The following is a 66,768-nucleotide window of genomic DNA, read 5'->3' as shown; positions in this document are numbered from 1 at the left end:
AGACACGACTGCTAAACGGGGCTCGACACCAACTTTGCTGAATGTACTTTTACCTAGGGTTACTGAAACTTTTGTCTTTCAGGCTTAGCGAATCCTAATTTTAGCACTAGGAAGACTTTCCCAGGGATCTGGTTAAATATATCCACACAGAAGCTCTTTGAAGAACAGCAGAAGCTTCTTTCCAATAAACCCTAAAGCATGAGAGAAACTTCAAGAAGTGGCAGCTTCTTCTTGGTTCCAGACTCCGTGACCCTGTGAACACTAGATCATCTTTGGATGCTAAATATAACTCCGTGTTTCCGCTCCTGCTGGGACCAATATTAAAACTGTTATAACAGTTACTGAGAATTAGATTAGCCTTCTAATTAGGGACAGCAAAGAAAGATCACATTTTTAATGTGTTTTGTGAGAAGCACCAGAGAATGGCTTTTGAAGGGCCATTGCAAAAGTGTGGGTCAATGTGTGTGACTCCCTTCAAAAGCTGGGCACTCTGGTTTCAGAGGCCAGTGCCTCTCCTGAGGTGGAGAAAGAGGCAGCAATTAACTTACTGATGGAGAGAAATGGAGTGTCTGAGTGCTTGGAGTCTGATCTTTTCTTGGTGTCAATTAGTGGCAACTGCTAAACTGAGTGTTTCTTGGAAGCTAAGACTTTGTACATGACCTTTTGCCTTGGTGATTAACTGCCAAGTCAAATACTCTGCAATGGGCTTAGCTGTTCAAAGCACAGAAAAAGGAGAGTGGGGAGAATGACACTGCAAAATTGCTCTGCCCCATTTATTTATTTGGCCTCAAATATTCTTATCCATAATCCTCAGCATAGTTTTAAAACAACTGCAAAATAGCGTATGCAAAAAGTGTGGCAGGGTTTTCAGTGGGGAACAGCCCATCCCTCCCTCCTCTCACATTTGTTGAAATTTAACTTTCTTCCAATGTGTAATGAAGGAGTGTCACAGTGTGGTTTGATAGTTGAGTTCTGCTAGATTAGAGGCAAAACAAATTCCAGAATTAAGACTCCTTCCTTTCCTCTAAACAGATCTGAATGGAGAAGAGTTGTAGCTTGAGGCCTGATGAATCTTCACTGTTACACAGATTGCTGAGAGGGGCTGTATCTGAGGAAACCAAACTGGTCATTCTGGCGGAGGTTTTCAAAGGTGGGCAAAATGTTTGGGCTTTAAACTCTGCTGGGTTTTGTAGCCCAGCTTTTTTAGGAGCTGTAGAAAAATCCCAGCTCTGTGGGTTTACAGGCAATTGTGCAAACACAGCCATTAAGAAGAGCTTGCACAGGTGCAGCCAGTATGTGCAGCACCTTACAGTGAGCACGAGGGCAGATTTCCAGCCAGTGGGATACCAGCTGTGCAGCAGAGCAGGTCACAAAGTCCAGGAGCTGCTTGGGCCATGTCTTTCTTTAGAGTGCCTTGGGGACAGGCTGCAGCCTGGGTGGGCAGTTGACAGCAGCCACCCACTTCTATCTTCAAACTGTTTCCTAGGTGACATCATCTGTTCATAACATCTGATTTAAAGTTTTAAAATACTTTCTGGGATTTAGGATAAACAATTTTCATCCTTTTATCCCATTACAGGGTTTTTTTTAACAGTAAAAAATGATCTCCCATTACTGTGAGTCTGACCCCATATTCCTTGGATTCGCGTTGAAGGTTGGGTAACACTGGTTACACCCACGTTAGTGAGCTGCTGCCTTCTGAAGGTAATTAAATATGTACTACCCAAGCACCTTCATAATTTTCACTCTTCTCTGAATCCCTTCCAATTTCCCATTAGGCTTTGTTACAGTCATAAAGATTAACAACAAAGATTTAATCCTGTTTCTCAATTTCCAAGTCATCTTAATGTAGCTCAAGACATAACATAGTTATCACAAAGAAAACAGCAGGTTCAGCAAGAGATTAAAAGAGCAGCATGATTCTGAATAAGCTGTAACTTCTTTAGAAAAATAAAACTGAAGGGCCACTAGGAAAGGATTAAAGGAGCCATCCAGAGAAAACACCAGTGCTAATGTGTTTCATAGCACCAAAATGACATGAAGAATTTTCAACAAGCTAAATCTATGGGATAGTTAACAAGATATGCAAAACAAATACGTGATAAATGTATGGACTTTCCACTAATTATAAATCAGCAGAGATTTTCCAAAAGAAGGTGAGAATCCGGGGCTCCTCTGTTCTTTTGCTTCTGAAAATCTTTTCTATGTGAAAAAGACAACAAGGAGCAATCAATGCAGTTCTTAAATGGTGTGTGTTTATGCACATGTTTATGTATTAGATACATGTGTTTATGCACATATTTATGTATTGGATACATGAGATCTTTTGGGTCAGTTTGGGAAAGGAAAGGTCAGAGTTGTCCCACTGATGTGCAGCTGGAAACTCTTCACTACATTGTTTGAGAACACCTTGCTCATTGACTGCTCAGAGTTTGCAGGTGGTAGAAGAGTTCAACACCTTTCATTTGGAATTTACTGTATATACAGGATATTCAAATTATTCTTCCTGACTCTTCCTTGCATTGTTTTCCTTGTGCACCACTGGGACATTGTTGCTTATGTAAAATGTAATCTTTCTGCATTACCAGTGTTTGATTCTAGATATGCACCACCTTTCACAGTGCTGTAGGTCTAAAATGTAACACTGGGAATGGGACAGTGAACTGGCTTCAGGTTTACCCTGCTGGAATTGTAAGCAGAACTTGACTGATCTCCTCCACAAAGTTAAGCTTGCATATCAACTTGGCTGAAAGAAAAAGATCACTTTTTAGGGCACAGCTGGAGCAGTGTCACTGGCTATTAAGAAAGCCCTGGCTCTGTGTTTCTGGAGCTCCTGTCATAACACTTTTTTGGGCATGTTTAATGCCATGCATGGGGACACCCAAAAGCAGATACAGTGAGAATAACACTGAAAAGGCGTGAGTATTTTTGTCAGTGGTTGAGTGCTTACAGGCTTTGTGGAGAGAACTGAAGGAAACCTCCAGGCTGCTTCATTTATGCCTAAGAAAAGGTAACCTAAGGATACAAATTTATTGTAAAATTCAGGCCTTGGGACAAAGAGGGTTTGGTCTGAGCATTGTGGCTTTTGTGAAACCTCAGGGCATGGTCTCATACTTTCTCAGACTGGTTCAGATTTTTGTTGATCTTGAATGTGGATTTTGTGTGTGGTTTTCTTTCTGTTTTTAGCATATGTTCAGTTCATTGCCAATATGTTGGCAATTGTGGTTTTGATTCTCTGTTACATGTTGGGTCTGGAGGGGCAAATCAAAGTCATGTTTATCCAAAAATGTTACTGGATTCAGGTTTGCCTGTCAACCCAAAGATTATGTATGTATGTTTTGCAAGGAGTTGATTTCCGTTTTGTTCTTGCCTGAGTATGTTTAACATCCATTAGCTTTAAAGAGGGTCATGCAAGGGTGCTGAGGGGCAAAACAAGCACTGCACAAACAAAACAGATAATGGGAGTGGGTTTCTGAAGATGATATTGTGCCATTCTGAAGATGTCCTTGACTGTTGCTTAGATAGCAACAGCTGCCAGGAATGCTTTTATCATTCCTGTTTGCCCAAGAGTCTGCAACCTTTCCTTTCAGAGGCTGGCCTTACAGGGTTTTCTGTGCCTCCACCACCTCCTGAGGAGATATGGGGAGTACATGGTATCTGGAGTAACACACTGCAGTCATTGGGAACTTTGGCTGCTGTGGAAAGTGGTTGCTGCCTTATTTAAGGAGAATGATTCAAGTGTTCAAAGTGCTGAAGGATTTGGATCCAGCATGATTTTGAAGACATCTGTCTGGATGACTTCTAGCTGCAGAAGCTGATGTTACAGTAAAAGTACAGGCTTAGAGGCTCATGTGCATCCTTTCCCTACTTTAAACCTTGAGGGAGTTGGATACAAGGATTTAGGGAACTTTGAGCCAATGGGAATGTGTTTAACTTGAATGCTGTGCAGCTTTTGAGCTTTTGATATTGAGCATAATATTTTTCTGTTCTCATGGATTTTCCTGCAGAAATAATTGTTTTCAGTAGGAAGGAGCAAGGAACCTCTACTGGGGAAACTGCAAATAATTTAATTTGGGCCTTTTTAGCTGAGTTTTGTAGGCTTTTAGTTTAGTGGGGGTGGAATATCTTCTGGTTTGTGGGGATGGCTGTCAGGCAAAAATGTCTGAAGCTGGAGTCTACCTGTTGGTTACCTGCAAACAAAGATACTGAGCAGAAATTCATCCCTCAATGGGTTCAGAGTATTGCATCTCTTTTCATGTTCAGGGTGGGTGTCTCACATTGACACTAACAAACTCTTCTGAGTTCTCATTAGATTTTTTATTTTAGAGAGAGTTTAGGTGATCTTTCCCTTAAAGATTTACAATTTAAAATGCTTTCCAGGCTTATTGTTGTGATTTATTTATTGTGACAAGTGACATTACTTACATGAAGGTATTTAAAAGACCTCTTGCTGGGATAAAAAGAAATCCAGCTGGCTTCAACCTAGACCTTTAAAGGTATTTGAACACTTCAGTCCCTGGCGCTGCCTTTCTCCATGTCTCCAGTGAGCCTTGTAGCTAAGCCAAGCCCTCAGTTCCAGAATTCCCTCAAGCACTTTATAGAGAAGGGCTGGGTAACCCAGAGCAGCCCCACATACGTCAGCTGCGTGCAGAGAAAATCTGACTGAACAAGACAGGGACATCAGGAACTGAGATGAGAACTAAGATGGTCTTGGAGCAAGCAGACACTTCCATTTGGATTCCTGAACACGTGGGGATTTTCTAGAATCAGGGCTTTGTCTGAATCATAGAATCATACTGTGTGAACACACCATGAGTGTATGAAAGGAGCCATGAGGGAAGTGGTAGATATGCCTGCAGAATGCTGGTATTTCCTCAGCATGATTTGGAAAGGTCCTGAACCTGCATATCTTGATAGCAAGAGCAAGTTCAAGTCTCAGTGTGAGAACACCAGAACACCTGTGTGACAGGTACCTTTCTCTCCCACCACGTACATCGGGACAGCTTTTGGCTTAGGTGTGCTGAGAGCATCATAAGGATCAGAAAGCACGGGCAATGAAAACACAGAAAGTCACACTTTCAAAATCCTGCTTCTGTTCCTGAGGCCTCAGCTGGAGCTGAAGCTGCAGGCAGCTTATTAGCTGTGCAGGAGTATCAGCAGCTGCCAGCTGGCAGTAGTTCAGGTACCTACAGACTCAGAAATATGCTGCAGTAGCACTTGGTGAGAGCAGTGGTCCCTGACTGGTGAACAAAGGGAGCCAGAAAAGGCCAGTCCATCACTCTTACCTGGTGCTCCTGCGCAGCTGTACAGGTTGAGAAGGGCCAGCCACACATAAAGAAATACTACAAACTAAAGAGTCCATAAAGACTCCAATCCATAAGTGGATTGAAAGGAATAATGATTGTAATTATTCATCTGAAATTGTATTTTTTCCTATAAACTTTACCACATTGACAGGAAACTATGGTATGTATCCACATGAAACACAAGATTTCATATGTAAGTACAACTGCTTCCCTTCTTTGCCTGTGATAACTGTTTGTATCCAGCCATTCAAGGTCCTTAAAATTGCAAATGCCTGTAGGAAGTCACGGATTTAAGAGCGCTACCTCAAGGCAAACTTAATTTTCTTTCCAGCAAAAATCCTTGTAACTGCTAACAGACTCTAAAATCTTGCAAACACGTGAGTACACAGAAATATCTATTACAGGGAAAGACACTTGTGCCAGTAAAGTTGTCAAAGGACCTGGAAATGGAGATGACTTTACAGCTGGCTTTGAAAAGCAATTTTACTATTATCTCCTGTGATTTTCACCCAGGATTAGGCGCCTCTCTGGGCTTGAAAATCAAGACGGGCATCTAGCTATATCCAAAGTCTCTAAATGCTCTTTCTGATGTTCAGCAGCTGCAGCTCAGAGGAAGCAGGAGTAAGTTTGACTCTTTGAGAATCCAAAAGTAACCACTCAGAATTAGTGAGCACTTCTGAACTATTGTTGCCCCAGCCTTAAGTTTTGGGGGATCCAGAGCCCTCACAGCTCCCATGCAGTGCTACTGAAAATGAGTTAGAGATTCCTGTGAAAAACTGACTTTATAAGCCCTTGTTTAAGTTACCTCAAGTGCAAAACTGAGATGATGAGAGTTCAGTGTACTGCTCTTGTATGGATTAGATATCCAGGATTGAATAGCTCCAAGAAGGAAGGGGAACTATAAAGAGTTATTTATGGCCACGTTCAGATTGCTTACACGTCCATTGTCTGCATCATCTGTTTACAACTGGGAACACAGTTTTAAATTAACATAATTCCAGGCCCATTTATCTGCAGAAAGAGCCCCTCAGATCTTGCATCAGTGAACAGGAAAATGTATTTGATACAAGCACCCTATTTTTCCCTGTAGCCAAAGACATTATTTCATGTCTTATTAACATAATCTATCTACAGTGATGTTTATAGGCCTTGACAGATAGCACCTCGGGTGAGAAAAAGGATGACAGAGAAAATTCACTTTTATAAAGTCAGTCCTTCTGAATCTGTTTTTAGGCAGCTTGACACCAAAGGCTATAAACATAGTCTGGAATCTGAAACCTTTTCTGCAATGACCTTGTTTTCAAAAATACTATTCTTATCTCCTCATGCTTATTCTTCTCCAGGCCATGACTCCTCGCTGTAAATTCCTCACCATGTGCTCCTTCTGTTTCTTCAGCAGTACTTTCATAGTTATTTTTTTGTTTACTACCCATTTTTGTTTAAGTCATGCAATCTGAAGGCCTACTTTTATGCTAGCACCAGAATTATGTCAGTGAACCACTTGATATGATTTAAACTTGTCATCTCTGACTGTTTCTTTTCCATTTCTTTGGAAGAAGGCTATTCCAGGAGGAGGACTGCTTCTGCATTGAGCACTGCACTAAATTGTAATTTAATGGCAGTAGTTTTGTACATTTCAATTTAAAATTGCCCATTCTTTGTATTAATAAAAGAAGGTCACTACTTTCTAAATAACAGAGCAGTCATATGCAAGCTTAAGGCAAAAGATTGAAAATACAACTCAGCCAAAAATACAGTCCTTTGGAAGAGAGATGTCAAATAGATTTGAAGAGTATTTTTACACATATTTCACTATTTATAAACACTGTCAAGCATTTCTTTTCATAAGAAATGTTATGCTGCCATGCTACACCAACCAAGTGCAGGCTCCTGTGGTGATGGCTTTTTTATTTGTGCCTGCACTCTGCCCATATGACAGATACTTTTTCGCAGAACTGATTTAAAGAAGCCCTTACATTTACTTTCATTGCCCTGTGTTTCAAAGCCAGGAGATCTTGGATGGACAAAGATGACCTGAGGTGTGAATGCATTGATCTCAGTGCATTTTCTCTGTCTGGGTTTCCAAAGGTCCTTCCTGAGATCTGCTGGTGTTGCAGGATTCTGAAAGCAATCCAGTCTCCTTTTCAGCATGACCTGTCCCTGTGTTTTAAAATCCAAATTCCTGACATGTAACAGCCTTCTTAAAAAGCCTGAATCCAAATTCTCTGACATGTACACTCAGTTCCTGTGTAACAGCACAGGTGAGGAATGTGCTGGCTATAGAATATCTGCATTCAAAACACCAGCATATATTACACCCTCTACTATACAGTTCCCAGCACCAAGGCAGCTATCATCTAACTGGATTTAAAATTATTAACATCAAATTAAAAAAAAAAAAAATCACTGGGAGATTTTCCATTGACTTAAGAAGACTTTGGATCCAGAGGAAGAATCTATAACCAAGTTTTGCCCTCATGTCTCAAGTACAAAAAGGCCTGCAGTATTCCTGTGCTCAGTGAAAATCCTGGCTTTATAAGGCACACATGCATACACAGAGTAGTAAAATAATAACCTTTGTCTTTTTCTAAATGGTAATCTTCACCAAGAAATAAAAAACAGATCTTTTATTGCAACTAATGGGGTTAATGTTATGGGATTTTTCTTTCATCAGTGAAAAAGCAAGTTAATAGGATTTCATTATGTTTCTTCAAGGAATTAAAGCATCATTTTTCTGGTAGTCAAGTTTAAGAAAGTGACAACATTTAAACAAATATTAGTGTTTCTCCTGAACAAATTCTTGGTTTATTGAATTACCAGACCTGAGCAGTTTAGTAATAATTTAGGTTAAACACTTAGAGAAATGTCAACAACATTCTTTTCTGCTGGAAAACAAGACTAAAATAATAAATCATTATTGAAAATACCTCAAGCAAATCCAACAGATTTAATAGGAGGAAGGATGTTTCTTGCATTGTATGTGCCAGTTTAAAGATTTTGGTACAGTTTGTTGTAATTAAATGAGGATGAAAAAAATAAAGGAATTCTCCAACTCACAGATTTAGGCTTCACCAAAGCAAGATTTGAATCATGGTTTCTGATTACAAGGCCATTTTAAGGCAGTAGAGCTCTGCTGTACTTTTTTTTTTTAATTACTGAATTCTGAAGTCAGAGACAAATTGTATTCTCATTTACATTTGTGTAAATACAGGAAATGGCTTATTTTTCTTCCTTTTTTAATATAGCTGTTGTAATTAATTCAGTATTCATTTATAGAAGCTAGATATATTGGCTATTTCAGTGATGCTAATCTTGTAAGATGAATTACTTTTCTTAAAAATAGTCATGTCTTTGTTAGATGACTGTTGGATTGTTACTTATTATATAATTTGACTTTTTACTCACTTGCTACTACTCATGGAATGCCCTCATCTTTGCAGGAATAACACAACTTATTGATTCATAGGCTTTATTTTAGCATACTAGACTCCATGCTAAGAAATAGAAAAAAAAAATGGTACTGGTGTCTTTCCCCAGGGAGATTTTAAAACAAGTGATAGAATGGTATAATCTTATAGAATTTCATTGCCTTTAGTGATTAGGGAGGAATGAAATTATCATAGGTCTGTGCAACCTGTGGTGAAATAAATTAGACATTGAGTGGAAAACCTTACTGGGTTCATTTGGGATATTTGGGATATATTCCATTTATATGTGTATGCCCTCATTAAAGATTCCAAAAATAGAACTATGTGGCATGAAAAGAGAATGTGCAGAGAGGAGCAGCACATCAAGATTTTGAGAAAATGTCGGTGATCCTCATGACACCATTCATTTCAGACCTTCTAACCAAGAGTAAATAAATGGCTCACAGCAGTGACAGACTGATGATTTAGCCTTTTAATTTCTACAAAGGTGTTAGTTACCAGAACTTTCTCAAATGTTCTGTAAGAGCATACTTCAACCAGTAGATTCATGTTAAAATATCTATCTCTACTATGTCTAGAAGCATTTCTATTTTTCCTTCCTGTGTGTGATTTACTGTGCTATTTCTGCCCATGACTGAATAAATAGTACCATTTGATGTTCTAAATTTATTTTTCTACCAAATATTATTTTAAAATAAGTTATGCTATGCTCTGAAAATATCCAACATCACTTATATCTGCTGATTTATATTTCAGGAGCATTCCTAAGACACATTTTGTAAAACATCTGTTGCAAGAACTTAACCTTTTATTTTTGAATAATATTCTTAGAAATAAAATTCAAACTATATAATATTCATATAGATTATGTTCATATACATAAAATGTTAAAGGTTGTAAAACCTATCAAAATGTATTTTTAATTATAAAAAAAAATCATTATTTACCAGGCACTTCTTAAGAGTGTCAGAGGGTTCTTGCTTATTTTACATTTCCCTGCAAAATCTAAAATGTCCCTGCTGCATTTAAATGTCAGATGGAAGCTGGAGGTCAATGGAATTCCTTAGGATTTACACCAGTAAGTAATCAGTTTGTCCAGCCTTAGGTGGACCCACAGATTCCTGTGCATAGTGCAAGTAGTTTCTGGTGTTATTTCTCATTTATTCCATGACTTTGCTCACCTGCCTTTCTGCTGTTGGCCTTTAAAGGGCTTTCATTCCTCTGTCCGTGCGTGTCTCAGTGGGATCTCTCCTACCCCCTAGACAGAGGGTGAGAGGGATGAAATATGATGTGCATCCCAGTTCCCACTTTTCCAGTTTATTCTGTTCTAATCTGGAGCATCTGGGTGACATTTTCATTAGGTTTGGATATTCTCCACACAAGTTTCTCAAACACCTTAGGGAAAAATCCCCAAAACCATTAAGCTGATATGTCCCTACATAAAACCTAAATGTCTATTTATGAGCTATCAATCTGTGGAGACTACATATAATTCTAGATTCAGATTTTCCCCTCGGATTCAATTTGTTTTGGGTATCATGTCAATCACGTGTTGCTTGTCTTTCAGCATGCTGCCTTTTCTTTCAGCAGCTTCAGGAAGGAGCCTGGTAGCTCTCATATGTTCTGTGTATTTCTGTGATGACATTTTTATCTGTCACAGGTGCACAGTGAGAGAATGGACTCCCATGTCACCTGATGAGTCTGATAATTTTCTGAGTCCTTTCCTTGGCAAGTTTTGTATCCTTGAGCTGCTTGCTGCAGGATATTTTTAAGGGACAGAACCCTTCCTTACACTGCAAATAACTCTGCAATTTTACTAATGCTGTATAATTCAGTGAAGCAGTCTGCAAAGTAAGGGTGTGAACAATACATAAACGTGCCTCCGGAGGGGTACAACTTTCTCTGAAACAGAGAAATAAGACATGAAGCAGATGATTTTGCAGAATTTTGTCCTAATCAACTGTAGCTCCTTGTTTTTAGAGGTGGCTGAGCCATTGCCACTTTTACTGACTTCAGTGGGAGCCAACATGCTCATCACTTACTTGAGCAATGTACATGTTCAAAAGAGCCATGTCACAAAACTAAATGAATGGTTTGATGCATTTGGAGCTTTGCTTCTTTTAGAGTGATGAGAAATGAGTAGTGAAACAAGCCAATATGGACGCACAATCTGGCTGATATTTTAAAAATGCCTTGACAGAACAGCATTTTTTACTGTATATGGATGGGTGCATTTTTGGAGAGTAATGATGGGGTGACAACGTTGTTATATAATAAATCTGTTTCATCTGGTATTTTGTTTGTTTGTTTGAGGTTTGTGTGGTTTTTTTTTTTTTTTTTTTTTTTTTTTTGTTTGTTTTGTTTTGTTTTGGCTTTAATACATCCAAGACAGAGGGAAGGGCAATGAATTTAAGGAAAAAATGGTGTTCAGGACACACAGTATGAGAGGAGATTTTTGGGGCTGAACTTATCTTTTAGTTCTGTGCACACAGCAGCAACCACAGACCACTGGGACCAGGAGAAGACTATAGAACATTTATATTTTGGGAGTCCTGCTCACACCCAGACAGTGTAAGAACTGTCACACTTGAAATACTCTCGAGGTAAGTAAGTGAGCCAGAGATCTGTGAGCACAGCACACTTTCAGTGTCTCCAGCCCAGCATTTTTCCTGAAAAACCATCCTGCTGAGAAATGCAGGAGAATTCTTTGCAGGCAGTGTTTCTAGAGTGATACACTTCCAACAGATGTTGGGATACTGGGAATGAGAAATGTATAAAAGACAGGTGAAAATTATATAACCTGTTCCTTTTGAAGAAACCCTTCATGTTCCTCAGTGCACAATAAGCTTCTTTATTGAAAGGCTGTGACAGTGACAAAGAGTTTTTTGTTCTTATCTTTATAGAGATTTCTTGAGTATTAAAAATAAAAGGCTGGTTTTAGGGAGGGGGAAGATAAAATTGCATCTAGGGAAACAGATTGCCAGTTGGCTCTGTAACAAAAATAATTTCTAAGTTTTTATCCCAGGAATAAGCAGAACTGGAGAGGTTAAAGTGCTGTAAAAGTGAAAAACTGAACAGCTGGAATGAAGGAGGAGACTGTAGTAACAGTTATACAGGTGACAAACCAAACCCAGGTATTGTATGTTTAGTGATATTACAGAAACTACATAGGAGGAAATTTTGAAGTCAGAAACCATTACTCTAGGAATTTTAATTGAGCAGATGAACACAGTGCTTGATGAGGGGTTCCTGAGCTGCCAACATGCAAGGCATGCTTACCTGCCTTCTATTCTTCTGTTTTAAATGTGGTGTAGTTTATTTAAAGATTCAACTCTCCTTGTGCCAGTGCTGAACGGGGTGTTGGCTTCAGTGGCTCACTGCTTTCTGTGCCTGTGATAATGTCTGGACATCTTGTTGCCAGGTGCATTGAAAACAATATTCAAATAACTGTATTTCTTCCAGATCTCTGTGCCTGCTGTTTCCAGCTCACTGATTTTCAGTGCTACCCCATCAGTGCCTCACTTAGACTCTTGTACTCAGGAGTGAGAAGCACACAGCTCTTTTCACTGACCAGACACAGTCTTGTGCAGCTCTTAGCTCACGTGGGAATGGCCCTGAGAGGACACTGCGCTGATCTCCAATTCTCTCATGAAATTTTTATTGATGCTAATGGATAACATGCATGTGGTAGCCCTGCTAAAATCAGGGCTAGGTTAAGCAGCTATTTGTCTTGTACTGTCAGTTTATGCCAGTGTGTCTGAACCCTTAGTGTTTCGAATGGAATGGATTGAGGCTGCAGCTTTCTGGGGATCACTAGGCTGCAGACAAAGAGTACAGTGTACGAAACCACTTCTTGATTGCTCCTGAGAGGTGTTCATTCCCAAGCAGATACAAGGGGGAATTAACAGCAGACACTGCCCCAAGCTTCTGCAGAAATCTTGCTCTTCTCCACGGTCAGAGTAACACCCTCACAACTGAGTTGGTGCTTGAGTTGAACACTGATGGGTGCCTTGGCTGTCTGACACAAAACCACTTTGATGTTTCAGGGTCAAAAAAAGGTTCTTCCTTTCTGCTGCTACTCCTCTGTAGTGCACTAAGCCAGCTGATGTCAGTTCCCTGAGAAGGAAAGAAACTCTTTCCAGACCCACACTAAAACTGACTCTTGTGCAAGGGACAAGCTAAGGTGTTTGTAAGAACAGGTGTTCAGAGGATGAAGATGACTACTCATGGCATCCTTTTCAAAATTTGACCATCCAGTTTTGCATTTTGATCACTATATTTTGACTACTTTTCTGTTATGCTTGTAAGATAACCTTTAAAACCACAGATTCCAAACAACCTTGCAAAATGACCGTAAGAATGACAAACTTCCTATGGAGTAAGTAACAAAAATAAAACCTCACCAGCCCCAGGGCAGGCTCACTTGAGACAGTGACCTTTTCAAAAAGTGTTTTCCTTTCACGTGAAATGTGCCTTTTTTTCATTTCCAAGGGAGAGAGACGCGACAAGAGGAAAAAAATTATGTATTTTATTGTCCTATAATTTATTTTTCTACTATTTTTGCCTTTATAAAACAAAATTAAATTTAATGGGGTTTAGTGCTTAATTTTATATTTAAGATTGAGAATCTAATTTTACTTCAAATTTTTTTTTTAATGTAGTTCCTCTCATTAGGTTTTAAAAGGACATTCTAAGCTCTCTGGAAAAGGGTCTAATTTCTGAAACTAGCAGTCAGTCACATGCCTTCAGATATTCTCCTTCTGCATTATTCAAAACACCTACAGCCAAGTGTGTAACTTAGGCAACCTGGCTTGATATTGACTAATGTAGTCACTGCCATGACATTCGGAAAGATGTCTGTACCCAGTAAATGCTATTTTTGTGTGTTGTCTTGTTGCTTGAGGGATCACAAAAAACTAGCCTGAGTACTACATTTTTTTTCCCCAGAAAGTATATGATTTGGATAAGTGTTTACGAGTTTCTTGGTTGCTTCTTTTCTTTTCTCTGCCTTTGTTAATTACCTCAATACATGTTTAAAGCCTACCATTAATTGCTATTGTAGTGCATTTAATCTGAAGCAAAAGTTTCTGCTATTTAAGTCTCTTGTCAGGAAACCAAGTATTAGCGTTGTTTGGTTTCTTATTTCCGAGGCTGTTTAACGACAGCATAAATATTCAGCCTGCCTCTGAATAGGTAATTAAAGCCGACTCTTGGCCAGATGTTCCCCTTTGTTGCCTGGCGTGGAGCTGAGGGAAGCTGCAATTCCAGTGCCCGCAGTCCCACTGCACGCTGTCCTTGGCTTTGGAAATTGGGTGAGGGATCCCCAGCTTACTGAGTGTCCCCAAGAACAGAAGGTTGCTCAGGAATGAGCTGCTGTCCCCACCCCAGCGTGCTCCTGCCCTCTCTCCTCCACAACAGTTTAGAAAATCCCTTTGTGCAGCTGATTTTGGGAGGCGGGAGAAATGAGTTCTGCATTTTCCCTGGATGAGACAATGGATTTCAGGATGAGGCAGTCTTTTAAGTGTGTGCAGGGTAGGTGAAGGCTTTTGAGATGAGTCAGGTGTGCAGATGTGAAGATATTTACTGCTTTAATTTCTGTGCCACACCTTCAGTCCTCAGAGGCAATAAAGCTCACGGGGAACAGAGCAAATGCCATGAGAGCAGGAAACCAGGGAAAAAATAGAGGCAGGTGCTGAGTAAGCACCTGCAGTGTCCGGGGCTTTGCTTCAAAATTCCCTGGTCCTCAGGGGTTTCACAGGGATCCCACCTTCTGCGAGCAACAGCTTTGGTGAGGGGTCTTGGGAGAACTTTGGGTGGATTTTACACTGTCCTGAATAGCAGTGACCTCCTGAGCACCGGAGTCAGCAGGGAACTGAGGCTCTGCTTGCAGTGAATGCCCTTATTTATTTAACATGAAATACCAGCACTGCTTTTAAAGGTGAATAGCTGCTGAGGCTGGAAAGTAAAGGAGAATTACACCAAGAAGCACAGGTGTAAGAGGAAAAACCTTTTCTGGCTTCAAGATTTTTCATGGGAGGATACCAGCCTTATTTTTACTCTCTTGTGTTAGTAATGGCTTCTTACTTAGTTTGGAAAACTCGTAAACTTCACCATGGATCAAGTGACAGTAGGGGTGTCTCTCTCCCAGGTCCTGGAGACAAGTAGCTAAAAATCACACGAAACAGGAAGTTCTTGGCCTGACAGCACTGCAGAACCACGTGGGAGAGTTCACTCCGAAGACAAATGCAAAGAAACCCATGCCGTACAAGCCACCCTGTAATGCATGATGTCAGGGGACCCGTCCATGATTTCTGCCTGTCCGGGTAAGCTGGACCTACGCTCCCCCGATAAGCGGGGAACAGCTGGGGTAACCTTCGCAGCCTTCTCACGCTCCGTCTCTGCAGGACTCCAGCACCCTTTCCTGGCGCACGGGGCTGAGCCGGGGTGTCACCTCCGGCCACAGACAGGGGTCTCTCTCTATGGCTGTCACCGCGGAGGGGTTTCCGCTTCAGTGGCCGTGAAATCCGCATCTGGGGCCGGGCCGCCCCTCGCAGGCGGCCCCCCCGCCGGTGCCTGCCTTGTGCGGCTGCGGAGCGGGCGGGGAGGGGCGGCGCGGCCCCGCAGCCGGCGCGGGAAGCCCGTCAGCGCCGGGCCGGGCGCGCAGCCTCTTCCCCTCGGCTCCGCACCGGCCGCAGGAAGGCGCAGCGGGGCGGGGACTGGAGCGAGCAGCGGAGCCTCCCCCGGGGTGGGCAGCGCAGCTCCGCCGCCGGCCCGTGCCCCGGCGAGCGCGGCGGGACCGGGCCATGTCGGAGGCGGAGAGCGGTGCCGCAGGTGAGCGGGCCCCGCCGCAATGCAGGAGCGCTGCCGGCGGCGGGCGCGGCGGCCACGGCTCGAGGGGGGAAAACGGTCTGGAGCCGGAGGGAGCCCCGTCCGGAGCTGGGGGAGGCGGGAGGCGGCAGACAATGTCCCGGCTGCGGCCGCGCAGGCGGGGCAGGGCAGGGCCGGGCCGGGCCGCCGGCCCCGCGGTGCCCGGCTCGGGGGATGCCCCGCGGGCAGGGCCGGCCGCGGCAGCGGGAGGCGGCGGCTCGGTGCGGAGCCCCTGCCCGCCGGGCAGCGCCGCCGCTCCTCCACGTGCGGTGCTCCGGGAGCCGGTGCCGCCCCGCGGGGGGACCCAGGTGACCGAACAATGCGGCGGCACGGCCGGGCGGGGACGAGGCGGGGCGGGCGCCCTGCCCGGCATCCCCGCCGGACGGGCCTTTGTGGCTCCGTCCTCCCCGCGGGTCGGGGTCTCTCCCGTTCCCAGCAGCGGCCGGAGGAAGGAGGGCTCGGACTGGAGCTCGGGGGCTGCTGCTAACGTAGAGGCAGCACCCCTGAATAGCGAGAAGCCTGATGCACTGGAAAAGAAAGACCTGGCAGCCGGGTGGGAGAGACGGCGCTGTCTGGCTGAGCGCCTGAGCATCCTGGCGCAGCCCCGGGGACCTGGCAGCTCCCGGCGAGGTGTAGGGGTGCGGGAAACCCCCACCGGTGCCGTGTTACCACGCTGAGGGGGCCACATGTCTCCGATTCTGCAGACTTGACTCGAGCTGAGCTGCATCTTGTCTTGCCTGAAACGAGGATGCTGTGGGTTTGATGCGTTTGGGGTTACACTGCCCGATAGAAACGACACCGCCTTTGCAGGACGGGGTGGTCTCTCCTTGTGTGGGAACGGAGCTGGGGGCGGGAAGAGGGTTCCTAGGATACAAATGATATGGGTGAATAACCCTAAGGGAAATGCAGACTCAGCCTGATTTCATCCGATCTCTCCATGCCTTCTTCCTCACTCTGTGCTGCAAAGGCTTGAGGACACTGCAATGCTGAGCCAACGGTGCTGGCAGAAATGTATGGGGAAACTTAAAGTTTGATTATAGTAGGATTTGGGAACATTTTGAATGACATAGCTTAATTTCAGTGTAAGTGGAATAAAAGAGTCATAAAGTGTCCATTAAAAAAACCCAAAGTAAACCAGAAAACACTACTTAGAAACTAGTTGAATCTTCAAGATGCTCTACTGGATTCTTCCCCCTCCCCACATCTAAATGTTCTCTCAGTGCTTCCTAAATGAAGTCTCTAATGTCTGTTTGCTTTGAAGTAACCTGTAACAATTTTCTAGCATGCAGCTGACAAAGGGAAGAATAGACTAGCAGATTCATTTGTCTTTCAGATGACAGGGTATCACGTTTTGTTTTCTGCCAGGTTGCAAGGTTGGTGCAGTGCAATGCTGAAATGAAGTAACTTGTGACATAGGGAGGATCTGTGCAGGAGGGATTTGGTTAGAAGACAGAAGACCAGGTAGTAAAGCAATGATTTGCGATGCCAGAAATCTTTATGTTCTTTCCATGCACTGGAATGCGGAGGCTGTCAGGGGGAAAAAAGGCTGGAGGGATGAAGTGTGATTTAGTGCTTGTTATATTGACAGTATTGAAGCTGCAGCCACTTCTTGCAGCACAGTACAATGCGTAAAAGAAATGTCTGTATGTAAAATAGCTGAATGCTATATGCAGTGCCTGCCCATCATCTTTATAGCTCCACTTAGCACAGCACTGCGGTATCTGCAGCTCAGTTAGTGAAGTTGTTCATACCCAGGAGCTACTGCATGTAAAGCTTCTAATTATACTGATTTTTGGCATTTTTCAAGCCTTTGGCTTGTAATTGAGTAATGCTGGTTGAGCTGACAAGTTTTCCTTCGTGACAGGCACCCTGTAAGCGTTCAGTCTGAATGTTTATTTCACTCCCATGGGGACAGCAGTTGGTGTTCAACAGATCTGCCCTGCTCTGTACCTGCAAAGTCTCCCCAAAGCTTCAGTCAGCTCTGGGGGTAGAGAGGCCCCAAGAGGTCTGTTCTGTCCAGAGGCATTTTCAGCTCTTGCATTTCTGGGTGAAGGGGCTTTATCCTGGTCCACAGGGAGTGACCAGGATTTCTGTCAAATGCAGCTGTCACCAGGAGCTGGAAGAGGATGCTGCAGCCTTGGATGTCAGCTCAAGTTAGAGCAGCCTCGGGGAGGCCAGTTTTGTGCAGCAAGACCAGAATCCTGCCTCAGCTATAAAAGACCTGATCCCTTCATGAACATGTCAGGGTTTAGGATATGTTTTGCTTTCTGTGTCACTGGTGGTTGGGGTTATATGGGACTTGACTGGTGTCTCATCTTGTGCTTTTTTTTTTTTTTTCTGCCAAATGCTTCTTTTGTTGGTTGAGTTGATGTGACCTGCCATGGCCAACTTCTCCCACTTTCAGGGCAATGCTGTTGAAATTTTTAAGGCCCTTTCTGGACATCATATCTGCTGTTGCAGTTAAGTCTGGATCTCTTTTTTTTTTTTTTTTTTTCTTTTAAAGTTACAGATCTGGTCAAATATTTTAAAATTTCCAGTTACTTATTCTTCTAAGCTGTTCCAGGGGATTAATTCCTTTTTGCTCACCTCTACTATGATTTCTCTTGTTCTCTCTATAAATACACAAAGCAACCATCCCTTTCTTTAAAAAAATCTGAAGAATATACTTTTTACTTTAAAACAATAATATTAAAAGGTCCCATTGTGTCAGTTTTCTGTACCTGAATTGGTTCTGCCTTTTGACGATGTGTCAGATGGGATTTCACAAGTATTTGACTTCAAAGAGCATACCAGTTATGGTTTTAGAAACTTCTCCCTGTGGCTGTTTTAGTCTGTAGGTATTGTGAAGAAGCAGTTTGGCTTTTTTTGAATATTTAAAAAAGCTGTGCTGGCTCCCAGAAAATGTGAAGGGAATAAAAACAATGCACACAAACAATGCTACTTTCAATTAGGAGAATGAGAACAGTCATGACCTTAATTTGGTTTGAAGCAGCATGACCTTTTCAGGGAGTTTGCATCTGTTCCTTTTTTTAAATCTTCCTTAAGTGAACTAGCTGTTGATATTTTCTTTATGCAGCTTTAGTGAAATCTTTGTCCATCCATAGATGACTTCTTATATAATTACTCAGCTTTTTTTGTATGGCACTTGTCACGTTTCTATTAAACAGCCTGGCTGGTTGAAAAGCAGGATGGGTGAAGCTCCAGGTTGCATCAGGTTGGTGTTTCTGCAGTGGAGAGAGGTGCCAGGAGGCCTTGGAGTCTGTTTCAGGGATGAGCTCTGAAGTCCATGGGCCGTGGCTGTAAATGGTACACTTGCTTCACAGATGTTCCACTGCAGAGTGTGCAGCTGTTTGGTGCTGTAAGGTCACAGATGCTGCTGTTGCACCGAGGGAATGCTGCTGCCAAGGCTGAGCCTCGGCGATCTGAAATGCCTGTGACAGATCCGCAGGCTTCATCTTCCTCGCTGTGACGAGTGTCCTGGCTCCTGGGTCATTGCATCCAATCTGCCTTTTCTCAGTGACCAGGCATATTTTTGATATTGGAAGAACATTCCATAGCTCTCATTATTCAAAACGTGTCAGCTCTGGCCTGTGTGCTGTGCTGTTAAGAATCATAGTGATATGCATTTAAAATATACAAATGCAAGTTTAATTTTTTTCTAGAACTGCTATTAAAACAGTGACTTTGCAGTGTTTTAAAATTAGTATGGCAATGCTGATCTGTGTCAGTAATCAGTATTAAAACAGGAAATTCCTTCAAAGGCTGTCCCAGAGGGATTTGAGAAACATTTTCATGTAAATGAAGAGGAAAATGCAGTCATTTCTAAGAAGTAAGCAAATAAATAAACAAAACTCCTCAGAATATGTGGCCAGAAAGCCTAGAATGCCTTTGTTCTTCACCCAGGGCTGCACGAGGGTGTGTCAGGGACAGCAGAGTGGCTTCGTGAGCGGTGTTGGTGCTCCCCTGCCCTGGCTTTCTGCTCTCCACTCCCCTGGAGTGAGAGAACTCACTCACTGGGTTCTCCCTGGTCCAGATCAGGAGCTCTGTTGTTACAGATTTGCAGGCTCTGAGCACATGGATCAGTTCCAGGGGTACCTAAATTTGCAAGAATGGGACACCTGGAGGGGATTTTGCTTTTAGCTTTTAACTCAACCTTCTCAAGCTGTGCTCTGCAGATGCAGTTTCTGAGGAATATTGAGAGAGATTTCGAGTAATCATTACCAGTTGGAGTCCAGGAAAGTGTGGATGTGAATGTAGTTCAATGACAGCAATTCCATGTCATGTGAGGGAGTTAATCCACATTCTCTCTCTGAAGAAAATCAGTTCCTATTGCAGGAGCCTGCCCAACCTGCACTAGTTTCCTTGGGGAAGGAAGCAGAGTCTCCCTTTGCTACTTCCTTCTCCCAGAGGAAATGATCTGGGGACACAACTTCAACGTGTCCATTTCTGGATACATCCCTGGTTCTCAGTGCTATTCAGGACTGATCTCTAGGGCTGAAGCAGTTTCTCTCAAAGGGCTTTTACAGTCCTGTGTACTCTATGTCCACCTGTCCCTGCGAGGTTCTGTACATTTGTATCCATGCTTGCTTTTTTTTTTCCTGTTCCCTGTGAGATTGGAAGAGTGAATATTTGGGTGTCCCTTTCCTCATTACAGGGATTGGGATATTTTTCTCTCTCAGGAGATAATAACACCATTAAAATAACAGTTCTTCAGTGCATCCTTTCCCCCTCCTTTTGTCATTGTTTGGGAAATGTGACCATTTGGTGGATTTCATCATCATTTGAGGACTTTTGATGCCTTCTCCATGATTAAAGATCAGATTACCTGTGGTTAGACTGGGCTGACTGGCAACTAGTCCCATTCCCTGATGCCAAACAGATCCAACAAATTTAACATCTATTTCTCAAGTTTCCATGGATACCTGAGTAGAGCACTCGCAGTAATCAGAACGGCAGGGCATGCCACTTACAAAAGCTTTCAGTATTGGCACTGTGGAAGTGCTGCATTCAAAAATCAACCTTTTGTAGGAGCTCTCTTGCTTACTCAGCTACGCTCCTGTTACGATTTTAGCCACAGGAACTCCTTTGAAGGTTTGAAAGTTGTGCCAGGGGCTTGTCACCGTGACAGTGTAAATTTGCAGTTGATTTTCTGGCTGGTCACTGTGGTCTCTGTGCATGCACTGTCATGGCACTTGAATGCAACCCTGATGGGTGTTAGTATAAAAACCTCTGGAAGTGGATTTTGGTTGGTGACTGCATGATTTTGTGATCTACTCTACAAATACTAATCAGGTAATTTCTTCTTTTCTCATAAGGTATTTTTTCTTTAAGCTTTTCTTTAAGCCTGGTAACTATGTGTTTTCAAGACCATCAAATAAAAAGAAAGAAAATCTGGTTTTTGATGTAGCAATGAAATACTGCTCAGAAGCTAAACCAATAGCCATAGACTATAGTTTCATAGATGATTTTGTTAATGACTTTTCAAATGTGATACCTGTATTTGACGTTTTGTCACAGTTATTATTTTTCCATCTTTGAACACAATTGGGTTTAATAGCCTTGAAGAATATGAAGGAATTTATATACAGCACCACTTTGCTGACTACAGTAAGTAATGGCTATTCTAGTTTAGCTTTTCTTTCTTTCTACCCTGCCCCCTGCTTTTTTTTTTTTTTTTACTGTGAATTGATGAGACTGGTTGGTTTTCTCTTGTCAAGACTCTATAAATGTGTGAATCATGTTAAGCCTTCCAGAAGATTGTCAAAATGAAGACAAACATATTCAAATTTTTTTCCCAATTCATGTTTTAAGAAAAAGGTGTCACTACATTCATCCAGCTTGATGCATTGCGAGATACTGTTTGAATCTAGGAATGCTTGAAAACTAAATAACCTTTTTGCCTTCTGAGTGAACAAATGCCCCCCAAAATGTTCTTACTCCTGTGTGCTGGATGCACAGTCTGAAAAGCTGAACACTGATTCTTTGAATATCTTGATTGAGAAAGGTAGGATTGCATTCTTTTCAGGATACAATTGCATCTTGACATGGTTCTTAAATAGAAACTTGTAGTAAAACAGGTTTATAACTGTAATATTTTGATGTTGTTTTTTAAAAAGAAAAAGCAGTGAACCAGTCCAGTTGAGGTGGGAAATGGTGTTTCTCTCAGAGTGATTAACATCACAAATGATCTGTTTTATGAGTATGGTCCTGGGAATTAGAGCATAATCTTAGTAGTGCCATTCCTGACAGCCTTGCAGTGAACCAAGTAGAGGAGGTAGATGAGGACAGACATGATGATGAAGGAGAAGCAGCAGGAAGCCTTTTCCAGGAAGGTATCCTTTCACCTAAGTTCTGTACATCTTGTGGTTTGTTTTCTCTTCATTACATGTTCCTGGAAGCAACAAGGGAGGAGGTGAGAGATACAGGAAGACAGTGCTTGCTCAGAGGCAAATAGTGCAAGGAAGTGTGAAGGAAGCAAGTTCAAAGAAGAGCCTGCTGAAGGAAGAGAAGTGTAGTAAGTGTGCACTGAAGGTGTCTCTTACAGAACTGTGTCGGGGGAATATTTAGGGAGATCATGGAGAATTGTCTTTTACCACTCTGAGCTGCCAAATCTGTTAACCCACCTTTATCACAACATGTAGCCTGCCTTTTGTTGCAGGTAAGCCAGGATCTCCTGGCAGTAGTGCATGGCTGTGGAAGAGCTGGAATTGGGAAGAGAGGCATCACTGCAGGGCACTGCTGCTGAGTTCCCCTAACCCCAGGCTCTGGGGCATGAGCAGGTTTTGAGCACACTGGAATCCCATCAGGGGGTGGGGAAGGAAATGGGAGGGAAAAAGGAGCTGGATGATCACAGAAGCTGGAAAACTCTCAGGTCATTCAGGGTGGAGCTGGATTTGAGACCTTATGGTGTAGATGGTGAAAGTTGAAGGCAGCTTAAGGGCAGCCTTAGCTGTTGGTGAGGATCTGCGGGGGCATTACAGACCCAGTGAGTGTGATTGCTCAGCTTTAGTCCATCTTACCAAGCATTAAGGAGGTCAGATCAGTTGTAGGTAAAGTAGTTTAGCCAATGTCCTGTCAAACAGGGGAGGAGTGAACATAACACATGTGGCATTTTCAGAAGGTTATTACGAGTTCTTGCATGTTTCTTTCATCTCAAATTAAGTTCACAGAAAATTGATGGTGTCTTTTGGTCTCGCTTTGCTGCTGAGGCTCAGGAAAATGAATACTGTCCACAGAGTGAGTGACAGGATGAAACTGTGGTTGTTTTTTGATACTCATAACTGTAATGGTAAAATCTTAAAATTACCTTAGAAAGCATTCATAGTGTAGTAAAAATGCAGTTCTTTAGTCAAAGCATAATCATGATGGGAGACAATATAAAAGCAATACATGGAAAAGGTCAAAGTTGTAATGACAAACATGTCTTGTTTGTAGAATTCAATCCAAAGTACTGGGAGATTTTTTTTACTTAGGAAATCCTTATACTCTAATTGGTATCAGTGCAATGAATTCCAGTTCTTTGAGGGACTAGATGTTATAAAATGGAATCAGGAAACTTGGATTTGTATCAGAGATTAGCTATGGCTGTATTCATGGAAGAGAAGTGTATTGCAGTCTTCAGCAAACCAGCTGGATGCCTAGTGGCATTTTAAAACAAAGAACTGTAATTCCATTGATGGTCATAACAGTAGTGCCATTGGTTTCAGTAGGAACAGAAGGTTCTTACTTCTGATATAAAATATGGGGGTTTTTTATTATGCATAAGAATATTTTAGGGTTTTTTTTATTTCCTTCTTTCCATCTCTTTTTTTATTGTTCTGTAATTGTTTTAAAAGGCCATCTTTGTATTTACAGTAAAATGCTGTAGGTTGTCACATTACATTTGGAAGCTCGGACATTTTGTGCTTAATGCAAAGGAAAATCTCAGCAATAGGAAAAGCTGAATAAGGTTTTCTTCATCAGTGCAGTAGTTGCCAGCTAATAGCAATACAGTAAACCCTTCTTTTCTTGTGCAAACACCATTAGGAAGGTCTACTTGGGTCAAAATTATTTTGATGCTCAAAAGGTTATAATCTTTTGAATGAAAAATAATGGGTTTATTCCATTTTTTTGTTGCCTGATGGCTACTCTATATCCATGTTTGGTTCAGTACATCCTTATTTTTCCATTTTTTTTCCTAAATTTTAAATCCAGATATAATGCCTGAATGGGAAATAAAGAATTTGGCTAAGATTTTGGTATTACCAGCAACCTGACTGAGAGCAGAGCAGTGTGTATACAAATAGCAGCAGTCACCTTTACTACATGCTGGATGGCTGGAAATTCCAGACAAATGGCCATGAGATATGTGCAAGTGTTTGATTTGTGCCATGTTCAGTGTGTTCATGGTGAGTTCAATTAACATGGATTTATTGGAGCCACAAAGATCAGCTGCAATAGTGACATTTTTAGTAGGTCTAATGCATCCCAACTTGCCCTGTGCACCTGCAGCCTGCAAATAGCTGAGCACTGGGGATTTGGCATTTGGAGCAGTGGATGTGCATTACACAAATCAAAAAGAGTTACTGCAGCTTTCCTTTTGAGCCAGGGTGGTGTCCTGCAGCCACTCTCAGCTGGGAGTTTGGGGGAGCCTGGAAAAGGCTGTGCTGGGACCTACTGGTGTCTTTGTTGTGAAAGCACTCATTAAAATACTGGAACTATGATCTGAAATGGGGAATGATCCTGTAGGAAGAGTTCCTGTTGGGTTTGTGGTCACTCTGTCAGGATAGAAATATAAATTAGCTTGTGTTGATTGGGATATAATGTACACAGTGGTATTCAGACATGTTCTGACAGAGGTGATATCATAGTGATGCTCCTTTGCTTGTTCTTTGGTTTGTGAAACAGCTGTAGGAGAGAGATCCAGTCACCTGGGAGTGAGGTCTGAGAAGGTTTGGAAAGTGCAACTTCTCTGGTGAAGCCTTTGCTTTTGTAGCCATCACTCTGAAGTAGTGCAGAATGTGCCTGAAATGGTTTCTGATGGCAGACTGGGGCTTGAGTCCTTATTTCTTCTTTTTTAAAAAGTTGTTTCTTTTCCATACACAGAACTGGTGTCACAAGGCACATTGAGAAATGTCCCCCCTTCCCTGGTGTGTCAGCATTTCTGGGCATTATGCTGCAAAGCCCGACACCCTGATTCCCAGGTTCCTGATTTATTTGTCCTGTTAAATTCTGCTTGGTGACAAAGCCCACTTTAGCTTATCCATTGTTTATTGGCACCTGGGTTGCAGGGAACCTTCTGTTAGACAGAATCCACTGCTCTGGCATCTGCTTCACTGGGGAAATAAACAAGTTCCATAACATGTGAAGCAGAAAATTTTACTGATGCCTTATGTAGCTGAATTATATACAGATGAAATACTGAATAGAAAATAGAAGATTTTGTGTGACTGCTGAATTCTTTTTTGGTTGAGTACCACCATAGTGGCCTGTGACTGGGAGGTCTAGCAGTCACCCTCTTTAACCTGGTGGCTTGAAACTGATTATTTGAGACTTTATTGGTCCATGTCTGGCTTTTTTAGTAGCTCCCTAAAGTTCATTTATCCAGTCCTGAATGGGAATGTGTCGCAGGGGCTCTCAAATACTCAGAACAGACTGATGGCCTTCCAGCTGCCATTAACTGATCTCTCTAAATAAATAATGAGTTTGGTCCTGCTCTCCAGATCTATCAGAAAATCAGATTCAGCTGAACATGCAATCAGTGAAATACCCACACTGCATCAGCAAAGTTTTTATAAATGTTCTGGACTTTGCTTTTAGTCTGCATTCTTTGACACTTAAAGGTTAATCCTTCATTGCATTTTGTCAAAATCTACAATGTTGGTGATCGTTTACTGAATAACAGAAAGAGCTGAACAGATTAGGCATTGCAGGAAACCACAGAAAATAAACTCTTGCATCTGTTTAGATGAAAAGAAGGATTAATTTAAATTAAGTCTGCTAAACCAGCAATTGGAGCTAATGTGATAATGGACATGATTTCATTATTAATACAATATCTTATGATCTCTATTTTACCAATTCTGTAATGGTTTGGGAATCTGCCTGAAAATGGGAGCCTTCTCTGTTTTCCCTTCAACTTCTGATCACTTTAAAAATGTACAAAGTGTTCTTTGCCAATTGCTTAGGCTAGGACTAAAGTTAGAAATCTTAACGAGTTCACATTTAGTCTATATACATCTACTGAAATTACCCAAACCATATTCCAAGGTTAATATTCATATCAGAAGTAAATGTAAGAATTTTTATTCAATAAGTTTGCATCATATTTAGAAAAAGGTTATTTTAAATACTGGTTTGTTTGAGGACTTATTTAATTTGGATTCTAAATCAGATTCCTCAATTTAATTTGGTGTGTAAATTGGCAAGAATTTAAATGTTTATTTAGTGCATACTATTTAGCTGTATTTTTGTCATAGCATGTAGTTTGACAAAGATCTTTGTAAACATGGAGATAAAGCTGGAACTTGAGCTATGTAGAACATTACTTGATTATGGTTTTTGGTTGCAGAAGTCATAATAAGTCATTCTAAGTCATTCTGCTTTTAAGAACTGTTCCAAATACCTTGATCCTATCTAGGACAGTCTGGGCATCATTTTTCAGTTTTGTGATTGCAAATCGGGTTCCTTGCAACCCTTTTCCCATTCTCTGGCTTGGAACAGATGCTTTTGTTTCTATCAGATCAACCAATCGCAGTGCTTTAGAGATAAGGGATTTTTAAATATCCTGGAATATCCATGCATTTACTGCTCTTCAGAACACAGCAGTAAAAATTCTTAAACATGCACATTTTTTTCACCATGGAAACACTAACTCAACAAAATACAAAAGCTCCCACATAGACAAATATATTTTAACACCTTGCAGTTGAGATGGGGTAGATAGTATAATGTTACTAATATCCTAATTTCATTTGCTTTTGACAGTCATTTCACTACCTGTTGAGAAGTTTTGGCATTAGATCCAGGATTCATTGTAGAATTATTTTATTTAGCTGGGTATTTGCAGGAGGAGCCATGAAGGCAGTGCAGGATGGTCATGGGTTTGGAAGGGTCTTTTTTATTAAATAGCTTGAATCAATTCTTGGACACCACCCAAGTTAGTGGTTTCATTGGACGGATGTCCATATTGCTCTGGGTATTTATTCACTGCTCTCTGAGATTTAAAAATGTGTATCCTGTCACACAGAATTTTCTGAGTTGCACACAGAGGTAAAAATAACTTTTCAAAGCTGATAGCTGAAGACAGGTTGGGAAATGCATCTTAGAAACACAGAATAATTCGGGAGGTTGGAAAGGACCTTCAAGATGATCTTGTTCCAACCCCCTGCAATGGGCAGGGATACTTTCCACTGTCCCAGGTTGCTCCAAGCCCTTGTCCAGCCTGGGTTTGAGCACTTGCAGGAGTGGGGCAGCCACAGCCTCTCTGGACAATCTGTGCCCGTGCATCTCCACTGTCACAGTAAAGAATTTCATCCTGATGTCTAATGGAAATCTGCCCTTTTTCATTTTTAAAGCCCTTACCCTTTGTCCTGTCATTACATGTCCTTGTAAAATGTTCCTCTCTGACTCTTTTGTAGGCCCCCTTTAGGTACTGGAAGGTGCTCTAAGGTCTCTTGGAGCCTTCTCTCCCAGCCTGGCTCCATCGCTGAGGTGCTCCAGCCCTCTGAATCATCTCTGTGACCTCCTCTGGACCTGCCCCAGCACATCTCTGAAACATGAGTGTCGAAACAGGTAACCAGAAGAATTAGTGGCACAGTGAAACAGTGAAAACACATGGTTTGATGTCTACATTAGGTGCTCCAAATCAGCATCCTAAGTGTGGGTGAAGTGCAGGTTTCCTAAAATGTTGAGTCAGTGTTGCAGTGTCCTGGTCTTAGGAAACATGTTTCAGGTTCGGCCAGGAATTACAGCAGGATGCCAGGAATATATGTTGTTAGTTATTTTATCTTTTTTTCCTGTGTTTTCTTGTGTTTTGTACTTTGAAATACAGGTTTTCAATTCTAAAATAAATAGCACATTGCTGGTGAAAAAATTAAGAGTTAAAAATGGCACAAAGGAGGCTGATAACAGCATCTGTTCCGAAGATGTCTTAATGAACCGAACAGATTCTGTGCTTGTCGACTTTGGCCTGTGACTTTTTGTACTTCACTGCAAGAGGAGTAACTTAATATATTCCTGGAGAACTTGTGTAGAAAATGCAAATACTGTGCTTCTGCAAATGCTTCTGAAAATCAGGTTGAACATGCATGTTATAACTTCAAGAAATAAATGAAGTTTCAAGAGCAAAATTAAGGTTTGGAGGAAGATTTTTTTTTCCCTGCAGGCGAATTATCTCATACTTGCCCACTGCAGGGTTTTTGAATCTTCCCTGGGAAACAACACATATTTGATTACCATCCTTCCCTACATAATTCTGAGGTCTTGGAGAGCAGCTCCAGTGTCATCTTGGAGTGATGCTCTGAATTGTCATTCATATCTAGGAATTGCATCCAAGCAGATGATAAAAATACGTTGAAATGTATTATTTATTGTTTAACTGTTATTATTAACGTTCAGAGGCCTGTTACATCATTCTGCTTTACGTCTAATTATAGCTTGTATTCTGTGGAAGAGAATTCAGTAAGCACTTAGGGCTTAAATTTTGGAGCAGAGGGTTATGAGCATGGACAGGATGTGTGGTACCTTTTCTACATTCTATGTTGATAAACTATTGCATTCTTCATAAGAGTACAGATTATATAAAAATCCATCTAAGCCATCAGTGCTTAATTATTTTAAGCCATTTCCTTTTCTATCATCAGCAATGTAAATGAAACAATGAAAAATAAAATTAGTGCATTACAGTATTTGGTCTGTGCCTTTAAATGAAGTTTTAGTATTGTATGCCGGGTAGAAATATTTCTTTGATGACTTGTTAATAATGCTTTCCTTTTTCCCAGCTGGATTCTGTCCTGCAGTAGTATTAACAGCTGCAGGATGTTCCAGTGCAGAATGTAGTGAAGGATAAATACAGAGACAGTATTGGGAAAGTTTCAGAATAAAGGTTCAGGATGGACAAATTGCAGCTTACTCCTCCTACTTTCTCCAGTTGCTGTCAGCTCCTCTTTTTCTTGTAAATGGGTCTGTTGTTTTGGATCTCACAGCTTGTATTTAGTTTCTGCATTTGTACATTTAAGTCTTAGGCAGTGTAGGTGATCAAGCTGCTTGTACCAACTATGCATTTTGAATATGTTTAGGAAGACTTTTAAGATTGTACATGACAACGTAATAAAAGAATGGTAATAGTTATGAAGGTCAGACATTGTAAAACTAAAACAGCAGTTGTGTCTTAGCATGTTTTAAAGGTTAAACATGATTTAGATGGCAGCTGTGGAATTTACTTTGTGTTTTAGCAGATTCTTTACAACTGGAAGACAGTTTAGCAGTATGCAAAGTAACTGTTGCATATACTCATTCTGCTTGCTGACACTGATGGGTGTTTGTTTCCTTTTAGATGCAGTTTCCACATCTGCTTACTCATCACCAGCCAAAAGCTTGGGAGACCCTGGAATAACTCCACTGTCTCCATCACACATTGTGGTAAGAAATGCACTCTTAACATATCCTGCATGCTTACATTACTTTCTGCCTGTTTAGTGGGACATAATTTCTTCAGAGTTGTCATTTCCTCCATACTGATCCCCTTTATGCTATCCATAGTATTAAGTGAGATTGTGGTCACACTGAAGTTGTTGACAGAGCTCTGATTTCTTTCATTGGACTCCTGGTTTTGCTGTTTTTCATTTGCTGAACTCATAGACTTGCTCCTGCATGTTTTTCTATCAAACACAGGGACTTCTTGATCCTCAGGGTTCCCAAGGTCTGTCCCTGTGTTTATCACTGATTTGTTTAGGCAGCCCCTGAAAAGTCTTCTTTCTTTCAGGAAAAAAAAAAAGAAGGATATATATGGTACTCAACAGTAAAACCCAAATTCTCAGAGAAAAGAATCTGCTGCAAGAGAGAGAGAGGGGTAGAAGCTCAAAATAGAAGTAACTGGTTTTATTTCTTAAGGAAAATAGCCACTTCCGTAAGCTTGTAGAACCAAGAACATGTCCCTAGCTAGTGTACATCCCTAATCTCTTTAATCTCTTGCACATCATGCTAGTTTTGTTGATAAACTCCTATTAAAACTAAGTCCTACTCATTTTTAAGGTCACTTGTATGATTTGTAACACAGTACATGCAGTGTATTTCTTGTTATTGCAAGGGATTGTGTTCAGAACACATTTTTATCCTTGTCAGCCTTAGCTTTCTGATTCAAGTTCAGAATTGTGCAAAAACCCATCTTCAGGATTTCCAGTGCTCTCTCCTGTAGTTTTTGGCTCTTATTCCCTTCTTTCTCTATATACTCTTGAAATTCCTCTTTTACTTCTGTCATACTGATGAATTACATCATATTTCAGTTAGATTTGCTCCTTAAACTCTTTGAGAAAGACATTGTCTTAGTTGAAAAACTTTTATTAGGAGAATCCAAACAAGTCTTTTGTCATTGGAGACTTGTTGCTCTTGTTTCTCTGTTTCAAGTAGCAGGAGTGATCTTGGAAGATGTAGGGATACAACAGGAAGAGGGAGGTGTGGAATTAACAGAGATCTGTGGTGGAACACTGCCCATGCAGTGAGGTCATGTGGCAGCTGGTCTGTGAAAGGTAACATCAGTTCCTTCCAAGTCTTTCTGGGAGTACAGGCTGAGCAGCCCTGGTGGATTTAGGGTAACAAGGCTGGTGAAGGGTCTGGAGCATATTGCCCTTGACTGTGCTTTTCAGGGATTGCAGGATTATAGGTGAAAGGCAGGGAGAAGGATTCAAATTTGTCATGAGCAGCTGAACAGCTTCCCACATTCCAGCACAGACAGGAGGAGTACAGAATGTAGTGATGGCTAAATAGGTGTTCTATAAATTGTTCTTTATAACATGGCATATAAAGCTTATTGCTGCTTTTTGGGTAGGTCTGTCTCTGTTATTTCTGAATGGTAATAGTATTTCATGTTCATACTTATGACATAGTTAACTCCTAAAACCACCAAGTAGGTCCCAAATATATCACATGAATGGACAAACTGTTCAGCTGAGCAGTTTAAGGGAAAAAAACAACAAAACCAGCCCCAAACTCTTAAGTTTTAATAATACAGGATAAGAAGTATTCAAAAAATGAGTATGAAGGAAGCTTTGAATAGAAAATGATGTATAAAAGGCTCTAGCATATATGTCGAGTCATGTATTGAATTTCATTGAAATGTGTATCTTTCTGGTATCAATTTCAGTCATAAAGGCAAATTTAGGGAAGTCCTCATTTTCACTGAAGAGATATGCAGGTCTCTAAGAGCAAAACTTGTGACAGGTTACAATGATTCTGCCCAGTGACTCGGTGTCTATTTTGCTTCTGCTGTTGAACAGAAGGACTCTGATGCAGATGATGCTGTGGAACAGTTATTTCTTGTTGTTGTGGCTATTGATTTTGGCACAACATCCAGTGGCTACGCCTACAGCTTCACCAAGGAGCCAGAATGTATTCATGTAATGAGGTAAGGGCTGCAATGCAGCATTTAGTTTGACTCTGATACCATGGGTTGCCTGCAGTAGCCATAGATATTTGTTACAGGAGCCTGAAGTGTCTGGATTTGTCTGGCATTACCACTGTGTGCAGATTTCTCATGGTTATGTCTTTTTGTTGCATCTTATTGTATTCTGATTTGCATTAATAGTCAATGGGAGCACATCCCCTTCCCTGTTTTGCTGAGTTTACAAGATGACAGAGTAGAAGGAGGAATCTGAGTATTCAGAATTGTTCAGGGAGCAGTGTTAATAAGTAAGTCAGGATGCCCTTATCTCAGAGACTGATTTCCTAAGGGTCATGGCATCCAGGAGGTGCCCATCCCCTGGAATCACACTCTGTATAGGTGGGTGTACTACACCTGCTTACTTGCACTGGGAGTTCATTTGGCTGATGTGAGCTTTGTGGTATTAAATCTGAATCAAATCTATGATAATGATCCTTTGATATTGGGAAATAAGCAATCAAAAGGCATGAATGTGAAAATCAAGGTTTGATGTGAAATTTGTCTGTGTTATATGTATGTAAAGGACAGACTTTGATGCTGTGATGTAGGGAGTTTTTTTATTTTTTTATTTCTTGATTAAGACAGCACAATATAACTCTATGCAATCACAAATGCAAAAACTATTACGGCAACTACCTGAAAGGTTTTCCCTACAAACCATTGCTATAATATTTTATAGTCTTTTTAAAAGTTATTTATAACTTAAAACACATTTAATTCTTATTATAGTATATTTTAAGTGACTGTATTGTAATGAGAGCAAGATATAGATAATTTTAAACATTAAAAGTATATATGAGAAGCTCAGCCTTAGATGTTCTTCTAAACAATGCTGCTGTTGCAGAAGTAGGTACTCTGCTGTAATGCTGAGAACAAAAGGTCAAAAAGCCTAATTTGCTGCAGTCCAGTGTGATATACTGCATTTTTTTCTAAGCAAAGGTGGTAGCTGAGCTGAATGCAGCTTCCTAAATCTCAGCAGACATTATTGATTGTGCAGTCAGCCTGCATAGTTGGTTTGTGTATGGCTGCAAACTAATGCAGCTGAGGGATTTAAAATACTGTCTACAGGAAAGTAAATTTAGCAATGGTATTCTGTCATCCAGTTGCAAAGATATCTGATATTTGCAGGATGGACAAGTAATGCTTTCCAGGTCTTTTCTGCATTTCAGCCATCTCTTGTTCTCTGAGCAGCACAGGAGGGTGCACAAGGCTGAAGTCGACACACCCTGCATTGCTGCCTCAGACAGCTCTCAGGGTGGGCAAGTTGGAACCCATGTTTATCAATTCCTACTCTCTTTGGCACCAAGTAATAATTGAAGCTCTTAAAGAAGTTTGATGGAATGAAGGAGCACATTTCTGAAGCTGTATCTGATCAGACTAAATTGTGTTTAGAGCAAGTCTGTGTTGTTCCTGTAAACGCTGGAGATTTTACTGTGTGGAATCACTGCTGTTTCTGGGCAAGTCCTTGAAGCGCCTGGGGCTCAAGGTTTACCTTAGGACCTGGTTTTGCTGTTGGTTTCACAATATGGACTAGATTCTCCTTCCCTGGGGAAATCCCTTCTCTTTACCAGGCTTCCTGCTGTCAGTCACTGGGACATTGAAATCCAGGTGCTGATTCCAAATCTCAATTGGCATTTTGCTGCTTGTGGTTCAAAACATGACATTTTCCTCCTTATGCAATGATGGCAGCATGACTGTGATTTCAGAGCTATCTAGCTACGATATGAGATACTGATGTTGATGAAATTAAATAAATTACTTCATGTATTTCCAGCCAGAGGGGGGGAACTTTTTTTTGGGGGGTGTATTCATAATTCCAACAGGTATTTCAAACAATGGCAAATTTTAATACCAATAATTATTTTAATTTTTTTTAAATAGATATTTCTATCTGGGAAGGATTTTGGCAAGATGTAACTGAAACAGACTTACAAAGTAATATATACAATATTTTTATATGTATTTATATATTAATACTCATTAAATAATGAAATTCAGTCAAAAGAATGGTATATTTACTAAGGTAAGTCTGCAGTAGTTCAGAAGGTATTAAGGGCTGTATATAATGAGGCTTACATGTAGTATAACTTACAAATATTTCAGCAGAGTAAATGTAGCTTCCCGCCAGCACTCGAGAATGTTTGCATTAAAATAAAGGATACCAGTGATGCATGGTCCTCTCTACTTCCTAACATTTTTTCCACCTTCCCTCCTTAGTGTTGATTCTTTCCAGATACTTAGATTTCTGTCTGCCTTTTAACAAAGCTGCTTTTCTCTAAAAGGGTAAGATGGGTTTATTCAGAAAGTCCTCCTTTGGAAAAGAATGAACGCACAGGGCTTTAGCACCAGTTTGAGTGTAGTGCCAGCAGTGCCATGATTCTTGTTGTGTAATTAAGAGGCAAACAAAGTCACATTTTTGACTGTGTGTTTATTTGCTGTCATGCCCAATGCTTAAAAAAAAAAAAGAGTTTGTATGCATTGACTGAATAAAGCTCTTTAAGCACAGATTTATCTTTAAATGTACGAGTGGCCTTGCTCATCTCAGCATGTTTGGAGTTGGGTGTGGGTTTGTAAATGTTCACTGAATGACTTCACTTTGATTGCAAAACATTGGTTACTGTTTTCTCAGTTTTAGGTGGTACTGACAACTCTAGGTAGTTACCCCAGCTTCTGTTTCAGGTAGCTGTGGTTCAGGTTCCTTTTGCAGAGTGAATGTGTTACAGTGAGTGCTGTTTGCAGCATAACTTGAGACTGGAGGAAAGGCATCTGAGCTGCCTGGCCATGAGCTCAGCACTGCAGTGAGCAGGGCAGTGCCAGAGCCACATGGAAAACTTGCTGCTGTAGAATGAGTTAGTAACATCTCATTTGGAGGAAATACATGAGCTGTCACACAGTTCTGAAAAACTCCTCTTGAGTTATATGCACTTACATGAAGTTACAGATGTTTTGGCTACTGGCTAGATAGCTGAATGGGAGTATTTCACAAATGGAGAAGAATAAATGAAGAATAATAATAAATTGGGAGGCACACACCTGCCTTTTTTCTGCATACACACTGCTGGTGGCATTCATCTGCATTTTGATGACCCCAGTGTTTCATTTCCTTGACTGTGGTGCTGCAGCTCTGGCTCAAATTCTCATCACTCTGCACAAGTCCCTCTTTGGTCTTTCTCAGCAGGCTGAAGTGCAAGTAAAGACATTTCTCTAACCCTTGTATAACCTCGTGCTTCTTTCCTCGCTAACTCTCTTGTCTTTATTTTCATTTCTAGTGTACAGTTAGATGCTCTGTGGCTATAAACAGGTCTAAGTTGTTTATATTTGTGTTCAGATACTCCACTTTATATCAGCCTAGGAACTCATATGTCTGCATTTGAAAGAAATCTACCTTGGTTCTCTTTTAATTGTTTTTTTTAAGCGTGATTCTGCACTGCAGAAATATCCCCCACATATATTTAGAGAAATTCTGGCTTGTATAGATTTATGCTTTTGATAGTAATTTCCTTTTTATTTTTATTTTTCCCAATTTTTACCATTATTTTGCCTTTATTGGTACCATGAAAGGAAACTGCAAACAAAAGTGTTGCAGTCCTAGTCCTACTGACTGAAATCCTCCTGCAACTGGAGTGAGGCCAGGGCTCCACCTGGCAGGAGTGCTGCAGCCAGGAGTTACCATTCCCATACTTTTGCATCTGCTTCTCTCTAGAGGAACATCACAGGGGAGTATTTCTAAATCTCTGATTGCAAATGGTAGAGTCATGTTTCCCCTTGTCTTTCCTTGCTGTCCCTTCTGTGACTGAACAGTAACACAAACTGAGGGCTTTAGAATGTGCTGAGCAATTACCGTGTCCAGTTTCCATCAGAAACTCATCAGGAAGCAAACATCCAATTCTCCAGGTGGCTTTGAAAATTTCATCCTGCGGCATTGAACGTAAATTTGTCTTCATTTAAACTGCACCTTAAGCGTGCTTGTTCCGGAAAGAGAAAAAGTGCCTGGCCATAATGAAAAACAAAGAAGCATTGTTATTAGCCACAGCCTATTTATGGCATTTCCCACCAGTGACTCAGAATGAATCATTAATGATTCCAGGCAAAAACGATATCAGTCTGTCTCCTCCTGCTTGCAGCGGGTGAGTGGGATTTAACAATCTGGTGGAATAGCAGAGTTTTCTGTTCATGAGCTGTGAGATCCCAGCTTCTTCACATTGGAACCATATGTTTGCTGTAACACCTACTCAAAGATTTTGGAGTTGACCAAGTGCATTTCTAGCAGCAGGTTAGAAGAAATGACCTGGAGCAGACCCTTGCCAGCTGATGATGGCTCAGGGGCTGAGCAGCAGAACTAGGCAGATTTAGGGAAATTTTTTCAAGTGGATGAATGTGGAAATCATTCCACTCCTCATCATGCTGTTTTTGCTTTCAGGGCAGTGGAATTGTCCTCTGCACTGAAAGAAGTTCAGACATGTTATTCTCTGCTGCTTGAGCTTAAAAGAGAGATTTTTCTCTGCTTGATCCACTTGAATGATCTGAAGGGGTCTCAGCCCTTTAGAAGATCCCATTCCTTGTTACTCTGCCAGGTACCAACTCCTTAAATCGCAGTTTGCCGTGTCAGTTTTCTGCCTTGGTCTGGAGGTCAAGTAATTTTCAATGGATTCAACTGTTTCTGAGAGTGAAATGGAAATTATTTTTTCCACATACTCTTCCTATGTCACATAAACAGCTACCACAGAGCAAGGCAGACTTTTTATGCTTCAGAACGAGGGCTTGGCAGGAGTATGTTCTGAAAGTACGTTTTGCTATCTTTAGAAAAAGCAATTGACGTGTAGTTTAATAATGAATGCAGTTGCCTGTGTGATCTTAACTTGGCTCCTGTTTGAGCTGTGTTATGATTATGTCTGAGAGCATAAACAGATTTTCCACTGATGCCTTTTTAAGAAAATATTTTCTGGTAAATGTTTGTTTCTCATACAGAAAGTACTTGTATATGGTGGGGGGAGGAACAGTAATGTGAGTTTCTTCAATTCTGCCTTTTTTTTTTGTGATGGAGAAGGCATGCTCACAGCTGTTTCTACAACTTTCTACTGTCTGACCTTTTTGTCCTGCCATGCCCCCCTTCAGTTCCTGCTGCTGGGTGTTCCCATATTCAATGTTCTTATTTATTTCCTTATTTATTTCCTTATCCGTTCTGTGAAAGCAGCTTTGAGTTTACTTTTGCCTTAATACTTCCATGGGTATCCCCCAAAGAGACCTTCACAATTTTGATGAGATAGGATAGTTTTATTCAGCAGTAGTGACAGAAATATTTTGGTGCCTTTAGGATCCTTGGAGATCCTTAAGATCCTGCTTCATTTTTGGTAGTTTAAAACTTGTACAGCATTTTGGGTATTTGAAACCTAAAATCTATCAACTTCACATGAGTAGAAAGTGCAGTGCAAAGAGCTCAGCATCTGCAGGCATGGATGCCTTCAGAGTTTCAGGTGTCTAGGAAATGAAGCACATGATCAGATGTTGGTTGAACTGGCTTGTCTTGTTTCAGGGAATATTCTGGGACAGAAATGGGGATTTAATCAACCTCCCCCTGGTGATGTTAGATTACTTAAGCAAGTCCCTGCTTAAGGGAAATTCAAAATGGGAAAAATATCCCTTGCAATTAACCATTCAGGAAAAGCCATATTTGGTGTTTTATTATTAGTGTTCTTGGATAATTACTGATTTCTTTTTCTCTACAATATTTATTGCATGTGTTGGCTTAGGTAGAAATTTTAAGTACAAAACTCTTTCCTTAATTGTGTATGGCTTACTTCAGGGAACCTGTGTTCTTACCTGAGTGTGATATATCCTTAAGAATTACACATAACCACAAAAATTTGTTGAATTACCTGAAATGAAAATTGCACTCCTTTTTTCTTAGGTGGGAATAAAACCACTTGATTTTGGTATTATAAGGTTTGAAATTACTGTCTTGGGGGGGAAAAGCAATCTGTGCAATTTGCCACCGCATGGCTTTTTCTCATGATACACTTGTTTTTTCCTGCTGCTCTAACCTTGAGCATCACTTACTGGAGCTGTTTCACTTTTTGGCCAGGCGATGGGAAGGTGGAGATCCGGGTGTTTCCAACCAGAAGACCCCCACCACCATCCTCCTAACACCAGAGAGAAAGTTCCATAGCTTTGGCTATGCAGCAAGAGACTTCTACCATGACTTGGATCCCACTGAATCAAAGCACTGGTTGTATTTTGAAAAGTTTAAGATGAAGCTGCATACCACTGGTGTAAGTAACCCCCAAACTGTGTTTGCTACTCAAGTTGTTTTCCTTTGAACACTGCTAAATTTTTGTCAACTAGAAGTGAAGCATCTCTGCGTTTAGAGAGTAAACTGAGTAAATTAAACTCTTCAGTTAGCATTTTGATTCCTTTCGTTTCTCACTGCATTTGGCTACTGTATCTTGCCAGCTTTCCTTGTAGATCTTAAAGGTTCAGTGTCTGCTTTGCTTAGATCTTCATGTCCTGTCTGGGGAGTCTGCATGAGGTTGGTTTGTTCGATAAATCTGGTCAGCAGAAATGGGATACAAGAGCCAGACTGAGCTCTAGAGCAGCCAAGCAAATGCATCCAGAATTTGTTGCCAGAACTGCAAGTGCCAGTAGGGCTGTTAATTTGACATTATTCCTACTGATTGTGTTTTTGTCTTTAATCCATTTTAGAGCTTTGGGAATTGGCCAGTACTGTTTTGAGGTGTTTTCTGGTTTCATCTGTTGGTGGGCAACCAAAAATCTGTACTTTTAATTTGGATAAGTATCTTGCATAGGCAACTTTATTGCAGTTATTTACAGATGTATCTATTGCAATTGTTTAATATTTAGTCCATATTTCTTTCTCTGCCTGCAGTTATCTGTAGGCATGGTAAGTGTTTAAAAACAAAGTCTAAAATAAGCAGCAAAGTGTCATGCTCCAGGAAATTCAAGTGATGAGTTAAATCCTCTTCAGAATAGTTTTGTCACTTTTTCCTAATCAGGTGAATAATGAAGAGTTCACTGTCCTCAAGCAGTAGGAATTAATTTGATGTTTGCCTTTTCCTTTTAATAACTTCCAGTTATGTTCTTTCATGTAGAATCTTACCATGGAGACAGACCTGACAGCTGCAAATGGCAAAAAAGTCAAAGCACTCGAGATATTTGCTTATGCTCTGCAATTCTTTAAGGAACAGGCATTAAAGGTGGGGTAATGCTTCCTTATCAAGATTTTCTGTATTTATAACTAGTATAAATATGAGCTTAATATTTTTAGCCTTGCCAAGCTTTGACCTAAGTTGTATTTGATGTAAACGAATCAAGGCAGGTGGAGAAACTCTGGGCAGGCTGTGGACTCTGGAGAGCACACAATAGCCTGAAGTAATTTCCCCTTGCCCAGGTCAAGCTTGATTCACTAATAGCATCCCTGTGATGCAGAGTTCTGAATAGCTTTTTACTGGCTTAGGTATTTTCTACTCTGTTTTTAATGGGGGCAAAAAAAAGGTACATTTGACAAGAAAATTTAAAAGCTTATTATTTTCTATTTCTGATTTGAAATGTTGCAGTGCTCATTTTTTGCAGTGTTCTTGGATCACAAGATTGTTTTTCTTACTCTCCAATGGAATACATATCCCCAGTGATCAGGTTTTGAGATTTTAAATCTCGTGTAAATAGTCAATTGTGTGTTAAGTAAACATTGGCTTCCAATGTGCCACTATAATGTCAGTGTGAGCAGAGCAATTCCTGGGTCAAATCAGAGTATTCATCCAAGCAAGTATTGTTTAAAATAGCCTTGTGGTTAAAAGCTAACCTACTTTTTTGAATGGATTTAATTTATTTTCTCTGAGATCCCAGTCTGTTCCTTATGGCTGCAGAGAAACAATCCTGCCACTACAGCTCAAATGCCTCATCTTGTCAGAGACATTTTTAACTGTACTTTTCTGGGGTTGGTTGTGGAGTCTCAGACTTGGACCTGTGTGTAAATTTGGGACATTCTTAGCAAATACGAATCTTGGATAAAATCCCATATATTTGCTGTGCTGCCTGCTCAGGGCTACATCCTTTTCCTGATGTTAATAACTAAATCCCTGGCATTTGTGAGTGAATCCTGGAGCTAATTAGATATGCCATGTAAGTGAGCTGTTCCTTTGCACTGTGCTGTGTCTGTCTGTGGTGCCCTGTGCAATATAAAGGTGCTACTTTTCCAGCATGGATTTTTGAACTGCAGCATAGCTAAACAAACACAACACCTTGGCTCAGCAAATGCAGAAACATTTTTTTTACATTCTAAAGGCCTGTTGTCCACCTTTCTGAACCTTTCTCTGTTTGGATGGAGATTTAGATAGGACATATGGTAATGACATTTTACTTGGAACCTTGCCCAAAACATGTCAGTATATCACCTAATTTGCAAATGCAGTACAGACTTTGCTCTTTTTTAAGGGGAGGAAAAAAGTACAATAAAAGTACTAAACTAGCCTTGAATGTTTGCTTAAACCAGAATTTTGAAGGACCAATCAGTCATTTTTTTAAAGGGGTTAACTGTAACTTTTCCTTGTTAACTGTGTTATAAAAGTTTGATTTAAAGGTAAGTGGTATATAAAGAAGACATTGAAAAATCCAGATTGTAAAACATAAATGTTCAACAGTGGTACCTCAAATATTTTTCTGTGTATTAATCAAGATGCAAGTGTGAATTCTTCAAGCTAACAGCAAATCCCACACCATGGCTAAGGATGTACATAAATGTGCTGTAATATTCTATAAATTGCTGCTTTTGCAAAAACCAACTTTTCTACTTTATTTTGAGCAGTAAACTTTTCTATAGGCCTCCTTGAGAAAGCTTCAACCTTAATCCCACCTTTTGGCACAGTAAAGCATTCTTGGCAGGTTGGAAGTAATTCTGATTTGTAGCATGGATGTAACAGGAAAAAAAATTGAAAAGAGGGTGACTGTTATCAGAGCCAGCAGAAAAGAAGGCTTTCCTGTAGACACCCATCATTTTACACTCGCCTCTATTTTTCTTTTTTTTTTTTCCTTTTTTAGGAGCTCAGTGACCAAGGAGGCTCGGACTTTGAAAACACTGAAGTAAGATGGGTCATTACAGTGCCTGCTATTTGGAAGCAGCCTGCAAAGCAGTTTATGAGACAAGCTGCCTACAAGGTAATATTACAGGCTGAGTGTAGAAATGCCCCTTTAAAGCCCTAGTTTATAAGCTAAATGATAAAATGTATTTGGGGCAATTTAGTATAAGCTGTATAAATACAGTCTAGAAACACTGAAAGAAGAATTAACTCTACCAAGCAGTAACTGTAGGTTGTATGTATTCACCTCTTAAATGCCTTTTTCTTACTATTTACTTTTATATATTGGTGTCCCTCGCTGCAGACTCTGATGTTTTAGTCATCTTGGACAATGTATTCCTGCTGAATTCACTGCACATGGAACAGATGCAGTTTTGAGACCCTAGGGAAAGTTGAGTTTAAAATACCGGACACGGTTTTGTTTTGTTACTTTCTTTAGGTCATCACAGACTTTAAAAGTTAAAAAAAAAAAAAGGAAAAAGGAGGGAAAGAAAAGAGCCTCCTTGGTGGGACTTTTTTTTCCAGTTCTCATTTTCCCACAGTAGGAATGAAAGGACTGTGAACCGGATAGTCTGGATATAAAATAAATTCAAATGTTATTTTTGCCAGTAAGAGTTTTATCTGCATTTAATTCTTTCCCCGCAATCGCCCCTCAGATATTTGCACTTTCCATATGCATGTCCTTTATTTCCAATTCAGTTTGTGTCTCTAATACATAAGATGTACACATTCTTCTTTTCATCAGGATATTCATTTTTAGGTTTTTTTTTTTTTTTTAATTTTTAGTCAGAGACTTGTGTAACCCATTGGCAGCAGCTATGCAATGCACAGTTTGTAAAATATCTTCTAGCTCATGAGTAATTTGCAGAGTGCTCCTGGGAAGCACCCAGATTTTTCTAACTCTGTTTCTAACTATCTCTAATGTTGAGCAACGTTTTTCTTAACAGTCTGTATTGTGGGATTGCTAATGCTAGTGCCAGAAGCAAAACACTCTTAAAGTTCTGATGGAAGGACACGGTTGTAGGTAAATCTGAAACACTAGAGACCCATTCATTATCTCTGTATATTGTTGTCTGCCTGCTGTCTGTGTGCATGTGTGCTCGTGAAGTGGGAGCTGTGTAAGGAGCAGGGCAGGGTGCAGGTAGATCTCTTGGCATTTCTCATTTGTGGCACAATGGAATGTTGTTAATTAGTGTCTGTGTCTGTGGTTGTGTCTGTGGTTGTGTATTTCTATGGGCAAGCTTGACAAACAGCAAGGGCTGACAAGGCTTTTTAACTTGGGGTGTGTGATCCACTGCAGGAACTGGAGTTTAGGGAAATAATTCATGTTAACTTGACACACGGCTGATTTTTTTCAAAGCAGCGGGGATGAAGAAACAAATGCAGAAAACAGAATCCTGAATTGCCATTCAGTCTTTCAGATTCCTATTGCTGCATCCAAATGTTCCTCGTGGATGGATCAGAAGTTGCAGCTCTTGTTGTTAGCTATTGGAAGATGGAAGCATCTGGAAAATGAGGGGCATCATGTAGAGAAAAGTGTGAAAAGGCAGTGGTAGAAACCTTGTAACAGGAGACACACTGAAGTACAAGCACCAGTCTGAGCTGAGAGTTAACTTGCAGAAAACAAAGAGCTGTGGAAATCTGCTGAACAATCTGTGTCAAATGAGGTAGCTCCAAGAGAACTGAAGTACTAAAACAGCTTCAGTCACTGGTTCACAGGTAAAGCCCAGCCTTTCTGGAATGGTTAAGTAGTTGTCTAGGCAAAGCTAATAGAATTAATAAATTAAGAAGTGTTGGAAATATGCTTCTGTGCTCAACATTCATCAGCTTTTGACCAGCCTATGATCTCAGTGCACCTCTGATGTCCCCTCATCTCTGCTTTGCCTTAAACCAACATTGCTAACTTGGAGCTCCTCATCTGCCCAAGGGCTCCTGCATTGTCCCCTTCCAGCTGCTGTGCTGCTTCCTCACAGAATGAGTAATCTGCTTGTTCCCTTCAGCTCACAGCTCTTCCTCTCTCTTTCCATCCAGCCTATCAAAATCCTGCTAACTCTGTCTGCATGACAGCTTTTCCTGTCTTTGCACACTGCTAAGTTTTCATCCAAGCTGTCAGTGATTTTGCATCTTGGTTATTGCAACATCATTTCCTTGGCTTCAGCAGCTGTAGTCTGGCCTGGTTTGTACCTCTTCAGAATACTGCCACTAAAGAGTTTTGTAGCCTTGCAATTAACAGGGAATCAGCCCACATTTTACTCCATCTGTGTCATCTCAGACATAAGCTGCATGAACATCTGTATTGCTTACTTATTTTTCTCTTCTGAAACTCTTTTTAAAATGCTGGGTTTTTTCATGCCTACAAAAACTTGACTGTGATTAACCTACTTACATGAGAAAACTACTCCTCATTGCTTCTTGCTGTTACTCTGCCTGCCCTATCTGTATTAATCTTTTGTGCTTTTTGTATCCTTAACAATTTTTATAGCTGAGTTACTACCTCTTTGAAGCAGGTATTTTTTTTTATTCTCTCTGGGGCCTTCTGAGGGACTCAGTCTGGCAGGTTGTAGAGAGTTGCATGTCTTTACAAATTATTTTGCTGAACCAAAATTACTTTATTTCTGAATGGCAGTTCACAGATGCTTTTTCCTGTGCCTCATGTTTAATTCCCGTCTGTCCAGAGATGGCTCTAAGGCTCTGGGACACTTGTTGAGGTCTGGTCAGAACTGGAGAGAGCTCTGTGGCAAGAGCAGAGTGTCAGCTCTGTAGGACTCACTTAGCTTTAAGTTTCCTTTTCTAAACCATGTCTGTTGGGATTAATGTGCATTGCACACTAATTCACTACATCCTTAGGAATGACTTTCAGGGTTTAGAGTCATGCTTGCCATTCTCCCCACTAGTAAAATATAAGACACCATAAATAGCATCAACTTTTCTTGTTTCTGTGTCCCAGTTCTGCTTCACATTCTTTGGGCACAGGAAGTGCAGAGCAGAACCTGCAGGCTGGAATTCCTCGAACATACTAACAGGAGTAAAGTCTTAAGGAAGAGTTTGGAGTGTGGCAGGAATATGTGAATGCAGAAGCTGTAAGATAAGAAAGTAAAACATGGCATAACAAATGCATTCAGGGCAGGGCAAAAGAAAGGGAAGGCTGGTGCATTTTCATAGGCTTGCCCAAAATACTCTCTGGGCTTTCAAACATCAGTCAGTTGCTGAGATACTGAAGGTTCTTTTCTTTTTAATATGAACTCTTGAGTTTTGAAATTGAGTTCTAGAGCTCTGAAGCAGATTTATTTTTCAATTACAAATAGCAAGTAAAATAATTTGCATGGTAAGCTCACATAAACAAAAAGAGAGGCAGTCTAGGTTATAGGATTAAAGCATGTGAGCCTAAAATTCCAGAGGCTTTATTTAACCATCTCCTGTGCTGAACATTTGTTATTGTTTTCACATCAGTTTTGTCATGGAATGTGCACAATGAGAATTATTTAACACATTGTGTTCGGGGGTCAATGACATTGCATTGATCAACACTGCTTTGCTCTGGAGGAACCTTTGGAGAAAAATAAACTAACTTGGCTAAAGGATAATGTGACAGCAAAAGAAATTCCTTGCTAATAAAAAAGTGACATGAAGTATATTTGATTTTTAAAAGGTGGCTTGGGAGGCTTAACCAGATTGAAATTTGTGAAGCTACTCTTATTCCCTTATAAGTCTGTTCTGTACATAAAATACATGCAACTAAAATTTATTTGTGTAGGGACAGTGTGTCAGGCTTCTGCTATAAACTGCCTAAGAAGGTGAAAGCAGCACTGGGAAGCTGGTTATTTTTCTGAAACAGTACTTGATGAGGCAGAAGTGTGTTCATATCAACCATCCTAATTATTAGTAGCTTGTGGGGGGTCTGTTGAGTCTCTGATTTCACTTTTGTGATATTAAGATCTTTTAAATTGTGAGGATTAAATTGTTGATTGAGTGATGTTGGGGAGGATTCTGCATCTTACAGCTATGCTTAATTAGGAAAAGATAACTAATTGAGGGGTGAAATTACAGAGTGGAAAATGGGTACTAACTGATCTCTGCTCACACATTTGAGTTCCTCAGCCAGGTTCACATGAAGGCAGACACATCTGCTAATCCAGTTCTGTACATTTCTGTTTGTCCACTTTTGTGGCACAAGATGGAGCTTTTGGAGTTTTTTCTTTTGCTGAACAAGTAAAACAAGAGGTTTTCATAGCATTCTGTGTAAGAGTCAATCTGTGCCTTTGTGTTATAAAGTTTTCATTTCTCAGTTCTTAGAAATTGACTGAAAGCAACAGAAATAGCCAAAAAATTGAATCTTCATTCTGCCTGGTGGAAAGGCTGTGCTAGGTGGCATTTACCAGCCCAAAAAGAAAACGGTGGTCTGAAAGGCTGTAAACTGCAATCATTAGGGAGTGATAGAAAGCCACAAATGTAACTCACTGTGAATAGGGTCTAAAACTAATGGGTTTTGATTGTAATAAATTCATAGAAGAGGTCAATAGATTGGTCTGAAAGACATCTTAGATGCCAGTATTCAGTTACAAAGGAAAGAGATACGAGCTGAAATTGGAACTGTAGTGAAAAATATTAAGGTGAAGTGAGAAAGCCCGAAGTACAGAACAAGATGCATCTTACAGAAAACAGCAAGCAGGTATTTTTCTCAGTGCAGGTCCTTCTCAGTGAGGGCCACTTGTGTCTTTTTGGTAAAATCAACTTGGGCTATAAGGACCCACAATGAGGATGTTTCTAAATAAAGGGAAGGAGAGAGCCTGAGACATTAGGAAGAGACTTGAATAGGAAGGGTCAGGCTTTGCTGTTGTGCTAACTGGTGCATGCCCTGGGTACAAAAAGCATTTCTAGAGTTTTATAACATTAAAAATTGAAAAGCTGATGAGAATTTAATGGCTTCATTTTTCTAATGCACGCTACTCATCAAACTTGCAAGCAGTGTTCTCCTGCACCTTGGGGGATATAATGTAATGCAGCAAAAAATTCTTGGTAATGCCACTTGGAGCTGAGCTTTCAGTTACTGCCCAAATGTGATCTGTGACAAGAGTCCCTTGGGAAGGAGCTGCAGCAACATCACCCTGGAGAAATATGGACCAAATGCCACTGTGGTCCCATTTATCTTCAACTTGTCAAAAAACATCACTTCTACTTGTTATCATTCAGCAATATGTAACTCAGCTCTAGTAAGGCTAATTTGGATTTATTGGTGGTCCCAATGCCTGAGAAACTTTTTGAGGGCACAACAAAACAAGGAATTTGTGCAAAGAAAAATGTTGGTGATTTCAGTCTCTTGTGGTTATTCCTTACCTAAAAAAATATCCAAGATTCCTCTCCATGGAAAATTGTGCCTGGGACCAAAATGTGGTAGACTGGATCTAATGTCCTAATTATGGGCTGCTGCAATTACTGGTATTCTTTCTTGTCTCACAAATACAAGAAATCCTTTTCTCTCTCATGAGGCAGAAATCTTCTGCTTGCCTGTGTGTAGCAAGAAATTATCTTTCTTATGAGCAGTTAGTAAAAGCTTTTTGTCAAATAGGCACAGGTAAACTCCAGAACCTTCTGCATGAATTGTAAGTAAAAGTGCAGGTTCATGATTGGTAGCCAGTGGTCATAATTTCAGATATTTCCTGCCTTATGTTCCATCTTTCTTCCTAAAAAAAAAAAAAGGTTTTATAAATTAAAAAGGGGAAATTGTAATACAAAATCCAAAAGACCCAGTAAGTATAAATTTTATTAATAGAATTAAACAGTCTCTGCAGTTCCAAAGAAGTCCAAGCTCAGTTGGAAAATAAAAGAACAGATAATAAAAGTAATGTATAAAATACGAAGTATAGAAATGCTCAGGTAAAGCAATTTGTATTCTTAGCTAGGTAATAGCAACACAAGAAAAATAAATTGAGGCAGTCTGGCTGTGCTTAGCAAAGGCATTTATCTCAATCAGACAGCCAGGCTGTCTGTAACAAACTGGTTCATCTAATCAGTGGCCACACAAATGCAGCAGTTCTGGCTGTAGCCAGTGCAGCTCCACACATTCATTATTTTAAGTGTTCTGAAAATAAAAGTCACACTTCATTATGGTTCCAGGTGCCCCATTTGTTTTCTTGCTTTTCACAGTGAGATAATGCCATAGTTTCTAGACAGCCATTAAGAGGGAGAAATGTTCCATGGTACTTCTTACCACAGGAATAGCTTTACTGACAGGTTAACAAGCAGAAGTGAAATATCAGATGGATTCTGCTTTGGCCCAAAGTGACTTGCTAAGTAACATGATCAGGTATGTGCATGCACAGACAGCCAGGGTGATTATTCAGAGCCTGAGCCCCCCTCGTTCCAACAAACTTCAGCAGCAGATCACTGAAAACCTTAATACTGATTTGGGTACTCAGAAGTTGATGCTTTTTCATTAGTCGGTGGTTTCACAAAATTTGTTCTTAGTGATTTACAAAATGTTATATGGGAAGCTTGTAGCAGAGCTGAATGCAAAATCTGGGTTTCAAGTCCATGTCTGCTATTTGTATCCTCATGTTTTTAAGCATAAAGGCCATTTTTACCTCTACAATCAATGAATTAATTAATTAGGAACTGAATTTCCTTCTCTGACAAGACACTGGACTGAGGCAGATAATTTTTTTTGGGTGCAGATTGTGTTAGTGTTGTAAATTCAACTTGTGCACCCCTGATGCATTGAACTAATTGATTTCCATATGTTGCATCACTTTTTAATGTGGCTCATGGCTGATGTTTAGGATTACAGGACTGCTTGAGGCTGCTCTATATATTTTTAGCTTTAAAAATTTAAAAAAAAAATGCTGTGACAAATGTTTCCTTTTGATTCCAAGATGCTTGAACAAAAGTTCTAATTACAATCCATACAGAAACCTGAATAACTGCAGCAGTGAGTCTGGTACTGCTGTCAGCCTGTCAGACGTGACGGGCTCCCTCTCGCTGATACACACAAGGATTTGACATGAGAGTCACAAAGACAAGGAGAGAAAAACTGTCCAGGTCCTTAGCCTTTGGGAAGGATTCCTTCCTGCAGTTCTGGCCTTTCTCAGTGTAGGATACCTGCAGCATTTTAGTCATGTAAGCATAATTGGGAGTGTTGGTTGGACATCATCTAGCCTGACTTCCAGTTGGAGCAGGGTTATTGCCTACCCTGGGTCAGCAGTGGCTTTACTGAATCATGTTTTAAAGCTCTCCAAGGACAGAGGTGGCTTTCTGAGCAGCTGTTCACGTGCTGCATCGCCATCTTAGTAAAAAAAGGGGTTTCAGTACTCAGTTTGGACCCCACAAGCTGCAGTATGTGGCTTTTGTCCCTTCTTGTTTCTCCTGGCGAGACTGAGAAAAATTGTGTCTACTTTGGACCTGCCCTTCAGAGAGCTGCAGGCAGCTGTTCAATTGCTCCTTGGCCTACAAGAGTCTCTTCCACCATAAAACTAATTTTAACTGCAAGTAAAATGCTAATCTGAACCTCTTGGTCCTTCAGCATACATGGCCATGTACAACTATTAAAGGGGAAGTAGTGTAACTATTAATTAGAATTAATTTGTGTTGTCTAGTGATGGTCACCAAACCAGCTGTACAGGTGCCAGTACCATCTCTCCTCATTGGCTGCAGATGGGAGGATTTCACCCAAAAACCCTTCGCGGGAGCTCACAGCCTGTGAGTTCCCTCTTTGAAGTGGGAGCAGCAGTGGGTTCAGCCCAGGTGAAAACTGTGGGAAGGCTGTGAATTTTCTGTGGGTTAAGTTCCTTTATACAGGCTTCTGGCATGGGCAAGCCCTGGGGATTCAGAAAGCACTGCCAAGCCTACACCCTGGTATTTTAAAGGGAGGGAAATAGTGTATAAATATATAGTGACAGTATCTACTTCCTCATGGCAGAAGGGAAAATGTCTGAGGCCCCAGAAGAGCCCTTTAGGATTAACCCAAAATCCTAACGGAGGTTTAAAGGCTGATTTTTACTTTGGATTTCATCCTTTTATGCCTTTCACATTATTTCGTCACTTATGTTTGTGTAAAGTGAGTAAATGAAAACTATTACAGGGGTCTCTTAGCTTCCAGTTTGTGCCCCTCCATTAGTGGCTTTTTCATCATCCACAGCTTGTATTCCCCTTGTCTGCAAAATGAAGTTACTACTATTTCACTTTTTAATTTTTTTTTTAGCCTGAGATGTCCTTTATGCTTTCTCAAGCAGTTTTCTCACAGAGAGATGAGTATCTTTGTCCTGTCCCCGAGCTGTACGGATGGGGAAGCTGACACTGAAAGAATTCTGCAGCTGTGATAATTATCCACAATGTTCTTACTTGTGAAATGCAAAGAAGTATCAGTGACACCTGATCAGACTAGGAGGAAGGACAGCCTGTGCCACAAGCCTGATTTTAGTTCAGCCAGCACTAATAGTGTGAAAATGTATGCATTCATGTGTATCTGTTAGCTATATGCATGTATGTGTAGTGAATGTTAATAGAAAGCAAAATGCTCTTGTTTCTGTGAAGCAAAAAGTGCCTCTGACATTGTAGATGTCAGGTCTTCGCAGGATCATCTGCCACCCAAACGTGGATTGGATTTTTTTTTTTAAAAAAAAGTCAACATTCGGTTTTCATCTAGGCTCTTCTATCCAGAGTACATAATTTTGAAAGGAGGGAAGCAGCTCTTCCTCCTGCCTTTGGCAAACCCAGCCTCTTTGCTGTGGTCACCAAGAGGAATCTTTGAAAATCCTTTTTATTTTGTGGCTTTTGAGCAATTTTAAGAATCTGTCTTTGAAGAGATAAGAGGGCAGAGCTAACTGGGCTGTCTGACCTCAGTCTATTCTATTTACCCACGATATTTCCTGTACTGCAGCACTCCTCATCACTCTGAAGTCTAAGGGCAAAGCTTTGGGGTATGTAATGGTATAGTGAGTTTCAAACATTTTTTTTAAACCTTCTCCAGGCTGAGGATCCAGCAAAAGTGCCTGCTTTTCCTGCAGCTTTGTGGTACCCACTCCCTGCCAGCCCTGCTTCCCCTCCAGTGCCTCTTTGGGATGATGCTGGAGTCTGTTCCCATGCTGCTCATCTTCTTTCCTGGCACGCTCTGCCTCCTAATTAGATCTCAGTCGTTTATTTGTGACATCCCAGTCTGATGCCATAGGACTGGAGAAAGTGCTAGCTAGTGAAAAAGGAGGAGGATTAGAGGAGGTCACTTACCAAGGCACTAAGTGGATGGTGTTATCATGGAGCCCTTAACACAATGAACTGATTAGTTTAAACAGTGGAAGTTTCACAAGGCACTTAATTTCCAGCTGCTGTTTTGTCTTGCCTTGATTCAGCCTCACAATACTTTCTTCATGCAGCCTGCACAGTGCTTGACTTGCAATCATGCCTTTCCTATTGTTACTAATTATAATAAGTATCTTAGAAAATAGGAAAATGTTGACGTTAATTCTCAGCTTCTCTTGTTTTGGCTGGATGTTGTTGTCCTGCAGAGCTTTGTTTCCTAATGAACCCCATCATCTTTACAGAGCTGTTTGTGGGATCCATGGGATCCAACTTCTAAATTTTATCTCTAGTGCTTACTAATGGAGCTTTAGTGGTAAAACAGGTTTTAAAGGTTTTTCCTACCAGCCAGAAGAATGGATCATTGCACTGGTCTGGTGTGCAGCATCGCTCCAGCAGTGATTAAAGTAGAGCAGTTGGTGGAGGTGACAAAGAGGGAGAGGAGAGTGAGGACCCAAGGCTGTGGAGGTGAGGGATGAATCTGTTCCTGCAGCTTCTGCATGTGCTCCTTGCCACGGGCAGAAATGGAGCCTTGCTGGCTGGGGAAGAGTAGCATTTGGCTGTGACACTGAACTGGAGTTCTGGGGTTGTGGAGGGAATTCCCTCCTTGTTGTGGGTTCCTGTGCAACCTTAAGGAAAGCCTTTTGGTCTCTGTGCCTTGTTTTTCCAACTGTGTAATGAGGGTGGCTCTTTTGCATGTGTTTATCTGTTTATTTTATTTATGCTACATTTTTGTATCTGGAAATGCTTTCTTAATTGTGTGAATGCAGTGCCTACAGCCCTGCAGCAGTAGTGAATCAGGTTTTAGATGACTACAAAATATATCAAAGCAGAAAAATAGTAGAATTCATCCAATTGTTTTTTTAATAAGTTTTGTAACTCAAAAGAACAGGTGCACTTTACATAAGGCAGGTTCCTTGTGTTACAAATCAGTGGTCAGGCTATTTTATTTCCCCCTTTAAAAATCTAGCTGATGTATCTTTCTGAAAAACCAAAAACAAAAAGGAACTTCACCTGTTGCTTTCAATAATTGCAAGGATAGGAATAGGAAACAGGTATCTTGTCAGTCAGGGTGTATTTCCTAACACTGTACTTCTTTTGGGGTCACTGTGGTGTAATAAATAAAGAACACACTGGTGTTCTATCTGGCTGTGGAGAACTGCAGCTAAATGCTGATGCTTCTAATTACAGCAGCATTCAGAGATGGGACATTTTCATCTAGACCTACCTTAAAAAGACTGACTACATGGAATATTCTATTATAATGCTGTCTTTAATTTCATATACATTACAATATTATAAAGAAATAAAAGTGCATTGTTTTTTTTTTTCCTGTGTGTTGTGGCATGTGAGGCTGGGTTTTAAAAGCAGCATCTTTTAATCTGTAGTAATGGTGATTCTGCATGTGGAGTGAGTGAAAACAGTTCTCTGAAGTGCTCAGACTGCTGCAGTGAGCTGCAGTCCAGACCTCAATATTTGCTAGTGGTGAGCTACTCTAACAGTTGGCAGCTGATGCTGTTCAGGGAATCAGGAATGTGTTGTGGTCAGCTGTGGCTCTCTCCTGGTGACACCTCCCTGCCTATAAAAACAGAGCTGGTGGCCAGGGTGAGAATTCACCTGCATCTGGATGGTGAAATTATTTATGCTCCAGTACATGAGACTTTGAAATACTTTGAAGTTTGCTGTCCATGATGCATCTTGGCAAATGCACAGCAATGCATTGGCACCAGCACACAGGCCAGTGCTACTGGAGGGAGTGAGGTCTGGGAGTTCTCTTGTCAAAAAGTGAAATCCTAGTCCTCAGGCATATAAGCAAAGTTGAATTTTAGAGCAGTTCTTTTCATAGTGTTCTTTGCTTCTTCCAGGTTTATAAATGCAGCAATATCTTGCAAATTAATTGAAGAAATTTCTTGTGCTCAAATAATTTATGTAATCCCATGATGAGTTTTCCACTTTTGTGTTCTTGGGGAAACTGCTGTCTGCTGCCTTCATGTTCCATTAGTGATGACTGCTAGCGAGTCTTACGGGAGCAAGAAAATCTCCTTAGCAGGCTGGAGTAAAGACACTGCTCTGTTCTAAACTCTGCTATAAGCTGCCCTAGGCAAAAGGGCAGCTTTGGTGTGTCTGTCCCACTGCCAGAATGATCTCTAAAATGTTGAATATTGAGCCATTGTTTAGATCTGCCCTGCTCAGGCCTGCTAACTTGTAAATCCCTGGTCCTGGTCTTTATTGCAGTCCTACTTGGGCAGCAGTGGGGCAAGAACATGGAGTGAGGCAGACAGAAAGCAGAAAGTTTAAAATACAGCAAATTCCCAAATGCCTGCAATTAATAATTTTAACAAATGCATCACTGTTTCTTCACGTTGGCTGCCTGCTGTTTCCACTCCTCTTTCTCTGCATGCTCAATATTTTTCTCCCATCTGTCCCTTGGCCGTAATGATGGGACAGATGCACCGCCTAAGTCTTCCTCTTGGAGCTTGTATTAAAACAACCTCGTTGCTCCATTCCTCCCCAACAGTATTTATGTGCTCATGTTTCTTTATCATCTCCCCCCATTTTCTCTGTGCTGTGTGTAGATATATATGTAATGTGCTCTCTTTCATGGTCTGAGTGGAAATACTATATACATAAGGTATGAAATATTGATTGCTACATATATATTTTTTAATATAAAAATATGTATGTATGTATATATGTACAGATATATGCGTGTCTACATATAAAAATATATGTTGGATGCCATGTACCTTTCACTGTAAAAGATTCTCTGTATGGTCTTTTTATGATGTGAAACAACACATTCTTCATTGTAACTGGCCTTTCAAACTGTAAGAAAAGCTTTTAAACTAAAAACCTCAGCATTTTCTTCATGAGGTTTTGTTAGGATCAGCTGTGCTTTGAACTGTTAAAAACTGTCATTTCTGTTGCATGTTTTCCTCAGGAGATAATTTGGGTATGTTAAAATCATAGCCAGAGAGAAAAAGGAGCAAGAATAGCATCTGCTGTGCATGGAGAGTCTGAGAGCACAGATCCCAGTCCATCCACTGCAGGTCACTGCCTTCCTCTCCTGCCTGCAGTGTGAAAAGTTCATGGTACAGGCTGCTGCTGGAGGAGGGGAGGAAGCAAATGTTATTGTTAATGATTTACTGTTTGCTTTTAGCAGGACCAGCCTTGGGGGTTTGTACTAAAACTCCCCCTAGAACAGATGATTTGGTGATTAGTACAATCTTCTGCCCACCACCACCTCCAGTTAGGAAACACCAGTGCATTCCCTGTGTGTGCAACTCACTTCTTGTCACCTCTGCAAAGGCTTTACGCTGTAGCCTTTGGATTTGAATATCCTTGGCAACAATCTATTTTTTCCCTAAAATACAGTTTTGTGCTTAGGTTACCCTGAGACTAAGAATTGTCTGTGCTGCTGACACATGTCCAGTACAAGGAGCAGACTGAGCACTCTTGAGTTCATCCACATTGCTAGATAGTGAAAGAAACCCACTTGCTGCTCAGATTCAGAGCTCTCACACAACATGATAATGGATTTAATACAAGTGAAAACTGAAGCAGGGTAGTCAGGAGCTATTTGTTCTCCGAGCCCTTATTGGATAGAGCAGGAAGTGCTGCCCTTAGAACTGCAGCAAGATCCAGATCAGGCTTTTAGCAAAACTCTCCAAAGGCAAAGGCAGTTTGTGTGCACACACCAGACATTTGTGGAATTCTTTAGCAGATCAGACAAATCTGTTTGTCAGAGACCCGAGTATGGATTCATATCTGGAATATTGCTCTTTCCAGTGCAACAAACCAAAACTTCTGTGTGGAAAAGCTCATCTGGAGATAAGTGATGTTGAAGTGAGCTGGCATGAGACCAGCCCTGCCTGTGCCTACTGCATCCAGATGGGTCACAGGAGGGACTGGGTTTATCCTTAGGCACATCGTCATCCCCAGTACAGCTCCAGGGCTGCATCTGCCATCGTGCTCACATACAAGTGAAGTGATGGCAGGAGGGTCTGTGCTTAATTGATGCTCTTTATATACATTTTAGGGTTACTCTGGCTGATGTAAATCTGTTTTCCAAAGTTTGAAAGTTTGGTTGCAAACATTCTTTTCAATATAGTATTTTTTTTCAATATGTGTTGCCACAGAGCTGGCAAGGTTTGAAATTCTGTAGTATTTGCACAATATTTTCCTTCCCACACAGTTCTGCTAATTTCGGATCATGCTGTTTAGTCCAGTGGATGTAACTGAAGCAGAAAAGTTTGCCCAACAGCAACAAAGGCTGTAAAGTGACCATAATCCCAGTCATGGTGTGCTTGTAAAATAATGAGCAACCATGATTTAAGAGTTTAACTCTTAACTCTTTCTAATTTTAAAACTTATTTATTGTTGTTTTGCCTTTTTTTTTTTTTTTTTGTTACCAACAGTAACAAAATGTGAGGAAGATGCTTTCTTCAAGAATCTGTTTATGGTACTTATTAGGGTGGAGAGGGTAAAATGAGTCAGTAAATATGAAGGACAGTTTTGTATCTCAAGTCTTATCCGGGTACTGCATTTTAAAACAACGTTATGTTGAGCTTCTGGCTGCAGGTGTCAATGAGGCAGCAATTCCCACAGCACACAATGTAGCTGTATGAAAGAAGTCAAATTCCAGTCCAGGTCTACAGATTTTCCATGTCCTTTCCAGTCCTTTTGGGGATGCTCTAGAGACACCACAGTGTGTGTGTTTATGAGTTGAAGGCTGGAAGACTGACTGTGAAAGCAGAAAAATGTTAATTTTGTTTTATTTGTTTGCTAGCAAGCTTTAGTGCTCAGCACTTAACTGAAATGTAATAGCAAGTAACCCAAAAGTTGACAGAAAGAGTTGCAAGATATCTATTTTCTAGGCAGAAGTACCAGGGAAGAGAAATTAAAACAGAGTTTTGTGAACTGTTCTTTGAATATTTTTCTTTAAGCCCAATTCTGAGATTGATGTAGTTACATAAGAACTTGTGGCTTTTTGAAAATATCTGTGTCTGAAGGCTGAAAATCCAGTAGGAAAGTAGAAAGAATGGCAAATGCTGATTTTATGTGGTATTATTTTTAGACTTGTTCTCATTACATTTTTGGGAACCTGCCCCGTTGTATTTTGTATCCTTGAATATACTGAGCATTTTGAAGATGTTAAAAAAGCAAATGTACTTTAAAGCAATGGATTTTGAAATAGAAAATGTTGGTTGTAAGACAAAAGATGCATTACTGGCAAAGTGTATTGTATATTTCTATAGAGTTAAACAGTGCAGGAACCTCATTTTGGCAAGGACTGTGAATATCTGGGACATAAAGGCATACTTAAAATATTGTGGCAAGGAGAGGCAAAAGGAGGCTGAAAGGAGGCTGGGGCCCCTGTTAGCTGGCAGATTCACAGGTTTATTAAAATTGAGTTCAGGTTTTAGGCCAATTATTACAGGTTTCAATCCGATTTTCTTCGTTTCTCCACCTGTCATTTACACAAGTGCTCGGTTAGACACTTAGCATGGTAAGTGCATGCAATCCTCCCTGTTACAGCCTGTGGACTTGTGCTGTGCAGTGTGGGCAGGACAATTCCCAGATGCAGACCTTTACCCCTGGCAGCAGCTCCTTGGTGGGGTGAGCTCTGAGGGGTGAGCCAGCGGAGCCCAGGGGCTGGGGACAGCCTTGTGCTGAGAGGGGCTGCAGGGTTCCCACCCCACTTCTCTGATCCCTTCTCTCTCGCAGGCAGGAATGGCATCTCCCGAAAACCCCGAGCAGTTGATCATTGCCCTGGAACCCGAGGCTGCCTCTATCTACTGCCGAAAGCTGCGCCTGCACCAGATGATAGACCTGAGTAGTAGGGCACCTGTCAATGGCTACAGCCCGAGTGACACTATTGGAACTGGATTTACACAGGGTACTTCTGTTCATTCACTTCGCAGAGTCTCGTGCCTAAGTTTGCTTTGTCCCCATGGGCTGGTTTCTCACCGTTTCTTGTTGTCCTGGTTCTCTTGAAATGTTTCAGGCTGGCATCAGTTTGCTTTTAAAAACTGCTTTGCTGCTTACTATAGACTTGTTTATATGTTGACCCAGCAGACATCACAGAATAATTTGGGTTGGAAAGAAACTCAAAAGTCATCTAGTTCCAACCCTCTGCCATGGGCAGGGACACCTTCCACTGTCCCAGACTGCTCCAAGCCCTGTCAGCCTGGCCTTGGACACTTCCAGGGATGGGGCAGCCACAGCTTCTCTGGGCATCCTGTGCCAGGGCCTCACCACCCTCACAGGGAACAAGTTCTTCATAATATACACTTGAATTTTAGCATGCAGGTAGCTTCTTTGTCTTGTCTTTATTTGGATGTTGTGGGGGTTTTTTAGTATTTTCACAACAGTATTTTTCTGCCTTAATTTAAGTTAGTACTTCATGTTGGATTGTTTTTTTCTTTTAATTTGTTGGAAGCAATTATGTGTTCGATTATCTGCATTATTGAGGCAGTGCTAAATAACTGGATCTGCAATGAAACAATTAGTCTGAGGTGTTCCCAAGTTTTGGCAGATGCTTTTTGATTTCATCTTTATGAAATATCATTAATGACTTTCAACATTCCGTGGAACACATAGCATTGGAATGTTGCAATGAATTTATCTGCATGTTGAAGAGCAACTGGATAATACCCTTCTGATTTACTGAGCTGGGATCTGTTGCTACTGTCACTGTTTGAAGGGGAGGGACAGAGATTGGAGCACTGTAAGTCACTTGACAGAAGATCCTTCATCACCAGAGTTTTTTGAGCTTGGCAGCCTACTGAAACTGGAGGGAAATAGAGGAAGAAAAAAGGAAAATGGCCTGCAGCAGTAACATTTGACAGCTGCTTAATGTGCATATTTCTCTATATCTCTGAATTCTATCAGTTGCCCTGATACTGATGGTAGTGTGACAGTCTATCCTAGAAGGAGTGTTTCAGAAGATTCTCTATTTTGTCATATTTGCTAGGTCAAAACAGTAGAGGCAAGTGGGAGGTTAAGCTAGTAGAGCTATTCCTGCATTTACCAGAGCATATTTTTTTTAGTTAGGCAGGGTGACTACCTCATTCTCTCAAATCCATGGCTCTCCCAGCCAGCACTTGTCAGATGTGTTCAGTGTTTGGAGGCCCACACAGAGTACAGGACACAATCTGTTTTTAGGATTCTGTCCCCTCAGGGCCCCTTGGCTTCTGTCCCCCTCATTCGTGCCCTGAACTGTTCCAGTTCCATGTGATTTTACATGAACTCACTTTCAGACAACACAGGGATTTGCTTCTGGGAAAATAATAAAGGAGTTTATCTGGTTAAGGTTTTGAAGCTGGGCAGAATCTGGCAGATCGTGGATTTCTGCTAATGGGTGGGGGTACCACTCTCATTCTTGACTTTGTATGGTAAAAAGCTATTTGGGATGAGAAAGGTTTCATGTCAAAATTAATGAAAACAAAGTTTGGAGTGAATTAATTTGGGGTTGGAATTAAAATTTCATAAAGGCATGGCAAGCACCCAAGACAAGCTGAGAACAGATTAAGGAGAAAAACCCTTTAAATATAAACAGAGAGAAGCACTCCAAGGACCATATTATTGCTGTGAAGTCAAAACAGAAATTTTAGTGTTCATAGTAGCAAGGGTAAGCTTGCTTCAGCTGTAGTTAAAGACTGGCTCTTGTGTTCTCTCCTAGCCAGCAGGAGGGAGTGAAAGGATTGCCATTGATTTCTGTGAGCTTGACGGGCCCTCACTTGGACCTAGTGCTTGTTCTGCCATGGAATGCTTCATCTGAGCTCTCCCTGTGCTGCCCAGTCAGCGCACTGAGGCTGGGGCAGCTTCTCTGCATCGTGGAGTCTTTTTGGGGAGGGTGCAGGAGCAAGTGGAGCTGATGCTCTTGTTTTCTGATGACAGCCACTATAGAAATAGGAAGCAAAGTGCATTCTGTGATTTGCATGCTGGTATTTTCAGAAAAAAATTCTACTCATGACAGGCTGCCTCTCTTGTAGTGTTTTATGAAGTGCCTTTGAAGGTGAGTGATGATAACACAAGGAATGTAGGTTTTTTCGGTCGTTCAGTTATAGAGGTTGATTTGGAAACATAAATAGCAGAGGTTCTCACTACTCTGCTTTCTCTTGACAAACTGTTCTGCGTATTTTAAATGTATTAGTAGCAGTTAAGTCTTGAAAGTAAACGGGTTGTTACAATAGTTTTGCAAGATTACACTTACTTTTTAATTGGGATATATTTTAAATATTGTGAGGGTCAGCCCTGGTGATCACTGTGTCCTTAAGATTAATTCTTATTCTTACTTGTCTTTAAGATTAATTCTGAATAATCTGAGCAGCAGTGCTTCTGGCTGCTTGTTTTGGGGTAAACTGACATCCTGAGAGGTTGGGGAGGCGTATTTGCCTGAGCACTCAAAATGAGCTGTGACTTTTGGAAATGTGGGAATGTTCTCCTGTCCCGGGTGGTGGGGGTTTGTCTGGGCGTGGGCTGGGGCTGCCACCTGCTGGTGTGAGCTGCTGTGAGCACAGCTGGCTGCCAGCCCCCCACCCTGCTGCCAGCCACACTTTGCAAGCCAGTGTATTGAAAAACTGCACGTCAGACCTGTTTATAGCTTTCTTATTATTAGATTGTTACTATATATGTTTCGTTTGCATTATTTGTGTTAGGTAATTAGCACAGATTAAAAGACAATTAAGTATATATTACAATATCAAGGGAGATCAGGCTGGCTGTAAACCGTTTTTCCTTCTTTCCAGGAATGACATTCTAATGTTCCTGGTCCCAAGGCAATAATTTTTGTACATTTGTTAAGAAGTGATACATACAGATCTGTCAGCTTGCTTGCACTTGTTTCCTGCAATTTTGATTTTATTTCTTCATGCTTTTTTATTATACTCAGTAAGTTTTTTTTTCTGTCAATCACTAGGGAAGGAACACGTGCGCCGGAACCGGCAGAGTCGGACCTTCATGGTGGAAAATGTCATAGGAGAGATCTGGTCTGAGCTGGAGGAAGGTACTGTCCTTTCTTGACCAAACTTTGCTTTCACTGGTTTTGTGTTGCAGGCAAATATTGTGTTTCCCACAAAGGTGCTGTGCACTGCATTGTTCTCACAGTGGTTATAAAGGGGAGAAGGAAGAAACCCACAAGTTCACGTGCTGCTCTTAGTTACAAGTGCTGAATTGCAATTCTGTATGCTCTAGCATTAGATTTATTAATGAGATGGTGGAAAGCCATGCAGCTGGAATATTTTCCTCAGAACAGGCTTTGCAAATATGGTATAATATTTGGTAGCCCACTAGGATGTACACCAGCAGCATGAGCAGTCCCACTTTTCAGCTGTGCTACATTAATAGCTTTTGACATGTGACTTTGATATTTGTTATCAATCATTGTGTTGTAATTACTAGCAAAGATCAAGTCTTCAGCAGGGCCATTGCTGGCTGTCTGTAGGCCCTTGATCTCCCTTACCTGGTGCCCTCAGGAGCTCTCACTGCAGTGAGCTGGAGTGCTCACAGTGGTGTAAATGGCCCTGGCCTGTCCCCTTGGCATTCCAGGTGATCGGTACATCGTGGTTGACAGCGGAGGAGGCACAGTGGATATGACTGTCCATCAGATCAGGCTCCCTGAAGGACATCTGAAGGAGCTCTACAAAGCAACAGGTATTCACAGAATGACTAGGTTGGAAGTGACCTTAAGATCATTGAGTCCAACCCATGCCCTAACACCTCATGTACTTCCACTTCCACTGCTTGCTTTATATAATTAGGTGGTATATTATATATTTATGTAATGTTTTGGCTTGTCAGTGAAGGAAATGTGTGCCTTTATTGCATTTTACTGACAGTTCTTCCTGAAATGAGACCAGCACACAAAACTAGTATAACCCAGCTGCTGCTTGGCTGAATCACTAATTTATAGTGATAGTGTCAGAATGGCTGTGATGATACAGGAGTAACAGTGAGGCAAAGGTAAGATCATGATTAGACCAACTGTTACATTTACAAAGATCCTCTTTTTGTGAACCGTCTCTTATGACAGTCCTGAGAGTGTTGTTCTGATGTGTATGTGGTCAACTCGAAATGTCGTAGGAACATTAAAGAACATCCAGAATATTAAAGCTGTGTTTTGTCTGTGCCACAGGTGGGCCATACGGTTCTCTAGGTGTGGACTACGAGTTCGAGAAGCTCCTGTGTAAAATATTTGGGGAAGATTTCATTGAACAGTTTAAAATCAAGCGCCCTGCGGCCTGGGTAGATCTGATGATCGCGTTTGAGTCCCGCAAGCGGGCGGCAGCCCCCGACAGGACCAACCCCTTAAACATCACCCTGCCCTTCTCCTTCATTGACTACTACAAGAAGTTCCGAGGTCACAGTGTAGAACATGCCTTGAGGAAGAGCAAGTGAGTAGATGACCATATGGATGCAGAATTAACTACTGGTGGCAAAGACAAATAATTAAAATATGCTAATTACATTAGGACTGAAAGGTAGCAGTGTAAAAGCGTAGTGCATGGATGAGAAAATGGGGTTGCATCTGCTGCAGTTTCCAGAATGAAAAGTTCTGATAGTTCTCTTGCAAAAGCTTTTCTGTACAAGACTTGAACTTTTCAGGTATTGCTTTCTACGACATCTGTTAGGCCACCACTGCATCACTTTCTTTGACTCTACTAAGAGTGTCTTGCATGTTAATTAGGAATGTCAGATCAAACACAGAATTTGTTGCCCAGAATTTTATTTTTAGCGGCTGGATCCTAGAAAAAAGTCCAAGATTGTGAGATGTGTAAATATGTTCATGGCTTGAGGGAAGTTATTAACAGTATCAGCTCACTGGAGAAAACATACACTACTGCATAAAGCTCTGTAAGGGGAAGCGTTCAGCTTTTGAAGTGATGGCAGGCTTTTGCTTCTTACAGTATTTAACAAGTTTGATAATTTGCTTGATAGGCAGGGAGACATAATCCCCTCCAGAGGTCTTAATTAATGATTGTCAGTATCAAGAAGTCACCCTAAATGACAAGATTGTGGGCTGCTGTAGAAAAGGAAGTGAGCAGAAAATAGAAATGGGCATTTTGCATCTCTTGAAGTTACATATTACAGAAAGCCTGGAGTTTAATGAGAATGAGCAAGAGAACCTGTGAATCTGGGGCAGAAGGCTTGGGACCTGAGAGGGGAAGATCTGATATTTGGTACCTGTACCTTAATTTTTTTAAACCAGTGTTGAATGTAGTATGCAGGCTGGAACTCATGCATCTCTTTCAGAAGTCATTGGTAAATGTACTGGAAGCTTAAGTGACTTGGAATCCAGCTAAAAGTTGCTTTCTAAATGAGACTGAGGTTCTGAAATCATTAAAAATTTCTGGAAATCCTCCTCACGAGGCCATCTCCTTTTTATTAGTAGTCTTAATCATGAATCTTAGAGGAAATGATAAATGCTCCCTTTAAATGAAATCAAATCAATTGGATGACAGGATAGAAAGAGTGTAAAGGTTAACATATAATGTTCATGAATGTAAGGAGTATTACTGAGCTATACAGATGTGTATCAGTGATAGGATAGCATAATGCCTGGGTTCACTTAATAACTGTTATGCCTCATTAAAAATCCATTCTCTCTTCTGCCTCCTGAGGCTTCCCAACTTGCTTGTTTTCCTTGTGTGTTTCCAGTGGCTTTGGCCTGCCACTGCTATAATCTAAATGTTGCCCTTCTGGGGATGAATCAGTGCTGTTTCAGATGAGCGAGCACTGCATTGACTGCCAGCTGTTTCAGAGAGCAGTTGAGCATTGCTAATGCTGCAGAAGGCAATCAGGCAAAGAAAACAACAATTAGACAAGCCAAAATAATAATTCTCCCTTCAAATTTTACATAACTGCACTTGGTGTGGGGTGAGGGTGAGATGGGGCACTTTGTTCCAAGGAAAATGCAGGCAGATTCCTTAAACTCATTAATTTATTTAATGCTGGTTGTTTCACAGCTCAGCTGCAATGCTTTAATGTTCTTTCTCACTGTTCTTTCTCACTGTTCCTTTGCAGTGTGGACTTTGTGAAGTGGTCTTCCCAGGGGATGCTGAGGATGAGCCCGGATGCAATGAATGCTCTTTTCAAACCTACAATTGACCAGATCGTGCAGCACCTGAGTACGTATCTGTGTGTGGTTCCACTTCTGGCTGAGCTGAAACTGAAGCTTTGCTCACCCATTTCAACCCAGTAACAACCCTCCTGGTATGCACCAGTTGTTGACAAGGAATTCAGGTCTGAAACTTGCAGCTCTCTACAAATCAGCTGGGAAAATAATAAAAGTAAGGGATGTGTTCTGAGCACATACTCTTGCCTAACTCTAGTGCTAGTAACTGAGTGTGATTCAGTTCTGTTACTGCCTAAGCTTCTATTACTCTATGCTTCCAGGGCTGCAAGCATTCAGAGGGCTGACATGCATTGGGAAACCCAGATCCTGCCTTTATTTTTGCTGGGTTAGGCAACAGCCAAATTATACCAGAGTTGTAACTTGTTTCTGACTATTCCAGCTATTAAGACCACCAATTTCTTCCTCCTGAGTGGAAGGTCACATTTGTTCATGACCATCCAAATCACTGACATCTCTAAAGCACAAATAGTAAATGGTGCATCATGGTAAAAGTACTTCCAGGCATGGCTTAAGCAGCAATGAATTTATTTGTCCAGTAATGGAAAGTGACAAGTGCTTATTGGGAAAGTTACTATTTAAGGTCTTCCTAGCAGAAGATGAAATTAGTATCGAGTATAATGTTTGTGGTGAGAAAAGTGTTTCTTTCTACACATTACAAAGCACTATTTGGAATAAATATCCAGCTTTGCTCATCATATGTGAGGGATTATTAGCTAAATTTCAGAACTTAACAAGACAACAAGTATAGAGCAGCTTATCTGTGAGCAGGGAGGGAGACACCTAGGACTGCAACAGTTGTGACAGGTAACTCACTTGTTTAAACTAAAAGTGAGCCTACAACTGCACTGCATGGTTTTCTTGAAAGTAAGAGATGTGAGCTTAAGCTAAGAAGGAAAACCTGTAAAAATGTAAAGAGGGATTATTTTGCAGGTGATATTTATTGTGGTTGAGATGCTGGAGTCAGAAATAATAAGTGAATTTGAAATTGAGTGATCTGGAATGCAGTAAAGAGTCGGTTTTAAATGCCACTTCGTGAATGTTGCATGGTTTGAGGTGAGTTCATAGTGAATAGTGAAATATACTAGAGATAACGGAAGTGGGAGTGGTGCATGTTGAGGGTGGCAGTGTGGGCACAGATGTGGCAGTTTCCGATCACATGCATGGAACACTCGGTGCACTCACACATTGGCATTTTCACTTCCATTGCCTTGTTAAAGTGGATTTTATTGCGTGGTCTCTGTTTCTGTTCAGGTGAGGTGTTTGATAAGCCAGAGGTGACCAATGTGAAGTTCCTGTTCCTGGTGGGCGGCTTTGCTGAATCCCCCTTGCTCCAACAAGCCGTCCAGAGCGCTTTTGGCTCGAGGTGCCGGGTCATCATTCCCCAAGATGTGGGTCTGACCATCCTCAAAGGAGCTGTTCTCTTCGGCCTCGACCCTGCAGTGATCAAGGTGCGGCGCTCCCCTCTGACCTACGGCGTCGGGGTGCTCAATCGCTTCGTGGAGGGCAAGCATCCCCCGGAGAAGCTCCTCGTCAAAGACGGCACGCGCTGGTGCACCGACGTCTTCGACAAATTTATCTCAGCCGACCAGTCTGTAGCCCTGGGAGAGACTGTGACACGCAGTTACACACCGGCCAAGCCTTCTCAGTTAGTAATAGTGATCAATATCTACAGCTCAGAGCAAGACAACGTCAGCTTCATCACCGAGCCCGGCGTGAAGAAGTGCGGCACCCTGCGCTTGGATCTCACGGGAACTGACGCTTCCGTGCCCAACCGGCGCGAGATCAAAACGCTGATGCAGTTTGGGGACACTGAAATCAAAGCCATGGCTGTTGATGTTGCGACCTCTAAAAGTGTCAAAGTTGGTATTGATTTCTTAAATTACTAACGGCCCTTTCCCCCACCACAGCCTGTTTGTGAGACTGATCTTCCACTGTTCCATTCTTCGACTTTCGTCTGTCATGTCATCACCTTGAATTTCAGCAGGCTATATGCGAACAGCTAGTGAGGTGGGGTATGTTGTGTTTGTGTCCTTTGGTGACCAAGGACTGCATTTTGAAAGACCCTTAAAAAGTTTTGGGAGCAAAAGTTCCAGAGGTAGTAAAAGTTACCAAGTTACTCACGCATGCTTAAAGATCTACCTTTATAAAGTAAACACTGATTATTGTTGGGTCCTGAAGGTTAGTTAAAAAAATACCAAGTTGTAATCTCTTTGCCTTGTTCTTCTTCCTCTTCCTCCTGAGAAAAACTCACTAACCCACGTGGCTGTTGTAGGGGTGTATCTGTGTGGGATATCTGTTTAAACAGCACCATCCTCTGGCAATGGGAACAAATTAGTAGTTTTATTGTATTCTTTTGATTTTGCCCAGTGCTTTCAGAATTTAAAGTGCTGAAGATGAATTACTCAAAGAAATAGGATCTCAATTACTTAAATTCTGAGTGAAGAAAATCCCCAGAAATCCTTAAAATTATATTTAGGAAATACATATGTGCTTTGGGGGCCCAATACTGGTTGCTTCAGGTTGAAAACAAGGCCTTTGTTGTCAAAGCTCTCAGAACAAGCTGTCAGATTAATTATCTAGAATGACCCTCATTATACTTTGGAAAATAATATTAAGAACAAACCTATTTCTCTTTTGGGTCTTCTAAACTTATTTTTATTAGTCTCCCTCTGAAACCACAGAATCACAGAGTAGTTGAGCTTGAAGGGGACATCCATTGACTATCTGATAAAAGCTCTCTGTTCTAAGCAGTATCAGTCAGAACAAGTTTCTTTTTCCAATTTTTATTGTCTCCAAAATGAAGATCCGTAAACTCCAGGCAACTTACTTGATAACCCTCACTGCAAATTTTTTTTTTTTTCTTATGCTTAAAAGGAATTTCTTGAGTTTAAATTTGTGCGTGTTGCCTCTTTCTTGCTCCTTCACTGGATACCTCTGAGAAGTCTGGCTCCATCCTCTTTCCTGTCTGCTCTCAGACATTCCTAGCATCCCCGGAGCCTCCTTGAGTCCAGCAGCCCCAGATCTCACAGCCTCTCCTCCCATGAAAGATCCCCCAGTCCCTTCTCCCCTTCAAGGCCCTTTGCTGGTCTCAGAGCTGTGTGTCCTGGGAAGCACAGAGCTGGACCTGGCACTCAGAGCTGCTCTCGCAGGGCTGAACCAGGGCAGGGATCCGTGATCCCTTTCCTGGAGCTGCTGACAGTGCTGCTCCCAGTGCAGCCCGGAGGCTGGTGGCACTCTCTGTGCCAGGGGCACATTGCTGCCTCTCACTCAGTGTCTGCCACGACGCCAGGCCGTTGTTGTGCTGCCAGGCTGCTTCCCAGACAGCTGGGCCACAGCTCCTGCTGCATGGGCTCCTTCCTGCCCACGTTCAGGTCTTTGCACTTGCCTTTGCTGAACTTCAAGAGGTTCCTGTCTGCACATTTCTCCAGCCTGTCAACATCCCTCTGACCCATCTGCTTTATCAAGTACTTACCCTGGTGATTTTATTTCTTTTCTTGTTCATTCCTGTGTTAAGATTTGGAAGCACAGCTTCCAGATGATGAATGATGGCTGTCCAGAAACATTTAAACAATTCAGAAGAAAAAAAAAAAAAACATTCAGATCTAAAGTACCGCAATAAATATGTTTTTTTCTAGCAAACATTTTAATTCAGTAAAATATCTTGCTGGGTTGAGTTGAATGGCCAATGAAGTGGAAGGCAGAAGCCAATAGAATGAAACTACAAAGATTAATTAAATAAAACATTCCTTACCAGGCAGTGAGCACAGAGCTTTTGAAGCAGGAGAAATGCACTGATGGCCATGGTAGCATCTTGTTTTCCAAATAACAACTTTGTGAAAATGTTTCCTTAAGCTTGCTCACCTGGCAAATTTCTTTTGCAGCTAGAACAGTTTTTATTTTGCAAAATGCTACAGGAGGAAAACTTCTGAAACCTGCATTCTGCATCTGCCATGAGCTGACAACTTTCAGATCCTAATTCCACTCCAAATTAGCAGAGTGGTACCAACCTGTAGAGTCACCCTAAAATGCTGACTCTTTCCAGTGCATTTATACAGAGCTGCCTGATTACCTGCTGGAATTCATAACATTTTCAAAACATTGCAATGTTAATTATTAACCTAAACCTTCCTTTTTAAAAAGTTGAGCATGAGTTAAATCCATTACTGACACTTTTGGGAGATTAAAGCTTTATCAGTTATTTCATTAATTTATGTTCCAGTCCTGCACTTAAACTTTCTGTGTTTTTCCTGGAGTTTTGCCACAGTAGAGAGCTGGACAACTGATCCACTGCATTTCATCATTGAGTTTTCTGTGTCTCCTGCAGAATTCCCTGGTTGAATGGGAAATATGTTCTGCATTCAGCTTTAAAATAAATAAATAAAGGACTATGGAGAATGCTAGTCACAGTATCCTGCTGGATACTTTCTATAATTACAAAGTGTGCTTGCTAGCAGTTGATTTCCTGCTGCCTGCTAAATGCTTTAAAAGCTAAATACTGGGAATTTTTTTGTGTGTGCTGCTTTCCATGGTTTACAAACAAGAGAAACTTTAAGATGAGTTATGAACAATATAATTTTATGTATATACAATATTTAAATATTGTACAGACTCTTTCTTTCTACAGTGCTATTTTCTTGTATAAAAATGCACTTTGCCTCTGTTGATTACATTCAGCTGTTAATTTTAAATAACACAGTTTCTCAATCAGCTTCTGTAATTATAGGCTTTTAAAGATGGTAAGATATGAAATGTAAAAGGCCAATCTTATAATAATAGGAAAGAAATGTTGATGTGTCAGAGAATACAACATTCTTCCTGCAATGCAAGTCATACCAGCTAAGCACATCACACAAATGCAATAGTCTGTTGCTGGGGTTTTCATTTCTTTGTTTCAGATGGTGACCATTCCATCTCCAGCAGTTCTTCATAATAATGGATGAATCCTCCTGTAAAACCAAAAATCAGATTGTAAAATCTGGGTATACAGCTTCTTCACTAGGTTTTGGGTTTTTAATAA

General features: G+C 41.0%; 1 protein-coding gene across 1 annotated transcript; it reads left to right on the top strand.

The window, feature by feature from the left end:
- The first annotated feature begins 15,377 nt into the window (after positions 1-15,377).
- On the top strand, positions 15,378-64,399 carry HSPA12A (heat shock protein family A (Hsp70) member 12A). Its single transcript, XM_068198179.1, has 13 exons — positions 15,378-15,565; positions 27,220-27,373; positions 29,136-29,221; positions 31,075-31,202; positions 37,321-37,507; positions 38,345-38,449; positions 40,290-40,406; positions 55,340-55,511; positions 58,536-58,622; positions 59,165-59,269; positions 59,751-60,009; positions 61,640-61,743; positions 63,003-64,399. The coding sequence occupies exons 2-13, from the start codon at positions 27,358-27,360 to the stop codon at positions 63,635-63,637; spliced, it is 2,001 nt and encodes a 666-aa protein (XP_068054280.1). The 5' UTR covers positions 15,378-15,565; positions 27,220-27,357; the 3' UTR covers positions 63,638-64,399.
- Positions 64,400-66,768: the final 2,369 nt, after the last annotated feature.

This window comes from Anomalospiza imberbis, chromosome 8 (genome assembly GCF_031753505.1).
Source record: "Anomalospiza imberbis isolate Cuckoo-Finch-1a 21T00152 chromosome 8, ASM3175350v1, whole genome shotgun sequence".
NCBI lineage: Eukaryota > Metazoa > Chordata > Aves > Passeriformes > Viduidae > Anomalospiza > Anomalospiza imberbis.
This window is presented reverse-complemented; position numbering and strand designations above follow the sequence as displayed.

What these genes read in the sequence shown, in the direction of transcription:
- HSPA12A (XM_068198179.1), top strand. An exon ending in TGAAGCTGCATACCACTGGT is followed by an intron (nt 37,508 to 38,344) that starts GTAAGTAACCCC and finishes TCTTTCATGTAG; the next exon opens with AATCTTACCATGGAGACAGA. An exon ending in GGAGCTCTACAAAGCAACAG is followed by an intron (nt 59,270 to 59,750) that starts GTATTCACAGAA and finishes TCTGTGCCACAG; the next exon opens with GTGGGCCATACGGTTCTCTA.